Below are 66,835 nucleotides of genomic sequence, written 5' to 3' on the forward strand. Positions count from 1 at the left end.
TGCACATATGCTAGAATCATGTTACTTTCTATAAAAGCTGATGCTTTTTGGAATATACTTATAGATTTGAATGGAAGGTTGAATATTTACCATCTTGTGAAGTTTCAGAACACTGGTGTATAAGCCGGGAAGTTCAGTTTTCGGTTGGTGACTGTCCACATGCAGTAGCATGCACATTGTTTAGTGATCATTTACTTTGGATTGGATTGTGCATGGCAGCTTATACAAAGGTGCTTTGCTGCTGTTGGTTCATCACAGCCCTATACACCCAGTCTTTAATCAGTGATGAAATCACAAGTCCACGATGATTTGCATACTACCACAGTCCATGCAAGTTGGATAAACTACTATAATAAATGATTATAGCTCTGTGTGTATTGATGTTGTAAAGATAATTAATATTCAAAGCCTCATGATCAGATGAACACATACATGCGGTAATAGAATTCTACAAAGCATTTTACAATGCACTAAAATTTGCTTTGAAATAAAGTACACTATTTTATAGTCATTATATCACTATTTGTAAAGTGAGAATATATTGTGGAATTACTCGCAATATTCTTTTGTCATAATTCCACAATGAAATATCATGTAGTATTTTATACTATATTCCCCAGTACTGTTTAATGTCCTGTAAAATTGTTTGCACTATATTACTGTGGTTTGTTTCAGTAAAATGTTATGCAGAATTCTACTGAGTGTTTTACAGCACAGAAAAATGCTCTGCAAAAACACTACATACTATTCCTCAGGTACTTTTCCTGTGTGTGTCTTGATACACTCGTTTAATTAGCTACTCCCTTACATTGCGTAAGTAAACAAGAGTAAACGGAATTCCGAACATTATGCAGGCGTTGACCAACATGAAGTCTCTAACGTTCGTATTGCTGACGATAGCGATCTGTTATGTTGATGGTTAGTGTGTACTAAGTAAGGTGTAAAGTTTGTATTAAACACACATACAAATACTTATGACACATTTGAGCATAGATAGTAGGAGGTAGAAGGCGCGACGCCATGACATGTGTCGTCGGTTGGGATGTGTACCTAACAATACCGAGCGTATTCAGTATATACGCTCATAGCACTAGGTGAGATATAGGCACTAAGTGAGAAAGTGGTATCGTTTTTTTTTTTTTTTATTAAACTTGGGCATTATTCAATCTCATGACCACTGTGGTCACGTGTTAGTTTCCATCAACGGTTTGTAAACTGTACCAGATGTGGGCAACGGAAAATGTGATAAATTTTAATCATTCAGAAAAAAGGCAGTTCAGAGTTTAATTTTTCTTTTTGCTGATGACACTAAACTGTTTCAAAGTATCACTTGTGACTTAGATATTGTTAAACTTCATGCTGATGCTGACAACTTTTATGAAAGGTCAAAGACCTGGTTATTGAATATTAATAACAGCAAATGTAAAAGTACCGTATAGTAAAAAAACTTTGGCAGTAAAAAAGTGTGATGAAACCCCTCTGCTGAAAAAATTAGCGGAAAAAACTGTGGCGATTGAAATAATATTTGCCAAAGTTTTTACTGCCAAAGTTTTTACTGTACGGTATCTACGTAAGGATAACGACAAGGTGTCAACTCATCAGTTAAGTAGTGTAGTAGGTAGCCAGCGTTGTTGTTGTAGCAGTACTTTTGTAGCTACTGATCTAACGACATGCTAGTAAAGGAGTGCTTCACTATGTCCTGCGATGCCAAGAGCGACCGTATTTGTGACTTAATTTGACAAAACAAGGCTTCAACGCACAAAGCTTTGTTAGGAGATATGGCGATTTTAAGGAATCATTGTGTAATAACTTCCCAGTGCCTACAGCTGTGCAAACAAAATTTGTACCAATTGTTCATCTGTTCACTAGCTATCACTGAGTGGGTGTATACATTTCTGTTACCCAAAATTTGCCCTGTTTTGAGCAGCTTTTTTCGAGTGGGTAATAATATCACAGATGGTAGTAATAGGGTGGGGGGGGTGGGGGTGGACGGTGGTCTTAATATACGGGTATAAAATGGGGTAAGAGGATGATTGGAATCCAGAGGCCAAGTTTGGGCTCTCCATGGCCCTCAAATTACTCCACATTGACTGAGAACACTATTGGCGAGCTCTCTGTGAAGTCCCAGCTCACTACACACCATTATCACAAAGCCATGGCCATTTAATGGTGCCAATCTCACACTCGTGGCTTTGACAGGGTCGGAAGAAAGCTGCTACAGAAACCAGACTTATCAGTGCTGAAGGAAGTACAGTGTGAAATATGATAGTGTATTAGACCAGCAATCCATTTCTGGTAAAATCGTAAGTTTGATTTTGTGTGTGTGGAAGCCTTGTTATGTGAAATCCGGTCACATTTACTTTTTCAGTGAACTCCAGTAGCTAGCAGAGGTTATCACGTATATCAAAGTATTTGGCCAAATCCATCACAAAACGATTAACTACCTGACTTGCGAACGGGAAGTCGGTTGGAAATGCTATCCCAAGGAGTGCTTACAACTGTGGGGCATATTCCTAGGAAGATCTCCAAAGTCAGCTCGATCTTTATTGCGTGGTACGAGCTGATCTTCATCTCAAGTTCTAGTTTAATACTCAATGTGCTCGTGTGATCATCTAAAATAATTGGCGAAAAAACTTTGGTGAAATAAATGCTATTCGCCAAAGTTTTTTACTACACGGTATCAGAATTGGAATGTTAATGGTGAACCTCTCTGTAGTACCACTGCTGAGAAAAATCTGGGAGTTGTGATTGACCAAAACCTCAAATTTCACCAACATGCTGTAGCTACTAAAGCCAATCTTATTCTGGGACTTATTAGTAAATGCTTCAAACACCTTGATGTTGACTCCTTACCAATTTTATATAAGACTCTAGTTCGTCTTATTTAGAACAAGTACACAGAAAAATTTGGAATTTTCAACTAGAGTAGGGACCATAGCACATCGATAAAAGTACTGAAACAAGCTGGAGTAGTGCATGATATTAAATCACAGTAATATAATAAGAAGTGTTATATCCCCATTGTGCTCAAGATACATGCACAGTAGGGATATAATAACACTTCTTATTGTTTTTAGGGTTCCACCGATACAGAAAAATAACTACCGATCCGATACCGATACCTAGAAGCAAATTTTCACCGATACAGATACCGATACCGATAATTGCTATACAATTTACAATCATCTCAAGCTGGCTATGTGTGACTGTTCTAGTAGAATATATTATTGTGCAGTGACTGTTCTATTAGAGTATTTCGATCTTTTTCATGCAAACATAGTAAGTAGCAGTTGCTTGATGTTTAGCAAAGCAATTCCTGCACCTTTTATGCTAGAATAATACTCAACACTATTTCCAACTTGTTATACCTCACGTTTTGCTAGCATAGGATTTATGATGATAGTTATGGTTATGACGATTGGCGCGAGTGGCTATTAATCGGTATCGGAATACCTGAATAACCGATACCGATCGATACGAAAAGCCCAATATCGGCTCCGATACGATACCGATCCGATTATCGGTGGAACACTAATTGTTTTACTGTGATTTAATACCATGCACTACTCCAGCTTGTTTCAGCACTTTTTATCGATGTGCCTACTCTAGTTGAAAATTCCAAATTTTTCTGTGTACTTGTTTGTTAACTTTTTTTGTAATCAATTACTATGACTGGTGAACCCACGCATACTGCATCTGAAATGGCATCGCACGCCCCAATTATCATCTGAAAAGTGAAGTATCCATTATGCTTTGTTGTCAGCTATGTTCAACCCGTTACGCAGCATTTCAAACCAAGAACTGTTCGAAAAGTACCTCTGTAATCCACGCATACCAAAAGAAATGGTGCCCCACGCCCCAGTTATATCAATTATCATCTGAAAAGTGAAGTATCCATTACGCTTCGTTGTCAGCTATGTTCAACCCGTTACATAGCAGTACGAATCAACAACTGTTTAAAAAGCACCTCTGCTATGAAAAATACGGATGATTTCCGTTATGAAGGGAAGCCATCATGTGCTATCGCCAAATTGACACTTTTCGCTGTCAGCAAAGATGAATGGGAGACAAAGAAGGACACTGGTAAGTCCATGAAGAATGTATTGTACGTACTGCGGTATGCCCAAAGGCACCTGTCGGGCTGAAGCGATGTCGAACAGTGAAAAAATCAAGCCCGTAGCCTTAGCCATTATCGAGTTACGCTTGTCTGAAGGCATCAGTCAGTCAGTTACTTACTTACTTAGTCAGTCAGTAGAAAATTCCATTAAATAAAACTCCATAGCAACTTGTTGAAAGCACTTCGGGTTGATCTGAAAGCTTGTTTGGGCTTAGTTTTACCTAACCAATACTGCCTCATCGTCGTCAGGGGAAATTGAGGCTGTTTTTTGGGTGATATTATTTCGTGGGCCATGCCTACTCCTTTGTGGTCCCTACTATACAGTACGATAGTACTGTATGATTTTTCAGATTGTAGACCCTACCTATGCAGTACTATATAGATGTATTGCCAGTTACCGAGAGAGTGTCACACAAGGTGTCGTGATATGCAGAAGACGCACAAAATTGACTATAAGTAGCTAATATACCATCTCCCTGTTTTTTTGGTACCACTCCTATTAGTTTATTGGGTATTAGTGTCATTGGTACTGTATAAATGTATGAATCTTTCTGCATAGTCTCGTTCCCTAATTGCCTCTTTTTTTTCTTTTTGTGTGGGGGCAGAGAAAAAGGGTGTGATGAGTCTGCAATAGAATTTTTGTGCAGCCAGATCTACAACTTTTGGGGATTGTTGATGAATAACAAGGGCCTGTTAATGAAGCAACAATGGGAAAGCTGTGCACATTTGCTTGGCAAGCCATTAAACCCTGCATCCAAGGGCGCACATGCCGTACTTCCCATTGTTGCTTTATTAACACACGTTTGCTATTCATTACCACTAATCAACCGTCCCCAAAAGTTGTAGATCTGGTTGCACAAAAATTCTATTGGAGATCCACCAGACCTTTTTTCTCCACCCCCACACAAAAAGGAGAAAAAAAAACAGTCTGGGCACAAGACTACTTTCTACATGCCTGTTCTTTCTTTTATGATCAAACCATGGTTACCACACGCACACAAATGTAGGATTAGTAACTCTAGAAGTAACAAATTCTTGACTGTGGGCATGCATGAAATCACATGCTTGTGTTTGAATGTGTGTGTGCTTGTCTGTTTACATCCAGCAAAAGATTTGTTACAAAGATAGCGTGCACTAGTTGTTTGTTGGACTCTGGTGAACTCTTCTAAGTTTGGAAAACTGAGCACTTTGGTCCTTGTTATATGTATAACCTTATTGTTGTTTTAAAGGAACAGTTTGACGTCTTTGCAGTTACAAAACTGTTCCCCATGTTATGGTATAGCCTTGAGCTATGTCTACAAGGAGGTATGAAACAACTAAGAAGATATCAAGACTCACGGTAGTGAGTCGCAAGGCCAAGAAACACAAAGCGCCCGCTCACAAAATAAAATAAACACGCGACCACTACTGTGAGTCATTTACATGAGGGATCGATTACGCAATCTTTTAAAGTCAGGCGAATTGTTGGAGTAGTTTGTTCCATCGCCCACCCATTTACAATGCATTAGTTAAAATTATTTATTCAAATGTGCATCGTTCATTTTTTTATTTTCTTCGTCATCGCATCCCATTGGAGCAATTTTCTTTCAACCATGAAGTCATATTGTAAAAAGGCTGCGGCTATCAGGGGCTTTTTACACAATGTATCTGTACATTTAATTTCGCTAAAAGTTGTTTGTTAGTTTATGAGATCGCTTTTGTGCTCTTTGAAGATTCAAACTTGCCACCATGACATCGAGATGTGAGGCGCCTGCCTCAATTCCCAAACCCAAACAGTGTGGAAATGGTTAGCCATAGCGAGCTGGCTGATTTCATTGTGCTGTCAACTCTTGGTTTAATTGTGAGTCCAGTCACTGATTTGTTTTAAATTCGCCACAGTATGCCTCCACTGACTCGTTATAGCGTGACTCCGGCCCATGCAGGGCCGTACATAGCTATAGCCAGCTGTTTCATACCCGCTGTAGTGATATAGTTGAAGTAACTTACTGCTACATTACCCGTGCATGTCTTTAATCCCGCCCCAGCCCTTCAGTGCTTGTGAAACTTCAGTGTTCACTTAAAAAGCCAGCATCAGCGCATCACCTTTCAGCACTTAACCCACAATTATAGAAACTCTTTAATGATAGCATGAATATACTGTAATAGTAAACATTTACATTATGATGATCCCATAAAATTTAAAAAATGACTACAATAGCACAAGAAGCCAGATACACTAGTGTTTGGCTATGAAGTACCGTCAAGAGTTCATAATATAGTAGTGGGGTCTTGGTAGCTACCACATATTAATTTTTCTTCACCATTTGCGTGATTTGTCCATTGACCATAAACTCACCCGCCAACAGTCACAACATCAGTATCCACCCTGCATATACAGAAAGGGATACAGTATGGTAAGGCACAGCTAACTAAAAACATGTAATCATATAGTCAGACTATAAACACTTAATTCCACTATTATGATTATTGTGAAAGCATCCCACATAGCCATTCCAGATGTATTCAGCATACTGCAGCAGTTGATGAATATATTACTTGATCTGTTTGTGGTTCTCACCTACATTGTTGACATAACAATTTTTGTTGCTAGGAGACATATAAACTAGGAGGGACTAATGGTTATAGCATAATGGTAAACAAGTTACACAACAGCAAAGGAAATTTTAAAAGTAGAAGACAATTATTTTGTAGTATTTCCAGTCCTGATTGTTTGAGAATAAGCACATTAGCTGCTATAAGCATGAAAAAAGCAAGACAGACTAAATTTTAACATGCAAACTCATTATGCACCTACCAACCTCCCCTTGGATGTAAAGCCTGTAAGTGGGGCTTTACAAGGCGAATTGACATGAAACTGCTGCTTCACTATGGGGAATTTGACAATCATTCATTAAACACCCAAGTATTTTTTCTACGCTATGTCAAATCCCCCACATTGCAACTGGAGCCAATGGTGGGGATTTGACACAATAGGTTTGTCCTATCATTTAACATTCGGTTGTGCCCGCTATAGCCCTATATATGCCCAAGGGGGGGGGGGGGGGGGGGGGGGAGGGGGCTAGTAGGGCAATACATTGATATGTGCATTATATATAATATGGAGCATCTACTGGGGTAAGTAGATTAAGCCTGTACCTTGCGGGCCTAAGCATGTTCCTCTCCTGTTTGAAAAAAATCTTTTATTACCTGGAGTTTGTCTGTCTGACACCTTCAACATCACAAAAAGCTATCTAAAATGGTTAATTTAGCTTTGACCATTGGCAAACTACAACACTCAACAATTATATCAGAGTATACATAACTTTATATATCTGCCCAGTTTCTATATAGTAGGGTCCATGGTTGTCTCAGATCTGCTTATATTATTATTATCACATCAATCAATCAATGCATAGTAATTACGGCCTACTGTATGTACGCATTGAGCTGAGCCCTCAAAAATATTAACTCATTTGTAGTATTGACTTACCTGCTAATCATTCAAATGCCTGACACATTATTTATAGCCAAAGTTTTCACCATACATTATAAGAGAAGCCATGAAAGTATATAGCCTATTAACCTTTCCTGAGCTGTTGGTGAAAGCACTTGTTTGCTCTTGACATCTTTGTTGTCATCACCAACCATCTTGGTTGGTTGAAATGTTGAGAAAATATCCTCTTTCATTTTTAGCTGTTTTCTCAGGGTTCAGCTCAACTTGTTCACGGTCTGACCCACGCAGCTAGAACAAGCCAGCTACAAGGCTCTGACAAGGGGTGTCACATCGGCTCACGCTGTAGGTAGATCTGCGACCACGGTCAAAGTCTTGACTGGCAAAATTTTCACCTTGACCTTTGACATCTTTGACCTGTGACTTGAGAATTTCTTGTCAAACTTTTGACCTCCACTTATTTCTCTATTTACCTATACGCACCTGCGCTTGTAACCTAGTATGATACTTTCTTAGTGTGTGCTACCAGCAGCTGGGAGAGAAAAACCATTATAATTATGGTGAAATGACTGTTGGAGCTTTAAATCATCTTCTTGGAGATCCTTACTTCTTGTGAGTTACGTATAATTCCGTAAACTTGATAGTTAGCTACGTATAGTTTTCGATTGTGGGTTTCAAACCTTCCATATCGTCTTGACTCTTGACCCACTGTAAGAGCTATTTTGTGGCCTTGACCGTTGACTTAGAGTTTGACCGCGATCGCAGATCAACCTACAGCAAGAACCTGAGTGACATCCCCTTGCTCTGGCCCAGTGGCGTAGCCAAGGGTGGGCCTGGGTGGGCACATGCCCACCCAAATTTCACTAGGAGAGCGGTGCCCGCTTGCTTTTGTTATTACTAACAAGAGACAAGTACTTGGTAGTGTGACATCTTCGTTGTAAATCAGCAGTTGATATTGATACAAGTTCAATAAACACATCACTTGATCCAAGTAGTTTAGTACTTTCTATTCAACACACAGCATCACGTGATCCAAGTTTTAGGCGGGGAAGAGAGGGAACATGAGGAAGGAAGGAGTCCAGTCTACTTTTCACATCTGGAATATTGAATTGTGAGCAACAGCACAGATATTCTTTGTTGGCGGGGTGAAGTGACCTAGCGTGATAGACACGGCAAATAATGGTGTTTAAGTCTTTTGAAGGTGAAAAATTGCAATTAATGGCTGAATTAAGCCATACGATTATCTCAAGAGTCAGGCTGAAGTACAAAGAGTTGCGTTCAATTACAGATGAGTTAAAAGAGACCAAGACAAGGAAGTGTGATAAGTTAGTTTCAATTTCCAGCTTCTATATCATTCATGCAGTAGCATTAGACTAGTGAAATAAGCTGCAGGAACAGCAGCATAGCGTATAGCTAGCAAGATACATTTATGCCCTTTTGAAACAGTTTTAAAACCAAATGTATGTAGAGTCCACTAAGGATGGGGTTGCATTTTGTACTAGTTAGTTGCATGGGATAAAATGTGTGGGTGAGTGTGCCCACCCATCCGTGGAGGCCTGGCTACGCCACTGCTCTGGCCTACACTGACAAGCATAGTATATAATCCCAGGAAGCTACTATGGCATGGGAGATTCCTGTCAAAAAATACAACAGTAGTTATATAGCCGTTTACAATGACTTAACTATACACGAACTTACCCGGAAATTTGCTGGGAGAATAGTGTGATGCATTCAGTGCCATCAGGTTTCATGTCCATTCCGGGGCATACATTCAGCAACAACTCGCAGCTGATTCGGCTCCACTTGTCACGCACAGATTTCGACTAGACTAGTTATATCACCAACCCACTACTTCAGCAAGAACAGTTAAGACTGTAGCCTCGACTTTGCTGGTTCTTATCTTACGTGAAACATCACGCGAGATATCACGTGAGTCCTTGTGGGAATTTGAACATTATTTTCAGTTTGAATGAATTTTCTCTTAGCAAGTCACTTTTAGTAGCGCTTCTAAACACTGAACGTGGAAGCTTTTGCTACTAATTTAGTTAGCTAATCTGTTGCTGAAGCTGTTATTATGCATACATGCATTCAGTGTCTCCTATGTAATATAATACTTAGCTAGCTGTATGTTCTCTAGTCAACAAAAAGTAGTGATATCCTGTGCCAAAAACAGCCCAGCTGTAAAGAAAGGCGAGGCCAAGAATGCACAAGTACATGTTCATGGAGTAACCAAAAGACATTATATCAAAACCTGGCCAAGAAAGCATTTACAGTATAGGCACTTTTGTGCATTCATTTTCTGTATGCTTCACATTATCACATCCAGCTAGTTGTACATGTGTGCTTGCAATATAAACAATACTACTGAGATGATAAAAGATGATTAGACTGCATTGTTACCAAAATTAATTTAACTAAAAATTTACAATTGGTTTCTACTTGGCCATCTTTTTATTTTAATATACAGTGCAAAAAGATGGCCAAGTAGAAACCAATTGTAAATTTTTAGCTAAATTAATTTTGGTAACAATGCAGTGTAATCATCTTTTATCATCTCAGTAGTATTGTTTATATTGCAAGCACACATTTACGGTTAGTTGGATGTGATAATGTGAAGCATATAGAAAATGAATGCACAAAAGTGCCTATACTGTAAATGCTTTCTTGGCCAGGTTTTGATATCATGTCTTTTGGTTACTCCATGAACATGTACTTGTGCATTCTTGGCCTCGCCTTTTTTTTACAGCTGGGCTGTTTTTGGCACAGGATATGCTTTACAGTATCAGTCCATCATTGTTTAGTTTTAGCTTCTATATCATTAGCAATAGCTTAGTCTAATGAGCTGCACAAACAGCAGTGTATATAGTAGCTAGCTAGGTACATGTATGCAATTTTTCAAAAGCAAATAAAGAGTCCACAGAGATGGGCTCGTTTTTCTAGCTAAATACTGTAGAGTTGGGTTGTTTATGAAACTTTTGTAAAAATACATACTATTTGTTAGGCGCATATGCCTAATAAATGATTATGGTGTGTTTAATACAGGTTTGTGCTGGTCACCACACCAGTGTATAAGGATATTTGACTCAATTTCTGGGTGAAATCCTTCGTGATGAACAAGAATATCACAATCCAGAAGGCTGATTTGCTGTATACATAGTGAAGGTAGACCTCAAGGAGATGTAAGCATTCTAGGAGACATTAATTTTCCGGTACCTCCAGCTTTTCTTCCTGTGTGTAGCTTTGTTGCATGTTGAGCCTCACATTTGGCCACGTCCACAAAAAATGTGTAATGTGCTTAACAAATAATATGCACTTTATAGACACATGCACTTAACAACCTGAACCTATGGTAGTTTGCATGGGGACAGTCAGACCTTGTGCCTGGGCAATCCTGAAAGCTAGCTACCCCCTGACTGTACCAAACCAATACTGCCAAGTCATCGTGTAGGAAAGGTGGTATAGATGTTACTTGGCAACAAACTTCATGATCCTTAATATACAGTAATATTTCACTGATATACAAATATCTATGAGAGATTAACTGCAGTAAAAATGAACTTCTGGTAATTAATCCATTTGAACTGCATAATATAGTCAAACAATCACTAGTACTACATAAACTAAGAAATATGCATACATAGGATTTAATTTTGTAATGTAGTACTGCAAATATATGGTACACATATAAGGCCACGAAAAATTAATTATATATGTTCTGGTTCACTGTGGTCATTTGTGTTACTGGATTATTTGCACAATCACCATGCAATGATAGTCAAAAGTTTATAATTTTTGTGCTGTTGAAAGATTTTGTATGTCTTGTAAACACTCTATTCTTATGAAAGATGCACCAACTTTATACGTCAATTGTGTTTGTCCCTATAATTCCATGTACTGCTATGTTAAATGCATTGGACTACATCAAAAATTTTCTAACAAAAAAGTAGTCTGGTCACATGGTCAAGGTAGGACCAGAAACATATGATAAGCCTAACCTTAGTTTAACCAATATCAAGTAAAGACCACAATTCATTTTGAAGTTACTAAAGTGATTGGGATCCTTTAAAATTTGGTATAATTGTACGGCTGTGTCCACAAAAGTACTAGACACCTTGTTACAAATGTTAATGTAAAAAGATTTATTATACTCACAGTTATTAGTATACTTAATTATTTACCTTACACGCAGCTACAGTACATTGTACTTTAGGGTTATTTTTCAAGAATTTGGGGTTGTAGACTACCCAGAATGTTTTCTATCAGCATATATATCCAACGGCTTATAGCAGGATGATAAATGTGTTTGTTCATAACATTTTGATAATACAATAGAACCTGTGTTTAAACTGACCATTGCAATAATCCCTAAATATGTCATTTGTGTACAAAGTAACCAGCCTAATGCAACCACCTGGGTAATAAGAAGTCCACAGGTGACTAGAATAGAGACAGGTTTCACTGTATAAAGTATTAATTTTGTGAAGTAGCTAGTTGAATTACGTATGTGAAGCAAGTAGTAATATGTTATGCTATTTGTACATTTCTGATCAATACAGTGACTCGATCTACTTCTTGTATTAATGGACTACCTGAAAGTATATCATTAACAGACAAAGATACTGTACCCACTGGGGCTTTCATGTTTTTTTATAACAGATTTACATGTAGTGGAACAATAACTCAAATTTCTGTTGGTTATAAATTTACTAATGGTACTGGAGAAGGTGTATATTTTCAGCTAAGGAGGGAAACAGACAATGGTGATATAATTGCAGCAGAATCAATACCTTTACCAATAATGAATATGAATAATTCCCAGTTTGACAGTGATGGTTCTTATATTCAAAATATCTATAATATATCGCTTGAATTTCAACAAAATGATTTTGTCAGTTTTTTTATTCCAAGTGACTCACCTGTTAGTGTGTTAGTTGATAGAGCAGGAAATAGTGGCAGTTATGTTGAATGTAAGGCACTTGGTCTAAGGAACTGTTCCAGTCGTGCACATCATATGGGAATTGTGAACACATCACTTCTACGACAGCTTCCAAGATTGGGCAATCCGCAGATAATGATAGCAACTGGTAATGTATTATATTAGCTATACACTTGATGTAGTTAACTTTAGTGCAGTGTTTTTAGTATTTTGTGTCTTTCCAAATGTTGTGTGCTGAATATACATTAAAAAAAAAAAAACAAAAAAAAAAAAACAGCCAAACTGTGAAAAAGGGTGCAGCCCTCAAAAAGAGCAGGGTGAAATAGTTGTAAAATCAAAACGTGGCAGCCAAGAAGTGACTGTAATTATGCTAATGCCAATCATTTTTAATAGGTACAACTTTGACTTTGATTACCTAAGCAATTGTCATGAAGGAAATCGAGGCATGATATAACAGGCTAGAAACACCCATACCTTCATGATCTATACTGTATGGTACTCTTGATAGGCTTTGCTATGTACCAGGCATGCTAACTTCAATTTATTGGTGAGCAGTAAACTTCATTGTACAGTATTTGTGGTAGCATTGTTGGCATTTAATACAGTTGACAGGACAGTTGTGAATACACATACAGGGTTATGAGTTTATGTACATATGTTCTCTGTGTCTATTAAGGGGCTTCTGCTGTACATCTCTCATGTATGCTTGTTGTGTATTCTGCTACAATAGTTAGCTGCACTGAAGGATTCTCCATGTTTAGACTAATCCATACAGAAGAAACTTCGGCTGTTACAAAAGCTCTAAACAGTATACATAAAGTTCAAGGTCACTATTTATATCCTGATTTTTATTTCCATTGCAATGTAAAGATAACAAGATTTCGTGGATTGTTTGTAGTAAATTCTTCTACGACAATTTCAAGCTCTGTCCAGTTATGGAGAAATATTAGTGAGCAGTTATCCATAGCACTTGTAGTGGAATTTCCATTAAACTTTACAGCAGATTATTCAAGATGTGATGATTCACAATGTGCTGTAGACTATCAACTTCCATCTGAACTGCAAATTGTAACTGAAATTGGAGATTTTGTTGGGTTTTATTCCCTTAATGGCTCTGTGAACCGACCGGTGTTTCAAAGTGGCAGTGAAAATGATTTTTATGGATACGGAAGCAATTGCAGTCTAAGTAAACTACCATTGCCAACAAACAGTTCTAATTCTGGATTCTTATCTGATACCATCCCTGTATCTCCACTCCTATTCTTTGATTATGGTAAGTACTGTACACATATATATTAACACCATTGCTGTTCTGAATGGGTATACCCAGTTGACTGTACTTATTGAGATAAAGTATTTGGGGGGTACAGGTATACATGTGTTCTGCTTTGGTCATATGTAGACAGGGCCGCCCAGAGAAATTAAGGGGCCCAGGGCAAAGAGTTAAAGTGGGGCCCCAGAGGCAAGGAGGTTTCCATTCTGAATCACAACTTTACCCAAGCTGTAAGTTGAAGACGAAAAAAAAAAAAAAAAGGTCATGACCTGCTAACAATGACAATAGCTACCCCTCACCAACTATGTCTCCTTATCTATAAGCTTACTACACTGCTCCTCTGAAGAATACTGTGACTGCTCTATTAGAGTATATCGATCTTTTAAACAGGTATTCATGGGGCCTCCTGGGGCCCCTTTCAGGCTGGGGCCCGGGGAAAAATGCCCCAGTTGCCCCCCCCCTGTGGACGGCCCTGTATGTAGACTATATTTATTGAATATTGAATGTACACTGAATAACTTTCCTATATACGTATAACATAGGAGCACATCAAAATACCATATGTGGCATGATATGCATGTATACAAAATACTTACTATGGAGCAAGATTTTCATTCTGTCCATAGATGGCATGCTTGTGTTACCAAACAAACCTGGCCAATACACATTCTAAAAGTTCCTCTTACATACGTACGTGAACATTATATTATGCTCCCAAACAGTATCGTTGTTGAAACTTTGAATCCATTTCATCAACAAATTTGGTGCAACAATGAAGGCAATTATTAGCTTACATTTAAGTTATGTAATTCTCATTCACCCCATTAACATTTCTCTACCAAAAATTGATGTTTTGTTGGATGAACGGCTTGATAAACGTGAGCTATGGTTGTAGAGAGAGTTTGATTCTTTTTTGTTCTATGGCTTAGCAAACTAATGTACTGCACATACATAGTATCTGACCTTACCACAGACACCTGCAGAATGATTCACGGAAGAAAATATTTGCAAATGGCTCTCCCAAAACTCCAGGATAAATGAATAGGTGGTCAGCACACACACACACGCACGCACGCACACGCACACACACACACACACACACACACACACACATGTAGAATATAGCGTGTTCGATCATGTGACTCAATATTCTCTATTAAAGCACACCATACAGACACTTATGTTATACAAACATACGTACAGGAAATATATACAAATGTCTACATGTCACATCTCCCCTCTTTAAGCATTTGCTTTAGTATCGTAAGCGATCTGGGGGATGGATAGCTGTTCCTGTTTGTAGGCGAGTAACAGGTCTTGAATAGTTTGTTGGAGTAGGGGCTTCTGTAAGTTGGGAATCAGATCGAGTTCGTAAATGTGCTCGATTTCTTCTAAGTTCTCCAGAGGGTGTCTCAACAACATACGATCGAGGTGTAGTAGCAGAGTGTGACACTTGTGCTGGTATCAGTCTTAACTGAACTCGGCTATCAACCCACACAGGCTGGTTTTCTGGTAGCTCTGGTAGATTTCTTACTCTATGCCGTCAGTCATAGTTTTCTTTCTGTGCCTGCTTGTATTTTTGATCTAATGCTCTAAAGTGTTGAGTGTGCTCCCAGTTCGGCACAAGGTGGTCATTCACTTGGGAAACATCTGTCCTTATCTTCCTCCCCATTAGCAATTCTGCTGGACTAAGTCCACACCAAAGTAGGGGAGTTGCTCAATAACTAAGTAGTGCCTTGTAAGGGTCCACTGTATGTTCCAGTAATTTCTTCACTGTCTTAACCATTCTTTCTGCTAATCCATTAGCTTGAGGGTAATAAGGGCTTGTTGTTGTATGTTGGAATTCATACACCTGAGCAAATTGTTTCATCTCCAGTGAGTCAAACTGAGGTCCATTATCAGTCACCAGAATCACAGGGATGCCGAATCTGGCAAAAATAGCTTTTAAGTGTGTTATGATGCTGGAGGAGGTGGTGGATGTAAGCTTCTGCACTTCTACAAATCTCGAGTAGTAATCAACTACCAACAAGTAATTACAGTGTTTTAGCTCGAAAAGATCAGCAGCAACTCTTTCCCACGGATAGCTGGGTAGAGGTGTTGTTAACATAGGCTCTCGGGGTGGAACAGTAAGTTTCTGGCAGGTTGGACATGACTGAACAAACTCTTCTATTGCACTAGTGACTCCTGGCCACCATACTGAAGTAGCAACACGGAGTCTACATCTTTGTATTCCCTGATGACCAAGGTGTATCTTCTGTAGTGCTTGCTGCCTCAAACTCGATGGTACAACAATGCGAGTTTGGTACAGTAACAATCCATTGGTGAGGGTGAGGCTACCCCGATATCTCCAGTAATCCTTCAATTCTCTACTTAGTTGGTTTCTACTTGGCCACCCTGATGTGCAGAATTCAATCAGTTGTACACAGAGTTTGTCAGTTGCTTGAGCTTTGGCATACATTTCTAGCCGTTCTTCACTTGCAGGTAAACTTGCTGTGATAGACTGTACAAACTGCTCTGTCTCACTGGGGATTAGACCAGACTTGTCTGCTGTTTCTTGAAGGGGAGCTCTAGACAGCGTGTCTGCAGTATACAATGATTTGCCTGGCACATGATGAATAGTGTATTGAAATCTCATGAGTCGGAGTCTAAACCGCAGGACACGGGGTGGTAGGAGGTCTAAGCTTTTCTGCCCTAGAAGAGGGATGAGGGGCTTGTGATCCGTTTCCAGATGAACAACTTTTCCCAGCACATACTCTGAGAATTTCTCTAATGCCCATGTTAATGCCAGTGCCTCTTTCTCTATCTGGGCATAGTGACATTCTGTTTCACTCAATGAACGGGAAGCAAAAGTAACAGGGCGCCATTTATCTTCTTGCTGCTGTAGGAGAACAGCTCCCAAGCCGTAACTAGATGCATCTGCAGAGATTTTGGTTTTTGCTGCAACATCATAAAGTGCTAGTACTCTGGTAGAAGAAATTTCTTCTTTAAGTTTCCTAAAGGACTCTTCTTGGGAATCAGTCCATGCCCAGGAATTCTTGGTGCTTAATAGGTCACGAAGTGGCTTAGAAATTTGAGCAATGTTTGGTGAGAACTTAGACATCTGATTAACCATTCCCATGAACCTCCGGAGCTCTGTGATGGATGATGAAGGCTTCATGGCTGAAATAGCTGCTGTTTTCCTTGGGTCTGGTGAAATTCCCTGCTTGTCAATAACATGGCCAAGAATGTGATTCGTGGCTGAGAAAATTTGCATTTCTCACCATTCAGTGTAATTCCAGCTGCTTTAATCCGTTCCAGAGCTGCCTGAAGTCTTGAGTCATGTTCATCTGGAGTATTCCCAAAAATCAGTATGTCATCTATGTGGCATAGTACACCTGGAAGATCTGAGAGGACTTCATTCATTTGACATTGAGATACTTCTGGTGCACTTGTTATACCAAATGGGAGTTTATTAAAACAGAATCGCCCGTATGGTGTTATGAATGTTGTTAACAATCTGGACTCTGTGGCTAAAGGGATTTGCCATAATCCACTATTAGCATCAAGTTTGCTAAACATTGTTGCACCTGTCAGTTGTGCTAAGGTAGTGTCCACCTTTGGCATGGGGTGTATTTCCCGTAAAACATTCTCATTAAGAGGCTTCATATCCACACAAATTCTAACTGCACCTGAAGCCTTTGGCACAACCACCATTGCTGCACACCAAGGGGTAGGTTCTTTGACACAGGATATAACACCTAAGCTTTCCATGTGCTGTAATTCTGCTTGTACCTTTGGCCTTAGTGCAAGGGGGATATTTCTTGGTGTGCTTAATGCACGTGGTTGAGCATTAGGCTTCAAGTTGATCTTGTACTCATGTGAAAATGTGCCCAGGCCAGTAAACAATGATGGGTACTGTGAAACAATACTAGTACTATTATCAACAGATTGTACATGTGATAACAACTTCAAAGCCTTGATGGCTGGAAATCCTAACAAATTGTTTGTAATGTTCTTTACAATGTAGACAGGTTGTGTACAACAGGATTCTTCGTGTGTAAGAGTAAGAGATATCTTACCCAAAACTATCAGTCTGGTCCGATCTGGGCCGCAGAGTGTTGTGTCTGGTGGTTGCAAAGGTTCTGTCTGGTTCAAACTGTTCCATGTGGCCTCAGACAATACCGTAACTTCAGCTCCTGTATCCACTTTGAATTTTATCGAGTTCTGTCCAATCCTCACTTGCAATTCCCACATGTTACCATTGATATTCTCCACTGTATCAAGGTACTTGACGTCTTCATACTGCTGAACTTGTTCATTAAGTGGCTGTTCTGTTGTGACAGAAATCGTGGCAATGGTGTTTGAAAGACATTGGGAGCTGAAGTGCCCACGTCTGTTACATCTAAAGCAGGTCGCCTCCTTTGCTGGGCATGATTGTCGAGGATGTGCTCCTGTGCCACATCTTCGGCATTTGTTGAATGTGGGTTTATCTGAGGTTGGTGGAATTGCTGGCAACTTTCTCCTGGTGGGGAACTGTTTTACTGCATCCAGAGAACTGCTTTCTTGCTTGATAAGCGGTCGTTGCAAGATATCTTGCTGGGTTCTGACGGATTCTCGTTGGCAAATTAACTTCTTCGCTTTGTCCAGAGTAAGTTCTGGTTCTAGTTGCAAACGTTCTGATAGGGCGGAGTCCCGAATCCCTACGACTAAGCGGTCGCGGATTAACTCATCCTTCATTCCTCCAAACTCACAGTTCTCAGCTAACCTATGAATTTCTGTAATGAAACGGTCAGCCGGTTCCCCTGGAAGTTGGCTGCGCTGGTTAAACCGAGTGCTCTCGTAAATTACGTTTTCTTCACCTTGAAATAACTGTCAAACTCTTCAATAACTTTCTGATATTTCTTTCTATCATCAGTTGAGATACGAGTAGTGTCCAATACTTCCTCCGCATCTTCTCCCAGGCAATATAACAAAGTGCTGACTTGGCGTTCTTCGCCTTTCTCTGCTAGCCCTGACGCCTGACGATACTGCTCAAAGCGCCGCTTCCACTTCGGCCATTCTTCGCTGTTAGCAAACAAAAACGGGGTTGGAGGCTGTAGATTCGTTATTCTGACACCATGTAGAATATAGCGTGTTTGATCACGTGACTCAGTATTTTCTATTAAAGCACACCATACAGACACTTATGTTATACAAACATACGTACAGGAAATATATACAAATGTCTACATGTCACAACACACACACACACACACACACACACACACACACACACACACACACACACACACACACACACACACACACACACACACACACACACACACACACACACACACACACAATGTATACCACACGCATGCAGCTCAAACACATTACACTCACTCACACACATTTTAACACATGTATACTGTACAATGCACACAACTCAGTACTGTGTTACTTTCTCTAACTATAGAGTGCACTTAAAAGTTCCTATTATTGTATTCATGTGTATAGTCAGTATTCATCTACTTTGCATTTAATTATTAATTTTGTAGTAAATATTGACAAGACTTCAATTCCTTCACCAACTACTACGAGGGAGCCAAGCTGTTACTCAATGAATCTCAACAGAGTATCTCCTACTATAAGCAATCTGTCCAAACATGATAAAAAGTCTTCTAATTCAACGATTATAATTGTTGTTTCTATTGCAAGTTGTTTGGCATTAGCAATGATTGTGATAGTGTCACTGATAATCTATTATAAGAGGAAACTGAAAAAGTCAAGTAAGTGTTAAAAGTACTTAAGCTTCTCTTCATACATACAGTATAGTTGTATTTACTGTCACCATAATGTATAGAGACAGTAAAACAATAAAGCAACAGATTGTTGATCAGTCATTGATTCTTGGTGTAAAGTGGACAACTATTATTCTAAAGGGTCTAACATATTATCAGCAGACTCTACATTGGTGACTACACTTTTAACTTCAGTACCACCACACTGCCAAGTATATAAAGTATCACTGAGTTTCAATCTTTTGTGTTTATTAAGTACTATAGGGATCATACACAGTTAGCACATCCTATTTACATACATAGATTCAGAAAGCCAAAAATAAAAAAAATTAGCTAATGCATTTCTGAGTAAGCTCACCTCATTGATAACCAGCACAGTTTTTTAATTTCATTTCCTTTGTCTATAGATAGGCAAAAGAATGACCAGCCGAAGTTTTAGCCTCAAAAGTCAAGAACTTCAGAAGCTACTGCACTTCAAAGTGGCAGCAACAGAAAGATTGATTTGTACAGTTAAAACTTTTAAATGCAGTATTATATGGAGATGTAACTTATACCATCATAACAGACAAATCCATTGTTTGGTAGATTATGTCTTACAAGTACTTCCTATGGCCAATAAAAATTGTGAGCAAAATATGAACAAAAACCACACGGTAAACTATATATCTGGTGTCTTATTGGGAGCATTGGTAGAAAACAAAGATTTTCAAATTCCTCTTGTGCTTTGGGAAATAATATGATATACCAAGGTTTTTTGTCATAGCAATTTTCTTCATTGTGAAACAAGTTCTCAAAACTTCACAGTAAAGATTATGGTTAATACATTCTACCGTAAAATTAGGCTTGCAGGATCTTGCAAATCCAACAATGAAGCGAGCGGTACTTTGTATTATATACGGTACCACTTTAGTATGGACATTCAAAGGCACTGCCTAGGGCTTAACTCGCATATTGACTGGCGATATCCCAAGCAATATCATAGGAATGCGGTTTGTTCATGGCTTTGATTTTAACCAATTCAAAACATATGATACGCTTTGACCTGTTATATTGAGGGAAATGGAGCAATAGAAACGTGGGTTTTGGTTTACAGGTTAGAGTAGGTTCAGTGTACTTACTAAGTTTTGACTAGTTGATAGTTACTATATTCAAAGACGAATGAACAGCCGTAAAATAATCATTTGGGCAATACATGGATACATACTTCTACCCACCAAGTGTCAACCATTGAGCAGATCACAGAACAACACAAAAGTGGGAACTAGATTTAAATAGGTGAGTGGTTTGGATTGATTAGTGGGTAAGTTTGTCCTTTATCACCTATCTTCATTACATACAAAGGAAAAAGTTATGAAAAAAGATCAATCGCATACGATCGCTTTGATGTGATGCAAACAAATGCTCATAACTTGTAACTTGTGTGTCCTTGGGTCTACTGCAACAAAAAAGATTTCAACTTCTTTTGAGTAGGCAAAATAAGATGATATCCAAGTTTTTATTGCTAGTCCCTTCCTTCACTGAGAAAAAGGTGTTCAAAAATTTATGCAATTATTTCAATAATATGCAAATGTTTCACCCATTGTATTCAATACTTTATACTGTAAATTTAGGCTTATGCAATTGTGTCAGGTTTTCGTAGATCCAGTCACATATATCAGCAATATCCCTCACAGCCGTGGTATATGAACTATTACATAACCAACAAGGCATAATTGTATATATTATAAGTATAAGGAAAAATAAGGAATTTTAAGTTCAATTAGGGATCATAGGAAAAAAGTAGGGAAACAAGGGAGGTCGCCTACACCTGCAGATAAACTAGTGAACATTTTATCCCTAATCCAGTCTATACCTGTTTGTTTACTTTTTTGTAACATTATTATGACTGGTGAACTTGCACATACCACATCAAAGAAAAAGATGGCGCCAAAGTTAATGTTTTCGTCTGAACGTGTGCCCCAGTTATCAATTACTGACTCGAAAGTGAAGTGGTCATTTTGCTTCCCTTTTCAGCTATGTTCAGCCCGTTACATAACATTACAAACGAAGAGCAGTATCATGAGCACCTCTGCAATCAATCCAGTCACCACAGAAAAATCCCGTTTACAAACAAGAAGCCTTGCATTGCGCTACCGCGAATAGGCACCTTGGGCAGTCAGCAGAAAGAAATGGGACACAAAGGAAGACAAAAATTAATCCATTATGCATGCATTGTACGTACTGCAGTATGCCAAAAGGCACATCTCAGGACAAAGTGACATTGAACAGTGAACAAATCAAGGCCATAGCCTTAGCTGTTATTGCCTGAAGGCATCAAGGTTTATGCCATTATTAAGATTTATTATCATCAACATCATTGCGGCCATTTCATGGCCACCACCTTTGGCCTCACTCTTTTATAGAGCTTGACTGTTTTAATTTGCATGGATTAATATTAGCTTCTTCGCACACTTAGTCTTTATTGTACCAGAATGCCTGCACTTTATCTTTATGCTGTGCACATAAATAATAATGAATAACAGATTATATAAATATTTGTAGTTTGCTGTTAGTAGAACCTATGTGTTCTATCAATAAATATTTCTGCAGAACGTCGTGTGCTGACTTCTGGAGAATTGAGTGCTACATATCATAGAATAGTGGATCACTCTCCATTTACACATTACTATCACATAGATTCAGATTCTCATCCTGGTCGTTTTAAACATAGGGTAAGCTAGTAAGTGCCATGTGTTTACATAGCATTATCATGATTTTAGAATTTCAAATCAAGAGCCACTTCATCTACTGTAAGTAACTGTTTTGGAATAATTGAGTATATATCTTAATACTTTTTAATAGCAGATCAGTGGCTCCTATGTGACTATCAGTGAAGTGGTAGGTAACCAAATATTATAAATTGGTAATAGTATTGAATCTATTGATGGTATCACAATAAGTAGTTACTGTATTTTCTCAAAGAGATACCACCAACTGCATATGTACCAAATGCTGCTTTTGCATTAATTTAATGACCAAGAAACCTTAGTTGAAAACTAGTGAACTATCCACTTCACTATGTGCGTATTCACTAGCCAAGTATGATACAAGTAGGGATGAAATGGTGTTGTGGGTGTTGCTAATTTCTCTGTTTTACACTATGTCACAAACAGATAAGCCAAGGTATGTTTGGTTAAGGAAAACCTAATGGTAGTGTGTTTTGCAGACTGGTTTCATTACAACAGACTCTTAACATATTATGTAGCTCTTGAAATGCTGGAAACACTATCATAAAGATCACGCCACAACTGCTGATATTGCTGTTTCTTATACATTGCAAAGATACATTGCATGCACATATCATATTAGAAAAACATCTGCCAGTATTAAAACCATAGAGTACCCAAATATATATACTAGTTTTAAATATTGAAACATGGGAATAGAGATCGCTGAAAAAGTAAAGAAACAAGGGTCAAACAAGCCAGCATGTTAAACACACAGAGATCTCTATTTGGACTCAGATGGATATGGTAGAAACTAAGGAAAAAACAGTAGTTTCTCCATAAATCAGGGGCAGATAAGTAGAGGAAATGCTTCTTTATAAAGGTTTAGTACTTAAGTCCAAATATAGATCTGTGTTTGTTTAACATACTGGCTTGTTTGACTCCTACTTTTTTCAGCAATTTCTATTCCCATGTTTTAATTTTTTACACTAGTAATAATAAGATGAACAAAATGGCATAATATTATTTCAGTTATTTAAAAAAAGTAGCTTTAGTGGTTCCTTTTGACTTCATATTTCCAGTGGGCCTATACTTCTTCCAAATTAACTTCTAAGAGATCTTTTGTGGTTGGGGGAGCTTCCTAAGGTGGTGTTTAGGTGTGTGTGTTCTATTAGGATTTTGGCAAAATAACATAGGCGATCTCTATCATGAACCACTACTGTGGTTCGTGATATATTTATATGGGCAAGCTATACATTGCTTTGAAGCATAGCACATGGCTATTCCTAACAAGTTTAGCCATTAAATTATAGTGACTGCATACAAGCATTGCTTATTTTTCTATTCGTTATGATGTAGGCAGGTACCATACAGCTACTGGCCTATAGCTACTTATCTAAAGTTCCAGTTCCAAGTGCAAGAGCAGTGAAGGAGCTAACATTGTACAAGTGTAAGAAAAAGTTTAGAAAATTTCCTTACAGTTGTTTATTTTATTTTTGCAATAACATAATCTGCACAAAAATGGCCAAGCTGTGAAAAAAGTGGCGGCCTTAAAAAGCCGGGTGAAAAAAGTTGTGAAATCAAAGGTGGTGGCCAACCAATGGCTGCAATGATGTAAATTTTAAGAATGCACATAGCCATTATTAGCATTAATATCATTGCAGCCATTTCTTGGTTGCCACCTTTGATTTCACAACTTTTTTCACCCAGGATTTTCAGGCCACACCCTTTTTCACAGCTTGGCTGTTTTTGTGCAGATATCACTTGTTTTTGTAATTGCAAGTTCCAAAGCCAGTATTGATACTTCCTATTAACTTTTTTCCCTTTACTAGAGGAATCATCGAAGACTGCATGGCTATGTGTATTTAAGTACGAAGAACTGAAATAAGACAAGTTTTGAAGGCATGTATATCCTAATGATAGCTGGGAAGATTCAATTCAAATTAGGAATGGGAGATGCCCTACCCTGAGGAGTTTCCACAGCAGAAATGGTTATTACCGTTCAAGCACTATGGAGCTACGGATACATGAAAATGGCATTTTCTTGGTTCTGTAAAATGAGTAAGTCGCCCGCCCTCACCAGCTCTACTTGGCCACTCAACACACTTTATATAGGCTATTTTCATAATTTTTGTAGTACTGTAATAGCAGCTAGAGCACACATTTTTTCTGAGAACTTCAATACAACGCATATTGAATGTTCTAGAATTTCCACTGATAGATCTACGAGCAAGAGTATATAATAGAAACCAAGAGTGTCAAACGGTTAGCCTGTGATTAATGATTGCATAAAGTAACACGGATATTTCAGTAATTGTTCGTTTGCGCGAAATGGTAATTTGAAATGTGTATGTGGCAACGGGTCTTTGTACGCCAGTTTTCCATGTTATTCAACCAATATTCAACAATTATTGTACAAGGAAAGTGTTGTAAGGACCCAAGATAACCCCAGCTCGCTAAAACAGCAAATGCACAAACGAGTGTGTTGCCACGCCTTCAAGGATCCGCTTGGCAGTACCAGAACTTTAACATTAGCCAATTCCCTTCAATGCTATCATGTTTTCACTTGATTTAGTGGCCGAATTGGGCTAAATACAGCAACCCTTAATGACACTATATTAAACGAACAATTACTGAAATATCTGTGTTACTTTAATCACGGGGTAATACACCCGTTCGATACTCTTAGCTACTATTATATACTCTTGCTACGAGATATCATTCTAGTATACTAAACCAGAACTTTCATTTATAAGGTAGAAATTAAGTGAGGTGAGCAAATGACAGCAGTTACAGAATGGTAAAGGGCTTGAGTATATAGGTGTGGAGGTCCATGGTTCGAAACCTGGAGAAATATTTTCCGTTTTTTACACACTTTTTTTTTTAAATTTCCCAGTGACTGTTCTATTAGAGTCTCTTGATCACGATTTTTGCATGTTTGGTTTTGCTTTATATCTCCTTAGCTAATACTCTCACTACTTTCAAACCACAAAAGGTTTGCACTACGATAGTAACTTCATGTATGGATTGATTTTCAAGTTATTCTGTCCTGCGGATTCCCTGTAGGTATGACAACAAATTGCTTATTTTCAAAATTGTGCATACTTCCATTGTTCTTAGTTAGATCTGTATGAAAATTGGACTGTAAATGTGCTGTATTATGCTCGTACTGGCCTCCATATTTGAAGTCAATCGATTAAAGTATGCACAAGTTATAGCAAGTGGAGCAAAAAGAAGCAAAAGATGAAGAAAAATATGAAGAAAATAAGGCAAACTTTGAAGGGACATATCTCAATGATGGCTAGGGGAAATCAATTCAACATTGGAATAGGAGGTGCCCTACCACGAGGGAGCTCTGCAGCATAACCGGTTAATTTCCATTCAGGCACTATTGAGCTATGAATGCGTGAAAGCAGCATTTTCTTGTTTCCTGTAAAATGTATACTTGTCTGTTGCGCATCCACACTAGCTGTACTTGGCCGCACAACACACTATCATGTGTCCTGATTCATTACAGGTGATGCATCGCATGCCACAAAGGAGGATTAAGGTATAAGTCCCTGATATATGCATTGTAACTGCTGTGGTTGACGAAAAGGCATGTCCCGTCTCAAGCCTAAACGATATCAAACAGTGAAGAAATCTAGCTAGTAGCCTTATCCATGCATGGCTGGGACATCAATTAGTCAGTTAGGCAGCCAGTCAGCTGATAGAAAATTCAGTTAAATTAAATAGAAGCTCATTGAAAGGATTAGGGGTTGCTCTGAAAACATTTATGAGCTACTGCCATGAAGGAAAAGTGAGGCTGGTTTTTAGGTGAGAAAACCCAACCCCTGTTGTAGAGTTCTACTGTACTGTATGAAGCAAATAATATAGCCTCTGGCACTAGTGTATGTACTGGTAAACATGTTATGCTGATATTTCAATAAATTAATGCATTTCAATCTTTGTGATCTACGAATATCAGCAGATGTAGTTCAACAATGATATCTCCAGCATTGTAAGATCTAGTAGTTTCTTATTGTTAAGACTCTGTTTCAAGCGAAGTAGTCTGTGAGTCCAGTGACTCCAGTCCATGAGTCCAGCTAGTCCACAAGTCTAATATTAAGATAGTACATCTGCGAAAATTATGGTTAGGAGTATTAAGATGCAACACTATTTAATAATAGCAAATGTGTGATCCGATTCTAGTTAGTTATGGCAAGGTATGTCCATTATGGATCAAAGTGCTACATTGCTCAATCATTCAGTCGAATTCTTCACTCATAATCAATCACAAAATATATACAATTGTCTTAAATAATTTCATAATTTAAATAATAGGTAACTTCTTAATATGTTGATCTGTTGAGGTCTAAATTCATGTTTCTTTTCTGTTGCAGTTTGACCCCTATGAAGTTCCTTTTAAAGTACCCTGCACTGACTTGGATAAAATATCTGCTCAGTTATGTAATGTGAAAGTATTGCCTAATTCTGTGGAGTAAGTTCAGTGTGCACATGTCAATGAGTCACAGTTGTAGTATGTGAAAGTGGTATCCATACATAAGTTAAGTCACACTCATATTTTACTCTTTAAGTAAACCTAATGTTTACTCAGAAAGACATCTACATGCCTGTAGAAGAGTATGCTACAAGATGAGGCATATAGCAGTGTTATAGTGTTACCTATTTGGTTTTATAGTTAGCTTGTACGTTTACAGCTGTATATGAAGTACTGTATGCTGCGTACCTAAGAAACAAAGTTTAAATTAGGATTAGTTCAAATAAAATGTGATACTATAAATTATATTGGGAGCACATAATGCTAGATGATTTTGAAACATACAGTAGTTCTGTGTGCTTATTGAAACATATTGTTTACATTTAGCAACTCTAGGATTGGTGTCTTTTTGTCCAGGTTAGGTACCATAATAGGATCAGGGAATTTTGGAACAGTGTACCATGGAGTATGGAATCATGATGATCAAGTTGAACAAGTTGCTGTTAAGATGTTAAATGATGGAGCAACGGAGAAAGACAAGATCAAATTACTAAAGGAGGCAGCCATTATTGAACAGTTTGCACACAACAACATTGTTAAGCTGTGTGGAGTTGTGATCAGTGAAGATCCAGTAAGCATTTATGTATAGTACAGGGGCGAATCCAGGAGCTGGCAAAGGGAGGGGCACAAACAGGCTAAGTTGTAGGTGGTTGGGGAGAGCCGGATTCTCTTGTTAGTTGCTGCATTTTTGAAACAGCAAATAATCACCTCTTAGCAGTGTCTCACTGTTGATTTTTGTCATTTTGGCCTTTGTAGATGGTTGTGAAGTCTTAAAATCTGTTTAAAAGGCTCTGAATGTCTTAACCAACATCAACAGATAATTAATTTTAGAAGCGCTTAGTATACAATAAGGTGCTGGATGACAATTTCACAGTTAGTTTGCCTTTGGTTTCAGGTGAATTTGTAGTAAATGCTAGTAAAATGTGCATATTTTCATGAGTTTTATAAACTGATCTTGGCCTGACATATTAAAGTTTAGTATTTTAATCAGACTCAGAAGTATGGCTGGCTCTCCGCAAGGTGAGGGGGGGGGGAGCATTTGCCCCAAATGCCCCATCCTGGATCCGCCGTTGTAGTATACCACACAAAAACAGCCAAGCTGTGAAAAAGAGGATACGGCCTTCAATAGCCTGGGTGGAAAAAAAGTTGTGAAATGAAATGTGGTGGTCAAGGAATGACTACAACCATTCTAATGCTAATAAATTGTAATGGCTGTGTGAATTATTAACATTTATTAGCATTAACATTAGTGCTCAGCGATATACCAGTAATACCGTTTATTGTGATAAATTAACATAACCAGTTATCATACCGTGACAGTCTTTAATAACCAGTATATCGAAATACCTGGTATAGGATTGTTTTTAATCCCTAACATTTGGTGTTTAATTGCTCAATTTGTTGATGGTTTAGCAAGCCACACCCTAAACAAACACTGAACACATTACAAGCACCTACCTACTTGTACTGAACTACATTCTTTGGTTTTTGGGATGCATACCACTTCATATTACGCCGATGCAATAGTCACTGAAACAAGCTAACTATACGGATATAAACAAGCTAACTATATACCGATATACCACAATAATTTCCTGTTACTAATACCATATATTCAAATTTCAATACCACCGAGCACTAATTAACATCACTGCAGCAATTTCTTGGCTGCCACATTTAATTTCACCACAACTTTTTTTCTCCCAGGCTAGTGAAGGCCACATTTTTTTCACAGTTTGACTGTTTCGTGGGGATTTCATTTCTTTTTGTACTCTATATGGCCTCCAAGTTGTTTTTCCCACATTTCTTCTTATCTATAGACACTATGATGATTAGTGAAGACAGAAAGTTATAAATGTATTGTTTTTTTGACTTTTTGGCAATAATACTCGGAATTTTAATAGAACACACATAGAATGTTTCAGGATAATCTAGAAATTTCCACGCAATATTCTTTACAAAGTAGAAATTAAGTGAGGTGAAGAGTCATGATAGCAGTGGCTTAGTGGTTATGGGTTTGGGTGTTCATGTCTGTACTACAACTGGGAGGTCCAAAGCTAGGAGAGAACGATTCGGTACAGCGTGATTGATACGGATGAATAATAACGCACACCACACACACTACTACATTACACGTGACCATCTTATTACATCATAATAATTATTCTAATTAAAGTTCGTCAATTCTCTACGTCCTCCAGGGCCCGGCGTAACATGGCTGTCCAGTTTGAGATTTTCTGTAGGCCTTAGAGGCAGCCTTCCTACGTTCACTAGAGGATGTACTAGAGTCATCCATTGGTAGATCAGAGTCACATATACATTGAGTATTATCATCAGGGGTTTCCTGAGAGGTATTGTCATCTGAGTAGGAGACTTCTAGGGGATATAGTTTCACTATAGGACGAGTTGTTCTATAATTACCCATTCTAATGTGGGCGGTACGCACCAAATTGTCTCTTCCTCTTATGAGTTCCTCTACAATAGCTAGTCTCCATTGTAGTCTGAGCTTGTCATCATGTACAACTACTATATCTCCTACCATTATGGTCTGTTGGTTGTGTCCAGAAGTCTTGTTATAAAATTCCCTCAATGAGGTCTAATATTCCCTTTTCCAGATTGATGGGTTGAGTATGTTGGTCTACTCTCTTCCTCATACTACTACCATTGATATAAGTATCTCTTCTGGGTCATCTAGCAGATGAGGAACTGGACGAACTCTTCGGCCATATAATAGATGAGATGGGGTTAGTGGTTGTGGATCATTTAATTCAGGTAACATGTATGTCAGAGGTCGATCATTCAGCTCCAGTAATTATCAGTTCCGATGAGCAGCAATATAGCAAAGTTACATTCTGATATTACTGGGTGGGCAAGTTTCAGATCTCGTAAGTGTGGCATGTTGTAAACTGAGGTTGATATGGAGTTCTGAATGGGAGCTGCGATGGATGGCACAATCAAAACTGACATAGAAATTAGTTCACTGGATTGTGTCTCTACTGTGGCAACTCCAAGTCTCTGGTGTGAAGTAGATGTGGTTCCAAAGGATGCCACTGCCAAATCGACATGTAATGTCGGAGAAATCTGCAGTTCATTGGCCATTTCAGCAGAAATAAATGGGTACTGTGCTCCTTCGTCAAAGAGAATGTTGGCTTGGTCTTGACACCACTAGCGATGACAGGTGCAGTAGCAGTCTTAAGTAAACAGGTTGTGCTCTGAGGAGTCTTACAGCATGATGCCGGTGTAAGAAGTCCAGCAGTGGTGCACTATCTGCAGTCTTGTTCTCATTACAGGGTGTCTCGAGTGTGTTGGGTTATTCACTGTTGTTACAAAGGCTGATATGATGTTTCTTCTTACACTTTCTGCAGCGAAACTTAGATGGGCACTGGGATACCCTGTGGTGGGCCAAACAGTTAAAACAAAGATTGTTCCTCTTAACTATCTCAAGACGTTTCTGGTAGTCGGTGACAACATCACAGTTTTGTGCAGCATGAGGCCTCTTGCAAAACAAACATTGATGCTTCTTGCTATCAGGATTACTTAAGTATTGCTTCTTACTAAGATGGTCTCGAGAGTTCACGTGGAGGGAAGCTGCAGTTGACCTTGGCATGAAGTTGTGTGTGTCATACAAGCTAGACTCAAGCGCTCTGATTTCCTTCAAGATTGCTGCCATCAGATCTGCTAGAATCCACTGGGTGTTGGAGTGTGTTCACGAGCCAAGTTCTTATGGATATCTGGGGATGGCTTTCCCATAAGGATCGGTACTAGGATGTCTCCATATGAGTGTTCAGATTTGCCCAATGATGACAATCCCCGTATGTGACCTTAGACAGAGTCATAGAAAATACGTAAGCTGGCAAGACTTCTCATAGGGGATGGCATTTCCAGAGTGCCTTCATGTGTGCATTAACTAGTTTGTGTGGTTGAACATATCTGTCTTCTAGCAATGTAATTGAGTGTATGTAGTTTGCATCTGTTAGTGATAGACCAGCAATTGCTTGAGCAGCGTCTCCTTGTAGCTGTGCCTTCAGGTATGTAAACTTCTGAATGCCACTTAGGTTAGGTTGGGGTTGGCATGTATCAACACATAGGATGAGTTCCAGAAAGTTTGCCATGTTAGGGGGTCTCCTGAGAACATGGGTAAGGTAAGCTTTGGGAGATAACTGTTGGTAAACTGTTGGATATCTCGCCTCGGTGTGAATGTGTGTGCCGGTATCATTGGGTTTAAATGTGTACTCATTGGTGACTGATACAAGCTCCTGGGGGCAAATGCTGTTGTAGTTAGTGGCCTCAGTGGACTGATACTGTTGAGTGTGGACGTGTGAAAAATTGCTGGAATCAGAGGAGGTGGCCCAAAGGTATCACTAAATGTTACAATTGTTACTGTAGAAGACTCTGATACATGGTGTGCTATAGAAGTCTCGCTAATACTGTTGTGTTCTGTCATTGAAATAACTGATGAGGAAGTGCCACTGTTCTGTGTAGCAGTGTTAACTGTACTTGCTGATTCCCCCACTGACTGTTCAATACCTTGTGATTGTGGTATGACTGGCTGTTAAGATCATCAGAGCTAGAAAGTATATCGAGTTAAACAGTACAAACCAAGTTTCACCACTAGCTAGTCTGTCTTAAGTGACACCACAGTCAGTGATACCACAATCACTAGGCTTTACTACACTACCAGATAGTCAGCCTTTAGTGACACCACAGTCAATGATACCACAATCACAAGACACACCACCAGACAGTCACTCATCAGCTCCATAATCTCGTCGTTTAACTCTTCGTTTCTAATACAGCTGATTCTAGCTAGCTGGCATCATCATACGTTTTCATTATTTCTTCATCGATTTGTGTGAGCTTCTCCATCTTTTTAGTGAGTTGTTCCACAGCGTTGTTTAATGATGAGATCGTGTAGTCATCGAATTCTCCACCAATTAAACCTTCGATCTTATTGAAGAGTCGAGTCACATGTCCCTTGTATCCACTCTGTGAGGCCAGTAGTCGAGTCTGTCCCTCCATCAATCGGTCTGCTAAAACAATGGCAACAATAACAGTTCAAAAATAGAAGTGGCTTGCCTTGGCGGGTACCATTAAGAATAGTTTGCCACGGCACCACGACTTCTGTGACTGGGGTTAGAATGAGAATTGATAGTAGTGAACCGATCCTGGTCACAGCGTCAAAATAATGTCTGTACGACAAAGGAGAGGTCCAAAGCTAGGAGAGAACGACTCGGTACAGTGTGATTGATACGGATGAATAATAACGCACACCACACACACTACTACATTACACGTGACTATCTTATTACATCATAATAATTATTCTAATTAAAGTTTGTCAATTCTCTACAGTTCAGTGTGAAGGTCCTCTGGCAAGTTTTTTTTTGTTTCATACAATTTTAATGCCGTGGTGACTGTTCTATTAGAGTATCTCAACCCCGCGATTTGCTGTTGTTTGGTTTTTGCTTTGTAACTCTGTAGCTGTTACTTCTTTACTTCATAAGGTACTGCTATGATGGCTACACACCAAATTTCTGGCTATTCCCATAAGTGGTTTATCCTGTAGTTGTGACAAAAGTTCAATCTTACTTTACACATATAAACGTTCATACGTAACACCATGGATAGTTATCAGATTCTTTGCAAACTTAGTACGTGAATTCACTTTATACTCTTTTCATTTGTGTCAATTTCAAGTAATCAAATTACATGTTTTGTGTTTTATTACATTTTTTGCAAAGTATGTGAAAAGAATCATCTAAGACCCCATAGACCTCTTAAAACAATTTTTTAAAACGAAGAATAAAGTTTTGCTTTTGGCCACCAGTATCTCACAAATGGCTGGCATGGATTTATACAAATTTGCTGTGTGGCCTACCCTACCTGGCAGACAACTATAATGCAAAAATAGTGTGCTTTTGATAAGGGACCATGGAGCTACTGTATGCAGGCATGAAAATCATGCTTTCTTTCTTACTGTCAATATACACATGGTATGATGTGCTGGCTTTATTGGCCGCACAACTCACTACCATGTGTCTTGATTAGTGATGTGCAATATACCAATAGTATCATGCATCATGATAAATTTCTATATTGATTTAATAAATTTCTCTTTTGATTATGATATAATTGTTTTGATATCATGATATTATCATGACATTTAATGGTGTAACGCTTTTACACAAAGTTTATAAAAAATGATGTTCAACAGTACAGCAAAACTTATTGTCTCTAATAGAGACTCCCAGTAGGTTAGATAGGACCGTGTTGTGTTGTACTGCTTCTTTTCACATATAAGCACTTTGTTTGCCAGTAATTTATTACCGTGGTTTCATGCTGATTTATATACTGTGATAATTTATTGTATTATGATAACAAGAGATGATATGCATATTATTCTATACTGCACAACACTAGTCTTGACACCAATGATTTGTACCACAACACACTATGCCTGTTCCAGTTGTTATACTTTGTGTCACAGCTACTGATGTACGGTATTTGATACACAATGTTGTATGTGCCAACATTTCCCTGTGGTTCATTATTGCACTGCTTGTTTTTCATAGATGATGATTTTGCTAGAGTACCTTTCTAATGGAGACCTTTTAAGTTATCTGATATCTATCAGACCAAAGTATGTGCAACTTTGTTATTATAATGCACACATCAGTTTGTACCATGCTATCGCAGGGAAGATGAACCTATTGGACAGCATATTCCTCAGATGTTATTAGGATTTGCTCGTGATGTTGGACGTGGTATGAACTACCTCAGTAACAAGTGCTTCATCCACAGAGACCTTGCTGCCAGGAATATCCTCCTCACTGAAGATAACTATTGCAAAGTAACTGATATTGTGCTTACCTAATTGCAGCCACTAACACTGTTTACTTGCAGATTGCAGACTTTGGTATGTCAAGAGATTTAGAAGATGACAAATATTATGTAACCAAAGGTGGCTTTGTACCACTTAAGTGGACAGCTCCTGAGGTATATGCAACATAGTATATATGAAACATGTACATAGCTTACACTTGCATGTGTACACCTGATGCATATTTAAATGCATTTGTACAACAGGTATGGTTATATTATTATTTTCGTTGTCAGGCTTTGATGTTTAGGACGTACACAACAGCCAGTGATGTGTGGAGTTATGGTATCCTCTTGTATGAGATGTGGAGTCTTGGACACAAGCCATATGAAGATTATGACAATACTGAAGTTAGTACATACACCAGGAAACCTTTATTGTCGTATACATCTTAGGTGCTGGACATGTTGGAGAGTGGCTATAGACTACCACCACCCCCAGGGTGTCCACGACACATCTACTGTGCAATGATACAATGCTGGTATGAGAAACAATGTAATTTTGCACTTTGCATACATGCACACATGGTTGAAAATAAAGAGGGTGAAATGACATTATTAATTTGTTCTGTATTGCAGGAATCCACAGCACAAACTTAGACCGTCTTTTTCTAACCTAATACGAGTAATTTCACAACCATCCTATGTGTTATTCCACTGGTTTGAAGAAGACAAACAAACTGCTGGACCTGAATGTGATGTTGTAGGAGCTCCAATAGAGGCTGGTCATAATTTATATCCTGACTTGCAGAATATGTACAAGTTGTAAAATATTGTATAATGATTGTAATGTATAAAGAATGATTATTTATTTAAACTGGACCATGGACAGTAACTAGCTGAAAATATCTAACTATGACAGATGGTATACTGATTTTACAAGTATAAACTTTGGGGACATTTTAATGCCGAAACAAATATGTTTACAATGTGTAAACTTTCCCCAGTAAATCATGAAAGTTCTTGCATTGTGGTACCCTGATTTATAGAGAAGTTCTCCCAAGCTACAGTAGATGGAAATCTCTTTCAGCAATGCCAAAAGTAACCTGCAGCTGCATATGCATGTCTAAATATCTACTGCAGTTGGTTATTGTAACTACTAAATTGATTTTGACTATCAGAATACTGAAATCATTTAAAATGCATACACTGCATAGCTTGTAACTAGACTAGCTACATAATTATACTGCCATTTTACAATTTTAACTTTCAGAACTTCAGTCAATATTCTTTGATGTTTGATACATCTTAGCTGAAAGCCAATAGATATGTATAACATAAATTTAAACATTAAAGGAAGTAAGCCCACATAAGGAAATTTTGGCTAGTAGCAAGTTGTCCCTACTGTACTCTATGCACAGTAGCGATGTTCACTTCTTATTGTTTTACAGTATTTGGACATTACGTACTACTCCGATCCAGTTTGTTTTATTGCAGCACTATACACTGTCCCTACTCTAATTTGAAGTTCCTTATACTTGTACAATAAGTGATGGAATGGCTATATAAAAAGATTTCTATTGCATCACTTAAGTCTTTCTCTTCCTACCATCATCATGTGTGTACTAGAGGATTTCCAATTGTGAATTCTGTCTGGCTGGAAATACAGTACATTATAGCTAATAAGTCAGTAAAGCACAGTAAACTAAACTTGCTTCACTATATAAACTGTTCAAGCATTAATTTAACACTGCTATAAAACTATGCATAATAGTGGTTGTTGTGTATGTCACCTTGCATGGCCTAAACGTTTAATGTGGTGCTATAAGAAGGAGTATTAACATCAACAAATCCTGACCACTTTAGGTAACAGTAAATGTGTTCATGCTATGGTAGCTATGTACAAGTTGAGCTGGATCCTGAAAAACAGCTAAAAAATGAAAAGTGGATTTTTTCTCAAGAGAATTAACATTTCAGCCAACCAGATGATTGGTGGTGACAGTAAAAGTGTCAACAATATAGACACATGTGATTTGACTCCATCACAAATTTGGGAAAGGGTTGTAATGGATAGTGCACATTTATGGCAAATGTACGGTGATAATTTTGATTGACCATAAAAACTGTATCAGAAATTTGAATGAAAAGATTTCAAAATATTTTTAGCAGGTCAAAAGCAGTACTATACAAATGAACCAAATTTTATGTAGTTGTATCCATGGTAACGTTTTTGAGGATACAGCTCAACATGTACATACTACAGAATTCAGACATTCATTAATATTAATCACCTCTATAATTATTTTATGGCTTGCACGTATATGGTCACTTAGACATAGTTAATATTATTAGTATGCCTACATATGTACTACCAGTATATAACAAATATACTTACAGTCATAATTTTATCTAAAATTAGTGACCTTGACCTCTTGTATGACAGTGTACGCATAATTATAGTGCAGCTAGTTAACTACAAAGAACTATGTAATAGTATTCTTAGATACTAACAAAGATGTTAGTGTATTAGTTGGCTATAATAACCATCAAGACAGTTTGTTTACAATGTACAATAAATGCAGTTTGTGGTGAGTATATTATGTATGTGCAACTAGATAGTAGAATGACTTTACAATAAGGGTGAAAAAGCTAGTAGCTATGATGGCCTTTGTCAGCTACTAAATTTAGCCACATGTTCACATATTGTTTTGCCTGAAGGCACAATTTAATGTAAAGTTTATTTGAATACTTATAATTAATTGCACAGCTGTCTCAATACATACTGCCTGCTTTTAGGGAGGAATGCATGCTGCGTAATATGAGAGCTTTTCTACAATTTGTGACCAGGCCTAGGGCATGTGGGCACATAAAAGTTGCCTACCTTTTCAAACTTTAATGACTCACTTTTTAAGTCATTGTGAAATGGCCACAACATTTTCAAACTTATTAAACATGTCATTAACTTTCTAATACAAGTTACAGAATAAAGTTTTGTTCTTGTATCAAGATACAACCTGTTATGTGACAGGGTGTAAGATACAACCTGTTATGTGACAGGGTGTAAGATACAACCTGTTATGTAACAGGGTGTAAGATACAACCTGTTATGTGACAGGGTGTAAGATACACAGTGTTGGGCAAGTTACTTTGTAAAAGTAACTAGTTACATATTACATATTACTTGCAACTGAACTATTTAGTTACAGTTACATATTACCCATAAATTAAAGTAACTGTAATAATATTACATATTATATTACTTTGTGTCCACAGCCTTAAGCTGTCACGTGTGAAACTGCCACCTCATCACGTGACATGATTGCGCTGTTGGACAATATGCAAATTTTGGTTTTAAGTAAGAAGCTGGTGAATAAGCTTCATTCAGTAGGCCTCGTTACTTCGCTGTGGCTAGGCATTACTCTGAGGATAACTAACGAGATTAGTAACTTCGTTACTTGTAGTAATAATATTACATAATATTAGACTCGTTACAGTAACTATATTACTTAGGTAACGCGTTACATTTGTAAGTAAAGTAGCTTGCGTTATATTACCTGTTTTTATAGCGTATTTAATTCATTATATCACTTTGTTACCACAAAAGTAATAATATTACGTAACGCGTTACATAAGTAGCGCGTTACTCCCAACACTGAAGATACAACCTGTTATGTAACAGGGTGTAAGATACAACCTGTTATGTGACAGGGTATAGTTTGTGCCCACATGCCCTATTTTTGCACCGACTGTTTATTAAGGAGTATCAAAATAATTCAAGGAACCAAACACCACATTATAGCACATATAGAATGGTAAAACTTATGATGTATATAAGTGCAAGGACACTGTAATGAAAAATTCCTAGGGGTCAGGCTTTCTACTTGCAGTGTGTTGTCATTTCTTCCAGTGTTCCCCCTAAGTATATCCTATATCCACGCTTGCAAGCTATTATGGCATATACAGAAGTCAATACTTCACTTTGATATAAACATAGCAACATGTAGCTATAATGTGATCATTTTTGGATGAATACATTCTACAGATTTGTGATAAATGATACACCATACTAAAGTAAGCAGTGTTTATGATGCATGAGCCATGAAATTACAAAGACATCTGGCATGCTAACCAAATACTTTTCTTTAGATTGCACTCTAAGGAACTTGTCATCTAGGAGGACAATGTAGGCCATAATCAGTAATATATAGCTTAGTTACTGTATGTGTAATGTACGTAATGTAATGTATGTGCATTTATCCTCAAACCGAGGCTGCAAATTATTTTATAAATAAAATAATAAGTATACACAGGGTGTATGTGGTGATATAAGAACCCAGAATCAAGATGCATATTTAAAACGTATCTAAATAGCATTGTAGATGAACTGAGAGCTGATATTTTGAGAGGGTTTAGTTGTATAGTCATCATTTCAGATGAATGAGATGATATCTGCTACAGTCCAAGTTGTGTACTGTAAAGGGAAATTTGTATTGCCTAATAACTCAATTGACTATATGGTATATATACATACACCATATGGCTAACAGGCATTGAAGCATGCAGCTAGAGAATAACTATAAACACATTTAAGTTTATAGCTAGATATAGCAACATAATATATAGGCATGCACATATTATACATATTGTTTTATAGTTAAACCACAAGTAGGATATTGTTTGTTGTTATCAACCAGAGGCCAAGGCGAAGCAGAGACCAAGGTGTTGATAACAGATATATATCCTACGAGTGGTTTACCTGGCTGCTATTCCACACTTTGAAGCTCTTGACTTCACAAGCAATGTGACAATTGCTAGTAAATTGAGGTGTTGATAACATGTTATGACATGCCTTCTATCCTACACTTTAAAACATTTTACTTCATGAAGAACTAACTAGTAAAGTTGTTTATGGTTTCAGTTTTGCTGTGCTTGCAGCTACATATGATATGGCTTCGTGTTTCCATTAATGTGTAAATCAGCTTGTCCTTCATATTTAAGGATTCTGACCTATACTGCAGTTTAACTTCCCACTCCCAGGGTTTAACTACCATAGTATTATTATCGTCCTCCTACTTTTTTACTTTGACATAGGGCTTCAGTGGGATAGAATCTACATAATATAAGCAATTACAATTTATAGAATATTACTGTATACATAAGTTACACCTACATTCATGCTTAAGTAACATGAGAATATACAGTACAAATAAGAGTGTGTTGCGTCAAATGCACATCAATTTTTTATATGCAAGAATGTGATTGTATGACTACTTTTGGCAATGCTACATGTCAATTAAGTTAATAATTGAAAAACATCCATACCAATGAATTGGTACAAACCATGCAGCTACAAGAAGAACATGTTCATGGTCAAAATGTGTTATTGGTTTTTTTTACAACATATTATTGTTACAGTAGCTGTGTCCATAATTATAAAGGTTGATTTTTAATGTCAGTAAAGAAATACATGCTTTACAGCACAACTGCTGAAGATCTAGCTGTAGGGCATCTGGTCATACAGCTGTTTTTTGAAAGCTGCAGATCCATCTTAGCCTCGATCCTGAAGCCATTCAATTTACACTCAAACACTTTCAGAATTGATCTGCCAGGCAATCAGGATGTTTTCTCCATGCAAGTTTCATGTATTGGTAATGAACCACTAATCATTGTCCATCATTAACTGGACTGAGAAACTGAGAAATGGCAAGCACAATTAAATGTTGACAAATGTGTTGCGTTAAGATATATACACTAAATCATTGTCTCCTATTGAATTCAATTATAGATTAGACTGGGACTAGCAGAACAACACCAATATTTGGGAATTTTGCTTCATGTATCCAAATTCATGCTGTGGACACATCATATTAAAACTCTGTGTAACAAGGCTAACAAGACTTTAACTTTATTCGCCACAACCTAAGTAAACGTCATAGTGGTTTCAAGTTAAATAGCCTACCTGACCATCATAAGGTCACTGTTAGAATACACAGCCAGTGTCTGGGATCCATATTATGAATATTTAAACTTTGTGCTGCAAGATGTGTGTTTTCAGATTATAGCTATTACAGCAGTATAACAGAAATACTTGTAACTCTAGGATGGCTAACTCTACAAGAAAGAAGTATATGGATTGAATCAACTGTACAAAATTGTACTCCAGCTTTATTGTACAAAACAATACCCAACCACACAGGCTATTGTAGAAACCACATGTAGTGTAATTGATTGTGTATTGCATGTACTCACTTGTAACCACCTAGGACACCTATCAGCCTACTTAGCTGCCCTGACCCAGCATTCAAGCATAATCATAATCTTGTCAAAAGATGTGGTGAAAACAGAAATCTTGAACAATATCCCATCCTTAAGAATTAACCATTGAAGCCATTTCTCGGCTGCCACCTTTGATATCACATCTTTTTCAGACTAGCTTATTTTTGGAAGGTTGCACCTTTTTCACAGCTTGGCTGTTCCTTTTTGTATTTGTATAGCTATACTGGCTTTTGTCTGTCTTTTTCTACAGGTAAACAGAAGAACTAGATTTTTAAGTGACATTTGTAGTGAAATTTACTTTTGTTACTTTTATCATACTAATTGTTGAATGTTGCATGTGATTTTGAAATACGCTTGTTATAATGCAGGTATGATTGTCAAATGTGGAGTCCACATACAGCTCATGACATTTCCGCTTTAACATTATGCTGCTAGGTGGGAATGTGGAAGCCGGTGCGATCCTATTTCCAGGAAAGTGGAATAAATCATCTAATGATACTGGCCTAGTTTCACTAATCGCCATAACTAGCTACCTTCACTGTAAATTCAAATGGATACAAATGACCCAATTTTTTGGGTTGTTTTATCTGCAATTCAAATGACCGATTTTTTTGGTAGTAATGACCCAAGGATGTACTTGGTTATTTTAACTTTGTAAGATTATTACCCAGATGCCCTAAAGTCTTTTCAACCTCTAGCCAAGTGTTTGAAATAACCTTGCCATCATGGTTATTTTAACCATCTGTGGTAAAATTAACTCACGTCACAAAACATTAGTTTGTTTGTTTGTTTGTTTACATTAATTAACAAGTCAGTCATCATTAGTAATAACATACATTAATCTATCTATGACATGTATTCACAATAATTATTACATACTGCATCTTAATACTTTAAACTACATACCTGATTCTTATAGAGTATTCAAATTGTATATAAAACCTATGTTCTCCATGTTCACGTTTGATTGTGGGATGTAACACAAATGTTATAATGGCCAGTGTACTGTACATTTATTAATAACCATGTAGCTGGTCATCTGTGCCATAGTAGACTTGAACATACACACTGAAATTACTACAATATGTTATTTCAACATCCTAAGTGAACAGTTATATTGACCTATGTACCCTAGATATTTTGACTGATTTAGTCCAATAGCCTACCCTAGTTATAACCACTTTTAGATGGTTATTTTAACAAAAAAGTTTGTAGTTTAAATTTACCCATGGAGGTTGAATTGATCCATTTGAATTTACTGTATGTCTGTATCGACACCACATGTATGATATCATATGAGAACATCTCTTAGTTTTTCTGCTTACTATTATTACTTCCTGTACAAGAGCTCATGAACTGACTATTGTTCCTCTACATTCATCAAACAACAGCCACTGGTTTTCTTATTCCGATGTGACACTGAGGAAATAAGACCTTCATGTTACAATTATCTACCCAACATGCATGTATAGCTATGTTGCTGCAAAAACACCAGCTAATCTCCTATAGCTATACTGTCAACAAGCATGCACTCAAATCAACTTATTACTACTTTAGTTCATCACGTAGAGCCAGCATAACAGTTGCTATATACATGGCCACTATACATTCTACAAATACAGCAAAAAGCCTAACAGTTAAATAGCAAAAAATAGTCTTATTTCTAAAATGTTGTTTATAAATACAACTAAATGAAGACTATAATGGTCAAGTAAATAATGTATCTTAAAAGTCTTGATTTTTAAAGTGTTGTTTTGGTCAGTTTACTTGAATCCTCTTCCAGCCATTGGCCAGTTGAACAGTGGCTGAACACCATTCTTAAGACCTTGATCAGCCTTGCCAAGTATCATTCCATCATGGAGGTCTGTAATGCGACTTTCAACTCCAGCTTTCCTTGCACGCCGTACCCACTTCTTGTCTCTCTTCTCTGCAGTAGTAAAAGCATTTGGTTCTCTCAAGGCCTGCATTAGACTATCAATGGTCTCCTTGGCAACATTTGACATAACGAACATGTGTACAAAATTGCGTTGCTCCCCATCAACAAATAAACTCTCTGGAGAAAGTGTATATTTGTGAACAATATCATCGTTGGGTTTCTTAAACCATAGGGACAGAGAAAGAGGAGTGTAATTAATCCAGATGTCTTGTCCAATGTCAGTTTGTACCTTCTGCAGTTCTTGATAGGTGTGTTTCACCAGCTCCAAGGAATAAACAACTCTGTCAATCTGAGCCTCATAGCTGTACTGAGTGAGAAATGACCACCAAACCAGTGAAGAAAGGCCATTACGTGAACCTGCAAAGGTGGTGTCAGGGGAACCAACATAATCAGGATTTGTGGGAGGGAGAAGTTGAAGCCCTGTTTTTGTCATAAAGATTCCAAGAGGCCAAGGAGCTCCAGGCCATTTGTGACCACTGCCACAAATTGAGTGGACAAATGGCAACCGAAAATCAAAATCTGGTGGTGGTTTGATGGCTGTACGACCCTTGTTGAATGCCATTTTCATAAAAGGCACGTAAGTAGACCCCAAAGCTCCATCTACATGTATCCAAAACCCATTCCTTTTTATCCACTTTGGGTCATCTGGTTTGTTAGGATCAACTACTTGAATCCATCGCTCATCCATTTCATGCTTTCTCAGCATTGGCAGCAGCATCTCGCCTGCTCTTTTCACATCATCATAAGCTCCCTTGAATGTTGTTCCAAAGTTTAGCAGTATTAATGCTGGGTAGCCCTTTGAAACAAAGAACTCCACAAGCTTGTACAACTTGTCCACATCAATGCTGCCAGGTCCAGCATCCCCACCTTCTGATGGTACTTCAGTAGGCCAATCACCACCTAGTGGACACTGACCAGGATACAGCTCAGTTCCAAGCCTGTAGAATGACTTGACATCCAATACTGCCATGCATTTGGTAAATGAGTAGTGGGAATCTTCAGAATAAAATGCTACTGGAGTGAAGGCATTTGGTTTGTCAGCTGTGAGCTTAGCCTGGACATATGTAGTGGTGGGAACTTTTCTGGTCACATCGGTCATCATGAACTTTCCCTGTAGATAGTCTCGACCATTCCAAACAGCATAGAGGTTTCCCTCACTTGACCCCATAGTACACACATATCCCCAGTAGGTTTCCGGATCCTCATCATTGTGTGGCCACTTGGCATTCCATAGAGAAGCGTAGTAGTCCAAAACATTACGTTCCATCCATTTCGAATTGATTGTAAAATGTCCTGGCACATAAGGGTCGCCGATGTTGTTCAACAACGTATGGAGGTATCGGGTAACCTGGCTATGGTCGTTTCCTATGGAGCATTGATATCCGAGATGGTTCAATGATTGCTTGTTGACGTACGCAGAAGTTTCGTCCTGTGCCTTGCGAGCGTGGTCGGCAGTAAACCCGATGGTTGGTACCTGGTAATTACTCGGAGTAATTCCCCGCTCCAGGTCAGGATAGGAGTAGACCTCCGCAGGGTCTTGAGATGGTGGGGTTACCATTGGCGTGCCATCCGCGTTAATTGCCAGAGGACTGAGAGTCTCCTTCCATGGCTTTCGGTCTGGTCCATAAGGAATGTCTTGGCTCATTTCGAAAATTGCTTTCTCTTGAAGTTATATATAGCTAGCAAGTGGTACTTCGACCACACTCCAGACTCTTGTCAAGTAAATGAAGCACTGCTTTTGCATCCTTTTATAGTTGCTGTAGCTAACTGCAGCTGCATGAGCAGTAGCTACGTGAGCATGCATGGCTTTTTTTATTTTATTTTTATGTTTTACCGGCAGTAGGTGTGTATATGCATCATGCATGGTAGCTGTTAATAGTGACAGCAACGATAATCCCCCCGTGCCGCAGTAAGCGTGCCACAAACAAGAGGCACGTCTCCCAACAAATTTGATATATTTTATCTCCATAGCAACTATATGCGTATTTTGTAATGTAAAAACCTTCTGTTATCTTGATATTATATGCATACCAGATTATTCTCAGTAGCATGGATTGCTGTACCATACGCGTTTCTCTCTGCTCCGATCGGCCATAATGTGTGTGCGTGGATTCCGTTCCACATATCATACTCCCATTACCAATGAAGCCACTAATCTGGCCTGCTCCGGTAGCTTGTATTATAGCTATATATAGTCTTTATGTTATGTGTTTTTTGAATGTATACTTTGTATTTCAGTAATGTACCATACGTGATGGTTAGCTAACTGTACTCGTATACGCGTAGCTATATGGTACTGAGCTACAACTTTACTGTTGATTATTTATTATGTGATATGGTCGTATATGTCTACTTGAAAAAAAAAAAAGGAGTGAGGATTTCATGTCCGTTGAGAAATCCCGTACTGCGATCGCGTATTGCGTAAGGAATAGTGTAAAACTGCTTCTAAACTCATGGTTTCGAAAAAGATTTTTCGCTGATTTCGCTGTTTTGGGGTTATCAGCGAAAATTTTAGCCCTAGCTGACCTCCATACAGTCTAATGCATTTTGGGAACGTTTGTAAATCTAAGAATTTTTATTTTTTAATAGCAACATGCTCAACCTCGAAATATTTAGGCTATACGGTATTAGCATCTTGCGGAGAAAAAGCACTCCCAAGGCAGGGCCGGAGGAGGGAAATTTGAGTTGGTCAGGCCATTGACTATAATGTTGAAATTGCTACTATATCACTCTGCGAAGTGCGAAGCACAAGCATTCTAGGGGGGTCTGGGGGCATGCCCCCACAGGAAATTTTTGAAAATTAGACACTCAGATATGCAATTTTAGTGATATTTCACTGCTAGCTATATAAATATGCTTAAGCCTATCTGTTGTTCTTCAGACTTTCTATATTATGTATAATTGTGGACCTGACATACAGGGGACACAGCATGAAACTTGCTGTATGGTTCATGTAGTTATAGCTAGCAATTAGAAGTTCAAGGGGGGTCTGGGGTGCAACCCCCAGGAGCTGCAGAATTTTTGCAATTTAAAGGCTTGAAAATGCCTTAAAATTTAAAATTGATGCTAAATTTTAAAGTAAAACTAGCTAGTAACTTGCAACTTTCCCCCCAAATTTCACAGGGAACCTATGCAGCATGGCCCCCTTAGCTAGGATATAATTACTATACAGTGAATTCACACAGCTACAATAAAAAGTTACACAGCTACAAAAATACAGTATACTACTATACTGGTTTGTATGAAGTGAATTAACGGATCATCACGTAAATATACTGGTGGACAGTCACGAGACCAATCAGTATTCGAAAATGGCGCGATGCGGGTGAGACTGAGAGTTTGCTCGGTATCTCGACAGGACGAGTGGGTAGTTGAAGAGGAGTGATTTCTATTCAACATCTCATCCAGATAGCCACCATGTAATGTATGGGTGTACAGCTTCTTGCCGCGGAATGAGTCATCTGGTTTGTCACTGCCAGCCCTTCGCCCAGTAAAAGAAGCCAAGAGAGACAAGCCAAGGAATGCTAATAACTATTTCATAAAGATTGAATTGTGATATAAGTGTGCTGGTTTAGAATCAAAGAAGGCACATGCCTTATAAATGCCAACTGTTAGCACACGTGATACTGTACGTAGAACCCACAAACATTTCTGTACAAAACGATACGAATGCTATGCTGTACTGTAAGGTAATTGGAGGTACTATACGTGTAGTTCTGTGCTTTAGTTAGGCTGAGAAATTAGGTAACTACTCGTGTCATGCATTTTCAATAACATCTGCAAAATGTACGTAACTACATGTAGTTAGATGTGATCGTCCAAAGATTGCATGAGAATAATGTAGTTATAGCTGGTCAGCTAGTTGGTTCAACTCCAGATTATTGGTCCGGCTCGGGCCTGACCAACCGGACCGTCTCCTCCGGCCTTGCAAGGGCTTATAATTTCCTATCGATACTGAAGCGCCGTAGGGAGAAAAGCTGGTCAACCTTATACCAAAGGGTACTCACTACCAATAGTCTTGTAAAACCATCTGCGACTGGGATCAAAATCAAATCAAGCAATCAAGAGGTAAATTAGCACTGAATCTAGCGATCAAGACGTCCTAGAAAGTGGTGATTTAAGCTAGTTCGCAAACAAACGAGAATTTACGAAAATATGTGCTACATTATCAAGCAATCAAGGCTGTTTTTAAGACGAAATCAAGTGATCAAGGTATATCTTCGTCGATCAAAAACCTTGATCTAGGTCGCAGATGGTTCTTTTTTATTTTTTTGTTTTTTTAAGAAGAAGATAAAACAGAACATAATAAACAAAAACAAATTATCTTACATATGGGCCTCAGCGACCTGCACAGCAATCGGTGCCTCAGAAATGAGACAGTGCAAACTGGACCTGGCACCGCGAATGCACATAATTGCAGACCTCAACAAAGAGAAGCCTAATTTACATCTCAGCCATCCCATCACTATTCCATAAGAAAGACTGTGCTTTGCACTCAAAAGGTTGGCCAGTCTCTTATAAAACTGATTAGCAGCATCACCCATTCCACCAGTAGTAGTAAAAATTAAGGGAGTAAATGAGGCATTCTCTACTTCATGAACCCGTTGTTGGTATTCATGTGTCTTTTCCTGTCATGACGTCGATATGCAGAGTGTAGGGGTTGATTTGAAGGTGCACTAGGGTTAAAAATTCTGACATCAAAGTATGACCTCTCAAATCGTCCTCCCCAAAAACCATTAGCTGCAATGTCAAGCCTTGCGTTATCATCACGGTTAGCTGTTTTGTATTGAAGGATCTCACCAGAAAGAGGCTGAAGATGGGGTTCAATGACAACATTGTTACAGACCTCAGAAAGTAAATTGGCAGTTAGATCACGCACTTCATTATGTCTCAGAGAAGGAAACCTGCCCTTGGACAAGACAGAGCATGTACTATGGTAAAAGAGTGACCACAAGCACAGGAAGTAGGGCAGGCAGATGGTAGCCAATGATAGCAAAGCGCAATTGCATCACGAAAAGCAGTTTTATGAAGCACAAAATTGTGCGACTTTAATGGAAGACAAGAGCCAATTTGATGCAGCCTTTTCCTGAGCCAACATAACTGAGGGACGCATGCTAGGAGGAAGTTCATCGAATAAATGATTGGCAGATTGAAATTGCTCTTGATGGCTCCTAGAGTGAAACTTGGATCGCAACTGGACCTGTCATCAAGACAGTGGGTGGTTCTACAGGACTATTCAATGGCGGATCCAGGATGGGGCATTTAGGGCAAATGCCCCCCCCCCCCCCCCCCCCCCCCAACTTATGGAGGAGCCAACTATAGCTAGCTAGCTAGTTCTAATTAAAATACTAAACTTTATGTCAGGACAAGATCATTTTATACAACTCATGAAAATATGCACATTTTACTAACATTTATTACAAATTCGATTAAAAACAAAGCAAACCGAAGTCAAACTAACTGTGAAACAGTCACACAGCACCTTCGTGCGTATTAAGCGCCTCTAAAAATAATTATCGTGTTGATGCTGTATAAGACATTCAGGGTCTTTAAATCAACTTTTAAGACTTCACAACCATCTGCAAACGCCAAATGGCAAAAATTAACAGTGAAACACTACTAAGAGGTGCTTATTTGCTGCTTTAAAATTTCAGCAACTAACAAGAGAATCTGGCTCTCCCCAACCACCTACAACTTAGCCTGTTTGTGCCCCTCCCCTTGCCAGCTCCTGGATCCGCCCCTGCTATTGTTTTTTTTTTTTATCCCCGGGCTAGATGGACTGCCCTTGCCTACCCGGCACCCCCAGCACTGGCTATCAAGTGCTGGACAGCTGGACGGTACCAGCAACAGGACTATTGAAAGTGAGTACCCCTTGTTATATGTAGTCTCGCGTGACAGACTACACGAATGGTTGCTTCTTCAAGTCGCTCTCCTAACCTCAAGCGTAACGACTGTTGTACCGTGGTCACTGGCTCTCTAACAGTACCTGCATGCAAAGGTTATTTATCGTTTATCATTGAAACTGTTGTTTGTGTGCGTGTCTAATTCGTTCTAGCTTACCTTTGATTTGACGACGAGCACTAATTGGAACTAAGTCTACTCTTAAGCGTGGTGCAACCTCGCCCCCAAGCAAAGACAACAAGAAACCGAGGGAGGATAATTTGTTGCGAACCAGCTACTGATGATGGGTTTTTTTTTATTATATAATAACTATTCCTATTAAATACAATTAACAGTTATATAATGGAGAGAACCCAGATGATGTAGGGTAAGTAGAATTCTAGGAAAGCGGAAACGGAAACAACCAGCGGAAAATGCCTGATAAAAAGGTCATCATGCCGTTATAAAGGTTGGCTTATATCACACAATGCTTATTTGCAGCATTGTTGGATTATTCCGCTAAAATGATCGAAACACTCTAATAGAGCAGTCACCTGTAGTAAAATACTGTAATAGAGCAGTCAAAAAATGTTTTGTTTGCTATCCCACCAGAGACCCACATTGATGGCCTGTGAATTGATGGGCTATACCTGTCATATATTAGGTGTATATACTAGCTAAGTCATCACCATTAAAGGTTAGCTACTCCTTTGAAACCATAAATTTTTAGAATATTCAACTATTAAACATTAAAATAATACTGATATGAAAACTGAGATTCACAAAGTACTTTAGTTAACTGGCAGTGCCTATTATAGGCTTCGAAAACTGCACCTATACTGCTTCCAGATAAGAAGTCATATGATGGGAGTATGCATGCAACACTGGTATACTTGTCAAGCTGAAATTGGCTCCAAGATCCCCATGACTGCTTATATAGTCCTTAGTCTCCTCATTGGAGCCATGCACCTACACATACTTCAGCTGCCACATCATGTGACATTTTCGTGAGGTTTCAGGTACAACTTCTCTCATCTATATGCAATAACTATGTAAACTTTTAATTACTGGCATGTTATATTGGTATAAATTTATGGTTTCTAGGGAATAGCTAACTTTTAATGTTGATGACTTAGCTAGTCTATGTCTAATCTATGACAGCTATAGCCCATCAATTCACAGGCCATCAATGTAGGTCTCTGGTGGGATAGGTAACAAAACATTTTTTTACTGCTCTATTATGCACCTATCAATGTTATCCCCCACCTCCCCCCTCCCGGGCGTAGTGGGGGAAATGGTGGGGATTTGACTTTTTGAAAAATCAAATTCTCCACCCACTGGGGAACAACTAGTGGTCAAATCTCCATGTAGTATCGCTGGAATAAACTTTGGGAAACAGATCAATTCTTATAGCCCGCAAGCTAAAGCAAACGCCTAAAAGTTCGAACGGTCAAATGCCCCACTAGTGGGGCAAAATTTCTGATCAAATCGGCGAAAATCCCCCACTAATCCCTTAGTAAGCCCGGGAGGGGGGTAGTGGGGCTTAACATTGATAGGTGCATTAGAGTATTTTACTACAGGTGACTGCTCTATTAGAGTGTTTCGATCACTTTAGCGGAAGAATCCAACAATGCTGCAAATAAGCATTGTGCGATAAAATCCAACCTTTATAATGGCATGGTGACCATTTTATCAGGCATTTTCCGCTGGTTGTTTCCGTTTATGCTTTCCGTTCCCATTTTCCTAGAATTCTACTTACCCAATGAATTGGAGTGCGTATGGTGCGACGGACGCGTGCACACAAAATGCGCCAAAATAAGTGAGGAACTGAGTATTATGCTAGGTAATGCTAGTAACTGTATGTTTTTCTGTGACACCTGCTTACACACCCTACCAATTGCTTTGAAGTTTTACAATGACTTGTCACCCTTGGATGCACGTATTACTGTTCAAAAGTCGATTACTGAAATGCAAAGCACTGCAAATCAGCTAAGCACAGTAAACAATAAGGTTCATCGGTTTTCAAACAACATCAAGAAGTAGCAAACCAAATATCCAACCTTACAGAAAGAATTAAACAGCTAGTAATACGTGCAGTACGCATAATTATTCTAAATGGTTTACTGGACAGGACTTCAACGGCAACTACTTCAATACCATCAGGACTGGGTAAAATTCTGCTTGGAATACTCATGTCAATTACCAGTATGACACCACCACCATGGGATGACTGGCCTTTACGATAATTAGCATAATTAGGTGGGAAAATTTCATTATTATAAATATGTTCTGCATGAAAGCCAGGTCTCAGTCAAACCATAAATCTTGTAATTAGATCTAAGTACAAAGGTATTAAATTGTTTCAACTTGTTCCAGGGATTAATCGGTACAGAGTCTGATAACAACAAATGGGATTGGTGCAATTCATTGATGCTTTGGTCGGTGTCTGGGTTATCAGGAATTCTGATCACCCAAGTTGAGTGATTGGGCAGAAGCTACTACACTTAATTACTGAGAGTGGTCTGTGCAGCAGGTGGAACACCTGCAGTCACGTTAGTAGTACTAGGATGTCTAAGCCGACGTTTTACAATGGAGCCATTCTTTATTATGAGGTTTAATTTGTTTCCCCTTGTTATCTTCGCTGTCTCAGTTTGTCAACTAGCTTCTTGTGTTTGGCCTTTTCAAATTTTGGAATGTCTGGTGCAACATAGACATTTTTAAAGATATCATGAAAGGTGAGGAGCATTGGATAAAACATAATTAGTATCTTCTGAGGCAAAGCATACAAGCAGAGGTCTCACTCTACTACTATCTTTGCAACCAATACGATACATTAATCAATTTCTTTTTACTTACTTCAGTCACAAAGGGTAAGCGACATAAACAGCAGCTACTATTCGATGAGGACAACATTCCATTTCATTTCATATAGCTAATTGCAACACCCACCTAAACATGTCAGTTTGTTTGCTGAAATCTAAACTGAAACATCTGTGGGATCATTTCCTGGAAACTTTGATGAGAATAATAACTGCACTCTACATTACTTATGTCCATGCTCTAGATGCCACTAAACTAAATCTCCAACTACCAATTTTAATGTAATTACCTAAGTAGTTAGTAATAACTGTACGTTGTTTTGGCTGTTGGTTGTTACCAACAGACCTTTGGTGTTTTCTCATCATAAAGCCATAAATAAATAATTCACCATAAAGCCTAAATAAATAAAAGTTTATTTAAAAGAGGAAACAATGTTACTCCAAGCCACAGACGTAATCCCAACGATGAATTCTGGTCCAGGGATGGCCAAACCAAGACAGGATAGCTAGCCTTAAGCCAACCACCAAATCTTAAAATTGATTAGCGCCACTCTGAAGGAAAGAGTGGTCTCAACCCTTCTGATAAGTACATTGTGGAATATTGCCGACTGAAAATGGCTGTTATGGAAATGGAATATCTTTTCACTTTAAATTTAGGGTGACTGCTCTATTAGGGTATCTCAATCTTGAATTTTATGGCTTTCTGTTAACCACATACCACCTAAAATTTTAAACATTATAGCTACCCTCTGAAATTGAATGTGAGGGTAATTTTAACAGGTTATTAGAATAGCTACTATTGCTCATATTTGCCTGACTGCTATATCAGGGTGACTGTTCTATTAGAGTATCTCAATCTTGATGCTTATTATAGTGTACAATTATCACCTGAATTATTAATGCCTAGGCCTAGGACTGGGTGGCCCAGGTTCTAATAAGTATAGCATAAAGGTAATAGGCAAATCTCAGTATGGTTCTCTGCGGGAGGTGTTGTGAGCCTCCAAGAGTGATGAATTGGATCCACTTGTCAAGCAACTAGCAACAAATTACAACATATAAGAAAATCAGATAATCATGATGACAGCCACAGGTTTTATTTTTATAGATTACTGCACCTCTGGAGTGCATTATCCATTATAAACCATGAACTGTTATGCCCTGCTTCAATCAAGTATGAACTTCAGAATTATTTTTATAACCACTTTGAGCAAAATTTTGTATCTAATAATCCATGTACGTACTCTTTCCTGTGCCCATGTAGCAGATCATCCAATGCAATTTGTACCAAATTTTGATTACTTGTAGTTTAGCTATTCAATATAATTATTTCTATTTAATTAACCTGGCCACCAGTACAGGATACTGGTGGACCTTCAACACACTGTAAAATGTGCAACCTGTATAATAATGTACATACATGCTATATACTGTTGTAATTCTGTGTGCTGAAAAACATTTAAATAAATAAATTAAATAAATTTCCACCAGAAATCCACACAAAGAGCAAAAACAGCTGTTTTAACAGCTAGCAAGTGGAACATATGTTCCATGGTAGATAGCTACTTAGGGTCTCATTGAAATTGCAAGATGCTTGGATGAGAGAGCAAAACCAATCTACAATCAGCATGGAGCTATTGAATGTGAACATTGTCTGCATTGGTTGAGAGGTAGCTATACATCAAAGGAAATGTTATCCACCAGTGTGTTCCCCTTTTTGTGTAGGACCACATCACCCTGATGGGCAGTGTGCAGACAGGACAGACAGGTGTATGTGCGTGCGTGCGTGCGTGCGTGCGTGCGTGCGTGCGTGCTGGTGTGTGTGTGTGTATGTCTCATACAGCAGGTGAGGTCAAAGTGGGACTTCAGGTATCCACACCTTTACCTGTGAGACCAGTGTTTATTCTAGGACTGTTAGAGGTGAACTCCCCCCTTAAAATCTCAGCCCAAATTTGTGAGTGTTTAATACACTAAAGCTTGTTATTAAATGGCATGCAAAACTTATCAAAAATACTCTGAGGTTCAATTATTCTATTAGTATAGTACACTGCTTATGCTGAATCTGTTAAATGAACGACTTTTTTGTGAGATCACTGAGATATTGTATGTACACTGTACAATACCATGAAGCACTAGCGGATCTGACTGGGTGCATGTCTTCCAAGAAATTTAGGCTATTTAAATTGGTATTTTCATGATTATATATAGAAATTTTTTATAATCAGGTTTTCTGAGATTAAAACTAGGAGTATTTTTGCTAGCTGCCATACCATTTTGAAATTAAAATGGCTTAGAAATTTTTACAAAATTACACTTGATGAGATTGAATTTAAGGACATTTCTGAGGTTATTTAGAAAAAAACTAAGAAGCTGGGTATATACAACTAACAAAAATTATTACATAACTATAGTGATGGCTATTTGATATCTGAGAGCCAGGTTTGTACTCTATTGCTTTGTTTTTGCTTTTTGTGTATGTGTGTGAGTGCTGTCAGACCTTCAGTACTGGTCACTGTAAAGTGTTAATAACAATAACAGTTTTTACTGTCATTCATAGGTAAGCTATAAGTCTCTTCCATAAGTGGATCTATAGGAGTGGTATAAAGGAGATCTAGGTGGGAGCATGTAGCTGTGTGTATTGTCATGATGTACTGTAATTTGCTTTTATCATTGTAAAATAATTTTCGTGTGCAAAACTTATTCGAAAACTTCTTACACGAAACATTTTACATTAGATCAAACTACTCTAATAGAGCAGTCATTCATGTAAATCAAGTGAAAATATTTTTATCATGAAATTTTTTGCACAAAATTATTCTGGTATACATGTGGTTATACGTCAGTTGATTCATCGCACCATATTCATATTATGCTTAATGTGCATGACTACAAACCACATGTTGATTTGTAGCTGTGTGGCTTCACAGGTCGCACGTTTCTAAATACATGATGATGAAATGTTAGAGATACATTACATTTATATTTTTTTCCAAATGGTGGTTGATTCCTCTGTCTGTATACCTGCATTGTGCTCATTTTAATTTTAAAACAATTTTGTGATACAGATGACATAGGTATGCTACAGTATGGTGACCAAATAATGTATCAATTATGAGCCATTTACCTTGTAGCATAGGTGTAACACAACCACATAACCACAAGCCAAGAACATGTGGTGAATGGTCACAAGTGAGACAACAGACAAGGAATTAAGAAGTCAAAAAGTAACTCATGATTCAGAGCTGTAATGTCTTTGGTGTTAGCTATACATTAGCATGCAACCCACAGACTTAATGGCCACAAACCATATGTAATTAAATTTTAACTGCATGAATGCAATGTGTACACAGTGATTATTCCATCTTTATTGCATGTAGTCTCTCAAGTGGTAGAATGCTTAAAACACCTTAAAATTTTTTTTATCTGACAGCCACTTAACTGTACCCACAAATGTTTACCTAACCAAGTGTGAATATTTATTGAATCATATTTACCTAATGGCTGATCTGTATTAGTAACTGCAACAATGAGATCAATTACACATAATGGAGTGCCATAAGAGGCATAGGTGATTTTGGTCATTACCACACTAATGGATTTACATTACTGTAAATGCTAATGTAGGTAAATGTTTTTTTATGCTATTGTTATTGATATCTTCGTATACCTAATACTACAGTATATACTACAGTAACTGCATCCTTGTAGGTACTTTCCCTTCCTTCCCACCTATGAGTTAGATCATCACAGTTCATACCAACTTGAAATATTTATTTTTATTTATAAAGCTTTTTGATGTAGGAGAGCCTGCATCAAAGGTCTGTGGGCAACTTGTGCCCACAGCCAGCGATACATTAATTAACTACATTACAATTACTTAATACTAAATTTACTTAACCATGTAAAGTAACTACATGTACAGTATGTACTTATTACTAGTTTGCAGATCAGTGTCAGTAATTAAAGGGGGAGAAAATTGGCAGAGACTGTTTGTCTTGAGTATTGGTGGCACGGACATAAGAGATGAAATGAACAGAATTGATCAGAGTTGAAGTTAACTGTAATATAGAAAGTGACAAGTGAAGAATGCATTCATCTAGTTTAGTTGCCAACCATTGCATCTCCCAAGTCTTCACTGACCCTAGCCAGTATGGCAGGGTCAATATAATGAGCGACTGCCTGTACCAATACAGCTGCTCTTTTCTTAGGATTACCACTTTTGAAGATGCCAGACCCAACAAACACTCCATTTACTAAGTTGCATCAGCAAGCCAACATCAGCAGGTGTGGCTGAAGGACAATTGTGTAGTATACGTTCATTTGTGAAAGTGCTTTCAACTTACCGAGTCTACCTGTAGCAAAGTTTACAACAGGAAGATGTCCCAACTCCCTTGTCTTCTTCAGCAGTTCCCAGTTTCTTAGCATACCTATACAGTTCAGCATTAGTCATGGACTGAGCCACTCTGATATCTTGTTGGATGGTACAAGAATGTTTGACTGCTTGCACATAATTACCTGTAACAACAGTAACAATCACTTTGTGATATAGGAGGGTCATTTGAGTATTGTAAAACACATAATACACTAAACTATACACTGCACACTGAAATTTTAATATTAAAACTATGTTGTGGAAAGACTTCCATATAGCTGACAAATTCCCTTTACTTTGAAAGTGTGTGACTATTTTATTAGGACAAAGCTCAAATAGGGACCATATACATTGAGACGAGAGAAACCTGTAGATATACCAGTGGACATTTAATCCCTACTTCAGTCTAGATTAAATGACCACTAGTATATCTGCAGGAGACCTCCCTTGTTTCACTACTTTCAATCCCTACTTGAGCTTAAAATTTCTAATTTTTCTTGTACTAGTTTGTATACTTTTTGTTAACATAATTATGCCAGTGAACCATCACATACTGCATCAAAAGAAGGAATGGGACTAGACTTAATGTTTTCATTTGAACATGCACCCCTACTATCATTTACCGTAAAAGTGAAATGGCTATTACACTTCATTTTCAGTTACAGTAGCTATATTCAGCTTGTTACACATTGTTACAAACAGACAAATTATGAGAAACGCCTTTGCAATCAATCTGGTTGTTATGGAGAAACAGACAATTTTCATTACAATGTAGGAAAGCCATTACATGCTACCATGAATCAACACCTTGTGCTGTTAGTGAAAAGAAATGGGACACAAAGGAAGGACAAAGGTAAGTCCATGATGCATAGTACTGTGGTATGCCAAAAGGCACTTCTTGGATGTCTAACAATGAAAATATCAAGCCCGTAGCCTTAGCTGTTATTGAATTACTGTATGCCTGTCTAAGCATTCAGGTAGTCAAAATTCATTATAATAGCAACCATTTCGAAGTGTTTCTTTGGCCACTCCGAAAACACTTTTGGGCTTGGTTATTGAGCCTCCATTCTCCACTTAAATTAAAACATTGTTGTTACTGCTATACAGAAATGAAGTATGAGGCAAATAGCCTAGATGATAATATGGCGCAAGGCAAAGTTGAGTGCTGTATTACTAATACAGATCAAATGCTGAGCATTTTCACATAAGCAAAACACAATTGAATGGCTGTAGATTCGAGGCTGCCAAGGTGGATTTTTTCTCCTTTCTGCAGCTTTCAAACATATATAATAAAACAGCTGTAGGACCAGGTGTCCTACAGACCTTCAGCAGTTGTGCTGTAAAGTCTTAATAAATAAATAAATAAACAAATATAATTCTTTTACCATAGAAATATACCTACTGTGTCAGTAGATATATCATCTATGTGTGTTTACCAGCATTAAAAATCAACCTTAATATGGGCACAGCTACATTATTTAGGAAGACATATACAGTATATAGGTTACAGATTATGGTAAGCCATGGTATAAGTGGTGATATAGGGACTCAAAGTCAAGATGTATATTTAAAATGTTTCTGAAAAGCATTGCAGATGAACTGAGAGCTGATATCTTTGAAAAGAATTTTGTGATAGAGTCATCATTTCAGATGAATGAGATAACATCTGCTACGGTCCAAGTTATGGAAGACACAATTATACGACTAGAATTTGTATTGTGTAATTACCTAATTGACCATGGTGTACATATACAAACACCATATGGCTAACAGGCATTGAAGTATGCAGCTATAAGGAATAACAGCTATAAGGAATAACAGCTAGGTAGCAACATAATGGACATGTACATAAATACATATTGTTTTATTATGATTAAAGTACCTGGTAAAGGCAGAGCCTGGCCTTATAAAGGCCTAAGATGTTTACATTAACTACATTGTTTTAGTATATACTGTATACTGCATGTAAGCAACTACAATTTAAAGAATATTCGTACGTTACACCTTCATACATGCTTACACAATGTGAAAATGTGCAATGGGAGTGCTGTATCAAATGCACGTGTGATCCTTTAATTTATTCATGAAAATGTTTTAGCAATTATTAACTCTTGGTTTTAGTTAAGTACACAAAACCCTCTAGCATGGCAGCTTACATATGGGCTGCACTGCTTGTACATCTACATGTGCTATTTAGTGTTCCATCCTTGTTGTAGTGTACAACTACCACACAATCCCTGAATTATATTGTAATCTTCACAAACTTTAGTTGACTTATCTGTCTATTGATAACTGAGTTCTAGTATTATATTGGTGCTGCACAGCTAACAGAAGTCATTTATATGCTAAAGAATTAATGAAGCAATTAAGTACACATGCAGAACTGGATAAATAAGCATGAAGGGTGATCACTACCTATGTGATTAGTATGCAATCACACACATTTTAGGGAATTATTGTACAAGTATATAACAGCCAAATTATAATTGTATGAGGCGAAGCAGAGTGTAATTTTTACTGCTATGAGTAGAATTATTACTAACTGCATGATTACCTACTAATCACATAGCAGCCACCCTTCTATGCAGTTCTGTGTACTCCTAACTGGTGTTGCATTCTTTGAGTACTTAAATGGCTTCTGGATGTGATGTGATATTACTAATCATTGTATTTAAAAGGCTTCTCATGTCAGCAAATCTTATTGACTACTCAAAATCATCATCACCTATTACACTTAAAGGCTTTGTTTTACAAATTATTTCTTTACCAACCAATTTGTTTAGTTATTAATCATACACTTTCTTGTTACACTTAAAAGACTTCTAACTAGGTTTGCAACCACAGCCACCTGGTTTCCTGAGATTGTTTTTGTAAAAACCCGTGTGTGTGTGTGTGTGTGTGTGTGTGTGTGTGTGTGTGTGTGTGTGTGTGTGTGTGTGTGTGTGTGTGTGTGTGTGTGTGTGTGTGTGTGTGTGTGTGTGGTGGGTGTTTAGGTGCATGCATATACCTATTAACCCATACCTATGTTTACCCATACACACCACATAAGCAAAACCAAAAGCAGCTAATGTGTAAGAAATAAAGGCTGTATTACACTTTTGTACAAGCAGGCATAGTGACTACATATAGGTTTTGTGAATAACCTGTTCGAATAGCTTATCCCTAGTAATGCATACTAAATAATTTCGAAGTATGAAATTACAAGAAGTTAATTCTGTATGTACTATTACAAAACAAAAACCTATTAGGCTATGACAAATTAATCTTGTGCTTCACAGATGCAGGGCTGGGGTTAGTGTTTAATACTGATACTCACAAAAACAAACACAAATCATGTAATCTCTTGAACATGTCAATATGGTTATAGACTCTTAATAAGTAGTCATAGATACAGTAGCAAAGGAGAGAGAAATGGAGTTTCTAACTTTATTCTAAAAGAACTTTGGCTCCTGCAACTATAAAGACCAAGATACTCTAATAGCAGGGCCACTTAGAGAAATTGAGAGGCCTAGGGCAAAGAGTTAAAGTGGAGCCCCAGGGGCAAGGAGGGTTCGACTCTGAATCACAACTTCAGCCAAGTGTAAGTCAGACCAAAAAAAAGTCATTACATGCTGACAAAGACAATAGCTACCCCTTACCAACTATAACTCCTTATGTATAACTACATACATAGCTTGCTACACTGCTTCTCTGAAGAATACTGTGACTGCTCTATTGGAGTATCTAGATCTTGACTGCTCTATTAGAGTATTTCGATCTTTTTAGCAGGTATTCAAGGGCCCTTGATGGAGCCCCCTGGGACCCCTTTCAGGCTGGGTCTGGGGCAAAATGCCCCCCTCCCCTGTTGGTGGCCCTGTCTAATAGAGCATACCTTAATAAAATATCGGTTGCACATGGAATGATTTACAGTTTACTTATTTTTCAACCTTCTGGGTCACCACTAGAGGGCAAAAAGTCCATGACACATATATATGAATAATTTAATATGGCTTAAGCTAATAGTATATGCTATCTTAGTAGGTTTCTCCCCTAAAATGAATGGCACCCACCAAAATGCTTCCATTATGACCATTGTAGATCAACAGAAAACACTTACAGAAGACTGAATAGTGATTTTAAAAACCCGATTTTTGATCTGCCTAAGGTGGAGGTTGTGACAATATAGTGGACTGTACCTGGTCACAGCACCAAAATGCTGCGGAACGTTCCTATCCTGGCCAGGTCCGACTCGGGATTGGCGGAGTGGAGGGGGATTCGAGCCACGTACAATCTGAACACCTCGTGTTGTACCCACAATCGAAAGTATATAACATACACGTGCAGTACAGACATGCGCACAATATAATAACTAAATAATTAGAGTTCTAAATAGAGGAGTTTTTGTTCGGTCGTCACGACACTGCCTGCCTGCCTGCCTGCCTGCCCGCCCACCCGGCTGCCTCATCTGTGGTATGTGCCCTTTCTGGTTACGACAAAATCTGTATTCTGCACTTTTCCTTTCTTTTCATCTTCAATTTCATGGTCGTCTTCTTCATGCAGGGCCGCCCTGAGAATTTAAGGGGCCCAGGGCAAAGAGTTAAAGTGGGGCCCCAGTGGCAAGGAGGTTTCCATTCTGAGTCACAACTTCACCCGAGCTGTAAGTTGAAGACCAAAAAAAAAAAGGTCATGACCTGCTAACAATGAGAAAACTACCCTCGCCAACCATATCTCCTTATATATAAGCTTACTACACTGCTCCTCTGAAGAATACTGTGACTGCTCTATTAGAGTATTTAGATCTGACTGCTCTATTAGAGTATTTAGATCTGACTGCTCTATTAGAGTATATCGATCTTTTAAACAGGTATTCAAGGCAAGGGCGGATTTAGGGGGGTGCTTGGGGTGCTGAAGCACCCCGCCTCCAAAATTTTACCATGAGCAAGCTAGGAAGCTTCTAGAAGTTGCAGTATAGATGCAATTGCATCTTATACGTATAATATGCATGGGCAATGAAAAGATAGAAAGAGAAGGGAGAATGGCTAATCTTTACTTAGAATTACTAAGAGGAGTTCAAATTATACTTTTGGTGTGAGACTTAACCTAAAAGCTGCTAAAAATTGAAATACTCTAATAGAACAGTCAACTACTCTAATAGAACATCCATCATAATGTTTTTTTTTAAGTTGCCAGTGTGTTTTCTTGACTTGTGCACTGCTATCATACTATTGCTCCAAACATCCTGCCATGCATATACTAATTACTTTCTGAGAACAACTTCTGCCAAATAGTTTAATATTATAGTGGGTATTTCAGTTGTTGCTACATTGATGCTTGAGTTAACATGCTTAAGTAAAACAGTTAATTTCATTATACAGCTAACAATCTCAGAACTGTTTGATTTTGTTTTATCAGTCCTAAAGTTCCATGCTGCATTTATTTGAATCTAGCATCATTTGAAGCTAATAAAATTTAAGGTTTGCACTCCCAAACCCCTTGAAGCTCAACTTTATAAGCTCAAATGATACCACAGCATTACGCTGTCATGTTATAAGGGGTTAGTTGTGGCCAAAAACTAGTTGTATATATTATGTAAGTGATTTTCACCTCTGGTTGTAAAACATTAATAATTTATGGTGATGGGGCCATATAGTTGAAAAAGTCAGTTTGAAGTAGTAACAGAACAGTCTGTAGCTATACAAAGTTGAAGTTATCTTTGTGTGCACTTTAAATCTCTACAGTGATCTTAAGATTCAATCCTGTGTATGTCTTTGACAATCCACTATTATGTATTGCCTTATAATCCAATAGCATTTAAAGGTGTAGTTCTTGTTTTTCTAAAATTGTTTACAACTGAACTTGTCCACCCACAATCTTTCAGTACATGTACAGTATTTGGTTAAAAATAGCTTCCAGATTCAATCTTGTGATAGCTATATTCCAAAAATTTCTAGAGGAAGTATCACCCAGACCCCTTAGCTGGACAATTCTACGTATGTGTACTCTACACACTGTATGGTGAGTGTATACTTGCCCTCTCAAGCCCTCTCTTCATTGTTACTGTTTGGGCGTTATAGTTTGAGCCATGAGACTGTAAAGCACACTAGCTATACCTTAAGCCAAGCAATACACTAAATCAGTTTAGCAATCTTGTATAAATTTGTGAATAATGTAATCAATTAGCCAGCAAAAAACCAAACTCTAAAATTGCTAAATTTAACGTACCGCTAAAGTAAGGTATTTCAAACACAAAAATTTACGGCAAGTATTGATCATGTATAGCTGCATCCTTCTCCTTCCTGTTCTTTATGTAAAGAATATATTTTTAGTTACTGGCTGTGCCCTTATATGCCAGCTAGTATTACAACTGTTCTGGAATAATGGTGTCATTTCATCATTATTACACTTAGGTGACTCATGAAAATATTGTGAATCAAAGTGGCATCATTTTTCAGTCAAAAAATATTGCCAAAGTTTAATAGTGAATAGGCTAAATTTGCAAAAATTTTCTGTGGGGGCATGCCCCCAGACCCCCTAGATAGAGCATGCTCCGCATGCTGAGTGTGTTTTGCACACTATAGCTAGTTGTATTAACCAGTTGTCGATTTTCTTAGCCTACCAACCATCATGTTAGCACCCCCCCCCCCCCACCCCCTTCTGAAATTCTAGATCCGCCCCTGCAAGGGGCCCCTTTCAGGCTGGGGCCCGGGGCAAAATGCCCCAGTTGCCCCCCCTGTGGGCGGCCTGTCTTCATGCAAAGAAATTATACTGAAGAGCTAATTTTCTATATCAACACTTTACTTAGAGGACTGTATTTAGACGTTACAAAACTATTTGAAGTGCTTATTTTACTGTAAGAGAAAATAAACATAAATACTTGTAGTTTCACTTAATACACTCGCATTGTGATCACATCCCTTAATAAAACAATCAAGACATGCCTCCACACCCTTAAACAACATATCGTGGTGACTATATACACACCTTAATGATCTAGCTGCAGTCAACTACAATTTTGCTGCATATCTAAAGAAATAAGACATGGAAAGTATACCCTTTAATCATTTGTGTGGCTTATTCGAGATAAGCAGGGATATCAAGATACCCTAATAAAGCAGTCAAAACCACATGTTATCATAGTTATACAATAACAAAACAAGTTACACAACTAGTGCAATGCGCAATTAGAATATTAATTTAAAAATGGAAGTACAAGCAGGGTTCCAGCAATAAAAAGTAGTGAAGCAAGAAATATGAATGATGCTGACTAATATAGCATAGCTATGTGGGAAATCCTTATACCTTAAACAGGTGATGGTATGTCGCATACCAAGAATTTCTCACATAAGTATGTTGTGATAGCTATACCAAGCATCATTCATAATTCACGTTTCACTACTTTCTGTCACTGAAACCCCACTTCATTTTTTAAAGAGTAATATTTGAATAATACCAGCTAGCTACATGGAAACATACACTTTTGAATTGTCTGTTATGCTTTAGCTTTATGTTATGTTATAAAGCCAAAGTTATGCTATGGCTTTACTTATGTTATGCTTTGGCTTTCTCCCAATTATGCTCCAAATAGGCTCATTTGTGTTCAATATGCTCTAACTAGGTTTGGATCTTAACTGCTTTATTTGAGTATTTAATACACCAGTAGACATTCTATTAGATACCAAGGGCATGCTGAGGAGGTTTCCAGGGGTTTCAGAATACCCCTAATGAAACTGTCAGTAGCAAGCAAAGCTCAGGCCAGTGTGTTGCTGCTTATTTGTTGGCAAGTACAAAATCAGCACGAGTACATCATGATCAATCTACATTATTACAGTGGCACATCTTTGCCCCCCCCACAGCCCCTCATCCCCCCAATGAGATACTCTAATGGAGCATGTAACACTGTTCTACAGTTGCTTAGTATAAAAAATTTACAACTGCAGTACTATCCCATGGGTACACTTAGCCTACTATGAATTTTTACAAATGACATGTACAAAGCTAGTCCTTTGTATGCAATTCTATATCAGTGGCGGATCTAGATGGGTTTCTGGGGTTTCGACAGTAACCCCCTTTTAAATTTAGTTCAGTGGCAGTATAAATACATAAACATTGTTGCACTGACAATTTGTCATAGCAAACAACTATATACCACTGTATTTCAGTAGCATGCATGCAGTTGCACTTAACTAACACCATTTATAGCTATTAAACCCACAGCAACACTTCACTTTCATCTCCCACTGCATTGAAAACGATCGAGATACTCTAATAGAGCAGTCATGTAACTACTCTAATAGAGCAATCAAAGCTACAGCTTGTAGTCACCATATTTCCCTATATTTAGCTATAGTGTTTGCAGTTTAAAGCATTGGATTGGTAACTAAAAATAGCCTAAATCCGATCTCAGAGCTTCTAAAATCTCAAAATTTTCTGGAGAAATGTCATCAGATGTCTTATTTATCTATACCAACTTTCAGAAACCCTCTTTTAAAATCCTAGATTTGCCACTGTATATGACAATTTACTTTAGGCTCATTACTGAACTACATGAGTATATACTCGTGACTGTAAAAGCTTTTGATCAATTTGCATATACTGGATGGAGTATTGTAATATTAACTGGTGTTGCATAGCTAACCTGTCAACTTGCTAGCTATGTTTTTTTATTTTTTTTTATTAAGGCTTTACAGCACAAGTGCTGAAGGTCTGTAGGATACCTGGTCCTACAGCCTGTTTAAAGTAAAATTAAATATATTATAACATGATACTACTGAAGGCAACGCAATTTGCTTTGATACAAGGTACTGTAAAATTGGCCCACCACTCCATGAATATTATACTGTATGACTTGATCAAAAGCATTAATTTTTATGTAAGCTATTATACTAAGATGTATAGACTTATAGCTAGTCAACACTAGGGTATGCAGTCATTGCCATGTCCATGTTTCTTTTATGCAAAATGTAGCTATGTAACTATAACAAGATTAGATGATTGTATTCTAAAAGATTTACAGTAAAATAAATGACACATGCATAGTATAGCAAGTAGACATTCTTGTACATTAAAGATAAACTATCTGGTACATGGTGTACCAACCAAGGACCCTGAACTTGTCATCTGGCTGGACATAATACACACACACACACACACACACACACACACACACACACACACACACACACACACACACACACACACACACACACACACACACACACACACACACACACACACACACACATACACACACACACACACACACGCACACACACACACGCACACACACACATATATTATGTCTATAAATATGGGTCCCATGCCACCAGCAGCAGCAAACACAAGTGGTATCACAAAAGATTCCATGTTCAAAATTACAAACTTGTGCTGTTTTTTTTTTTCATTTTTTTGATAGCAAGAAGAAAGAGACTGATTTATGTGACTCTTGGGGATTGAAAACTCTCACATCAAAAAGGCCAACTCATCATGGGATGGATACCCTTAGCAGAGATATCCCATATAATCTTGCTTGATCCTCAGCATTAAATTTTGATGTACAGTGAAGCAAAGTTTCACCTGAAAGGTTAAAACTGTAGTTCAATTTGTACATTGGAACAAACTTGAGACAGCAAAGTGACTGCATGCACATCACATAGTTCATTGTGCCTAATAGTGAGAAACCCCAAATGGAATAGTGAAATGAATGGAAAAGTTTCCCAGGCACAAGCACAGGTGGTGGAGAGATGAGATAGTCTCCAGCCATACCGGAAAGCAATAGCTTCACAAAGATCTCATTTTATGTAAGGCATACCTATGTTTCTGAATTAGCATTGCTGTTGGTATACTGGAATTTGACAGCCTTTGATGCCAGTTCAATAATTCCAAGTCCTTGAGCTCCTTCCCTTATAGGTAGCTCAGGAGATTTCTAACATTGAACAAACAATCTAGCAAACCTTGAACATAGTCAAAAGACAGAATGAGGTTGAGATCTATACCAGGACTGTACCTGTGCTGACACAAAGCTTATAAATGTACCAATAATTAACCCCATGTAGATATCTCCACCCATCACTACAAACATTGAACATAAAAAGTATTGGCATCAGCAGTGGCACTACATGTCAACCAATATTAATTTTATTTGTTTTTGTTGTTTTAACCAAGCGCGCCCACATGTAGCCTTCGGTCGGCTGTGGGCGTTCGCCTGGTTTACAGAAAATGTTTTCGTAAAAATGTGGGCATAGATAATAGACACCCCATGGTAGGGGCTATAAAGTGCGTGCGTGCGTGCGTGCGTACGTGCGTGTGTGCGCCCATTATCCCTATGTGTGTCTGTACGCACCCGCGTGAGCAAAATTGTTAAATGGTAAAAGCAAAAGCGAAATGAAGTCTGTATTAAACTTCCGCACAGGTAAACTTTGCTCTGAGGTGATTTCTTTTCGGCGGTCTGAAATACGGGTGCGGCGACTCTCCTCAGACTTTGTGGTGAATTACCCTTCCCTTCGGCCCGGGTTTTACAGGCGTTTAACAACTGAAAACAACTGTGCAGACCTCGTAGACTAGCTACCAGGAATAGCCTATCCCTTCGAGTTGGAAAGGGAACGTATTCCCTGTAAGCATAGGTGCTGTAACTAGCTACGCGACGAGCTACGCGACGAGCTACGCGACGAGATACGCGACGAGCTACGCGACGAGATACGCGACGAGCTACGCGACGAGCTACGCGAACGAAAATGAAGAACTGTGAGGCTTTGTCAAGAGAATTTTTTCGCTGTGTGTTGCTTCGTCATTTCAACTTGAACTAATCATAATAAAATGAAAATTCCTTTTTACCCAGACGTACTGTGAACAATCATTCAATTACCAGATCCAACTCCCTGTCATTATTGTGTAAACATTCATCAATTAACTCTTATAGGCGCGCCTTTGAAGCTGCCTCAGAGCGAGGTGCATCGTGTTGGCTAACTGACAACCCTTCCAATTGCTGGGTATGGGTTTACTTTACCCAAAGGGGAGTTTCGTGATGCCCTATGTTTAAGACTTGGCTGGCAACCAGTGAACCTACCGCAAACATGTGTATATATGTGGAAAGTCATTTTCTAAGGAGCATGCTTTTAGTTGTTCGTGTGGTGGATTTCCATCTATTCACCACAATGAAATTCGTGACTTAACTGCGAGTCTACTGAGTGAGGTGTGTTGTGATGTCAGTGTTGAGCCTGCTCTTCTTCCTTTAGATCATGAGCCTCTCCGATACGCTACTGATGGAGCTTGACTTGATGTTGTTGCTAGGGATTTTTGGGGTCAGAACAGGCAGCATGCATTTATTGATGTTAGGGTGTTTAATCCTTTTGCATGCTCCTATTCTTGCTCCCCACTGCCAAACAAGTTTATGAACAGGAGAAACGTCGAGCATATGATGAACGGATTCGGGAGGTCACAGTGGAGAGAACTTGTTTTTCCCCATTAGTTTTTGCAACCACTGGAGGCATGGGACCTACTGCAGCTACTGTCTTTCGGAAACTTGCCTCTATGTTGGCTGAGAAGACAAGTGGATTGTGAATTACAGTCGTTGGTTCGATGTCAGTTGTGCTTTTCTTTGTTAAGGTCTGCTGTGATGTGCTTACAGGTTCATCGGTCATCAACTAGTCATCCGATACCATCTATGGTCGATTTGGCCTATTCCGATGGTCGCCTTGAGTCTGGCACCCTCGATTGATTTGTTTCAGTAGCTGGTACCCTCCAGCTGTCCAGCACTTGACAGCCAGTGCTGGGGGTGGTAGTCCATCTAGCCCGGGGGGGGAAATATAAAAATTTTTTTTTTTAAAAAATCAGTTAACTCTTATAGGTTTTCTTTTTTGTTAACTTCATCATTTTTCTGGAATTGTGTGCCATATGATCTACCCTCTGTACCTCATCGATCCCTATAGTCTCGTGTGCCAGATGGTTTGTATGGGGGCGGCAAATAAACCATTGCTATTGTTTATTTGCCGCCCCCAC

At 38.2% G+C, this 66,835-nt stretch overlaps 2 protein-coding genes and 1 long non-coding RNA gene across 8 annotated transcripts; 1 reads left to right on the forward strand and 2 right to left on the reverse strand.

Annotated features, from left to right (window-relative positions):
* The first annotated feature begins 828 nt into the window (after nucleotides 1-828).
* LOC136250997 (uncharacterized) lies at nucleotides 829-34,464 on the forward strand. Of its 5 annotated transcripts, none has more exons than XM_066043361.1 (15): nucleotides 829-918; nucleotides 12,104-12,631; nucleotides 13,214-13,756; nucleotides 19,276-19,506; nucleotides 22,108-22,229; nucleotides 22,278-22,307; nucleotides 22,360-22,395; nucleotides 26,606-26,703; nucleotides 27,121-27,334; nucleotides 33,336-33,403; nucleotides 33,460-33,613; nucleotides 33,667-33,759; nucleotides 33,880-33,993; nucleotides 34,039-34,124; nucleotides 34,222-34,464. In XM_066043361.1, the coding sequence occupies exons 1-15, from the start codon at nucleotides 849-851 to the stop codon at nucleotides 34,409-34,411; spliced, it is 2,577 nt and encodes an 858-aa protein (XP_065899433.1). In that variant the 5' UTR covers nucleotides 829-848; the 3' UTR covers nucleotides 34,412-34,464. The 5 variants fall into 5 exon arrangements, with proteins under 5 accessions (XP_065899433.1, XP_065899434.1, XP_065899435.1 ...); XM_066043362.1 differs by having other exon boundaries at nucleotides 22,363-22,395; XM_066043363.1 differs by having other exon boundaries at nucleotides 848-933.
* A 6,931-nt stretch (nucleotides 34,465-41,395) lies between these two features.
* On the reverse strand, nucleotides 41,396-43,527 carry LOC136250999 (histidine decarboxylase-like). Its single transcript, XM_066043366.1, has one exon. The coding sequence runs from the start codon at nucleotides 43,437-43,439 to the stop codon at nucleotides 41,622-41,624; it is 1,818 nt and encodes a 605-aa protein (XP_065899438.1). The 5' UTR covers nucleotides 43,440-43,527; the 3' UTR covers nucleotides 41,396-41,621.
* A 10,764-nt stretch (nucleotides 43,528-54,291) lies between these two features.
* LOC136248278 (uncharacterized) lies at nucleotides 54,292-59,218 on the reverse strand. 2 transcript variants are annotated; one of them, XR_010697746.1, is made up of 4 exons: nucleotides 59,038-59,218; nucleotides 54,834-55,005; nucleotides 54,604-54,780; nucleotides 54,292-54,548 (listed from the first exon to the last, which is right to left on the reverse strand). It is a non-coding gene; the product is annotated as an uncharacterized lncRNA (long non-coding RNA). The 2 variants fall into 2 exon arrangements; XR_010697745.1 differs by having other exon boundaries at nucleotides 54,292-54,780.
* Between the last annotated feature and the right edge of the window lie 7,617 nt (nucleotides 59,219-66,835).

The sequence above is a fragment of the Dysidea avara genome, chromosome 3 (assembly GCF_963678975.1).
Source record: "Dysidea avara chromosome 3, odDysAvar1.4, whole genome shotgun sequence".
Taxonomy (NCBI): domain Eukaryota; kingdom Metazoa; phylum Porifera; class Demospongiae; order Dictyoceratida; family Dysideidae; genus Dysidea; species Dysidea avara.

Bases quoted from the DNA above. Each gene is read 5' to 3' on its own strand.
- LOC136250997 (XM_066043361.1), top strand. From the start codon at position 849: ATGCAGGCGTTGACCAACATGAAGTCTCTAACGTTCGTATTGCTGACG. The intron at 919-12,103 runs GTTAGTGTGTAC...TGATCAATACAG, and splicing joins AGCGATCTGTTATGTTGATG to TGACTCGATCTACTTCTTGT. The intron at 33,994-34,038 runs GTTAGTACATAC...TATACATCTTAG, and splicing joins AAGATTATGACAATACTGAA to GTGCTGGACATGTTGGAGAG.
- LOC136250999 (XM_066043366.1), bottom strand. From the start codon at position 43,439: ATGAGCCAAGACATTCCTTATGGACCAGACCGAAAGCCATGGAAGGAG.